Source organism: Gymnoscopelus braueri, assembly GCF_963280865.1.
Source record: "Gymnoscopelus braueri genome assembly, chromosome: 14".
NCBI lineage: Eukaryota > Metazoa > Chordata > Actinopteri > Myctophiformes > Myctophidae > Gymnoscopelus > Gymnoscopelus braueri.
This window is the reverse complement of record NC_137619.1, coordinates 41,976,023-42,048,111: the sequence shown is the minus strand read 5'-3', so window position 1 is coordinate 42,048,111 and position 72,089 is coordinate 41,976,023.

The following is a 72,089-nucleotide window of genomic DNA, read 5'->3' as shown; positions in this document are numbered from 1 at the left end:
CGTGCTCATGTACAGCAAGGGGTGTGGTGCAGCTGGTGTCAATGAGGCCAGACATTGCCTCTTCACCACTGGAAGTAGATCACTGGAAAACCTCCCACCTACCCAAGCTGCACTGTTCCAGCATGTCAAGCGAGCGCTACTGCAGGCAAGTTTCTACTGGAATCAGGCAACCTCGGTCCAGCAGGAAATTCCTGACTTCAGTGAGTGGGGCTGGCACAAAGATGGCACTGGCACATGGCAACCACTGTGGACCACTCTTAGTGATGCATCAGCAGCATGTGACCTTCTTGTGCGCTCTGGCTGCCTCAAGGGATGCATGGGAAGGTGCAAATGCCACCGTATCGGTGTCCGATGCACAATCCTCTGCAAATGCGAAGGTGGGTGCCTTAATAATGAAGATGACAGCCAGTAACTCCACACCTTGCAAGGGATGGAGACACAAAGAATGTGAAAGACAACATTGTGATCTAACTTTTTGATTTTAGCAAGTTTTACGGAGTAACTATTTTGATTACATTGTCCCCTACTGTTGTTTGCTGTTGTTGAAGTTGGACTTGTATTAGTTTGTTGTTTATAATAAACAATCTACTGTTTTGAGTTGTGAAACATTGATACATATACAACTACAACTTATAATGGAAAAAAATAACTTTTTGGGGGTAGCATCTGGCATGGCGCACCAGAAATACTGGATTTTACCCCAATATTACCTTTATATACTAACTTTGATGAGTAAACTTGACCTTGAGGGGTAATCTTGACCTCAAATCATTAAAATAACACCAGAATCAGATTCTACGACCCAGAAACCCCCTAAAAAGTGGTATCATTTATGATTCTATGACTTTCCGTTTTTTTTCGGGTGGCAGCCATATTGGATTGCGCAATATGGCAGTACCATGGGGCGCCAATCTTGGCACCCATCTTAAAATGATTAAGTACGGTATGGACAACATCTGTGCCAAATTTGGCGAATTTGCGAGAATCTGAACCAAACGGTCCTTTTTTTTCCCCGGGGCCCCCAACTATACACAGTATTTGTGTCTTGTCTCTTAACCATTAACCCATTAAGACCAGGAACGCATCTGTGTCATTTTAAGATTTCTTTGGCTATTAAAAAATAGCAGATATACAAGCTCATAGCGCGGCACCGAGTGCCGCGCTACGAGCTTGTAGATCTGCAATCTTTTTTTTATGTGTGCAAATCTTTGAATATATACATTTTTAACTAAAATCTTTGCTTCTAGGCGTCCCTGGAACAACATATTTTGAGATGGGGGTCCGCGGCCAAATACATACATCATTTTCGGAGGTCCTTGACATGAAAAAGTTTGAGAACCAATGATATTATAGCAACTTACTGTAAGTTTTTTCCAAAAAAAAACTGTTAGGATTTAGAAGACATTTTTAGAATCCCCAAGAAGCAAAGAGTTGACTTAATGTTCGCTTTAAAAAAAATATATATATTTGCACACATTTTCAAGATTTTTCAAAAAGAGCAGATCTACAAGCTCATAGCGATAGCGTGGCACTCGTGCAGCGTTATGAGCTTGTAGATCTGCTATTTTTGAATAGCCAAAGAAATCTAAAAACGACACACAGATGCATTCTCGGTCTTAATGGTTTAAACCCTATTTAATTCATTGACCAGGGTCCACCCAACGGTCTGTACTTGACCCCTTACTGTTTGCCCTCTCAACCAAGAAATCGACACATAGGCTATTTTCGCTGAATGTTCACTTATATATAAAACATGCCCAGAAAATGGATGCTATAGGGTTCATGTGGTTAATAGATTATTGAATGAATGGATCTGTCTGTCTGCCATCCGTCTGTCTCAGGCAGAACATGTGAATCTGTGTTCATGTCTGCCAGGCAACCTGCCATCACAGCCAATGACTGGTTATCAGTAACTAATTATATTTACTCAAATACTGTACTTAAGTACAATTTTGAGATACTTTTACTTCACTGGAGTATTTCCAATTTTCTATACTTCTACTTCTACTCCACTACATCTAAGAGACAAATATTGTACTTTTACTCCACTACAATTATTTGGAAACTTTAGTTACTTTGTAGATTTTGATTATTATTACAAAACATACATTAACCACTTCAGCCCTATACACATTTCAGCCATTTTAAAATAGCCGATCTACAAGCTCACAATGCGTTGCGATGCGACGCATTGTGAGCTTGTAGATTTTTCAATTTTTTTTTAAATAAATGTTATACATTGAAAACTTTTGAATTGGCATAATGAGTATTTTCAACTTTTTGATACCAATACTGTACCTTTACTCAAGTTAATTTTGTATTCCGGACTTTTACTTGTAACAGAGTATTTCTACATTGCAGTACTGATACTTTTACTTAAGTAAAACATTTGAGTACTTTTCCCACCACTGGTTATCAGTTGCCGTGCCTTAGTAGCGAGACATATAAAAATCCTGTTGGCCGTGTGGAAGCAATGCAGTGTGAAATTCAGCTTTATTAACTACCTATAGATACAATAAAAATGGAACAAACTGTAATCTATTGTCGCTGTAGTTAGTGGCACCAAGGGTGAGTAAACACCAATCAAATTGCAGAAGGCTGAAACAGTGATGAGGAGGAGGCTGTGTAGCAATGTTCAGACCACCTCATCACAGGACTGTTTTTCACATTTTATCATTGTTGGACTAATTAACACCAAGGGTGCAAAGCCAATCAGCTATTTAATATGGGGCTGTTGCCTTCAGCTGTTTTGTCCCAGCTTTTTTCAGTAGTCTCTAGCATCATTATTATAAGCTGCTCATGTCTGCTTAGAATAGATGGTGTGGTGCATTAAAGAGGAGCAAACTACAGCAACAACGATACAGGGTGTGATGAAGGCACTGATTCCATGTGGCTGGAACTTCAGACTTCTTGTGGCCAGTCTGTGACGTCAGTCATCTAGGACAGGACCCCCATAATGATATGTATTTGGCACGCGGACCCCCATCTCAAATATTTTGTTCCAGGGACTCCCAGGAGCAAAGATTTGAGTTAAAAATGTAATGTAATTGAGTAAAAAATATATATTATTCAAAGGTTTGCACAAATTGTCACGATTTTTCAAAAATAACAGATCTACAAGCTATTGACTTCCATTATAAAATATAAATGTTAAATATTTCACCAAAATATTAAACATTTGCTGCTGATTGCATGGTCAAACGGTTTGCGAGTTTAGCCCTGGACACACACACACACACACACACACACACACACACACACACACACACACACACACACACACACACACACACACACACACACACACACACACGTACAGTTTGTGGTGTGTGCTCTTATCACATATTACTACTGCTCTATCTGTCTTTACCCATTCTATTTCTTACATTTGTTTGTATACGGTAGTTAATCTGTATCCTTTCAACAAAAATGGTCTTTCATCACTTTATTTTCCGTTCTTGTGTCTTTAGGATTGCCTAAGCAGCTACCTGTCTATATTTGGCAGAATGCACGAAAACACATTTGCTAGCTGTCAGGAATGAAAACTATGTTACTGTTTCTTTGTGCTGTATCTTTAACACGTGTCAACATTTTGGGGCTGTTGAAATTGAAGGGAACACAAATAACACTTTAATGCACTGTCATTTTGGCCAAAAGAGACAAAATATTTATTCTCACGTGGCATTTCAAGTGATTGAAAATGTCAAGTCCAACAGGTTGTTGAATGCACGTTGCCATATAGGTCACCAATATGGGTCAGTTTCAGACAGAATATCCCTTCGGAAAAATAATACTGAGGAGGAATAAGAGTCTGTTTTTTTGAGAGGCTGGTTATATTTTTTGATGGAGTCAAGAGCTCATCGGGGGTCCTTCCCCATCGGTCTCTCAGGCCTGTCTCAGAACCAGCAGCCAGCAGGATAAAGGCACAATGTACTGTCATTGCTTGTTTAGCCCATTAAGACCGGCGGGAACGCATCTTGTGTGTCATTTTAAGATTTCTTTGGGCTATTCAAAAATAGCAGATCGACAAGCTCGTAGCGCGGCACTCTCGGTGCCTCGCTACCAGCTTGTAGATCTGCTATTTTTGAAAAATCGTGAAAACAGTTTTTTGAAAAAAAAAAACATATGTTGCTATGTCAGTGGTTCTCAAAGTTTTCCGTGTCAAGGACCCCCAAAATGACATGTATTTGGCCGTGGACCCCCATCTCAAAATATGTTGTTCCAGGGACCCCCAGAAGCAAAGATTTGAGTTACAAAATGTTCCCTTGATTTTTTTTTTTATATATTCAAAGATTTGGACACATTTTCACGATAAAAAAAATAAATAGCAGATCTACAAGCTCATAGCGCGGCACTCGGTGCCGCGCTATGAGCTTGTAGATCATAGCAAAAGACATCTTAAATGACACACAGATGCGTTCCCCGTCTTAATGGGTTAGAAACACAGCATGCAGAGATTCTCCATGAAAGTCATAGAGACTATTGTGAAAAAACTCAGTGAAAAACAAAACCCAGCAAATAACACTCTATAAAAAATAAACTGCAAACCTCTGTAATGGCTGTTATTTGTCTCAAAATTTAAGCTCTGTAATGCTGTAGTGCTTTTACAAAAACGGATAAGGGTGAAAGGTATTGATATTTTCTTTTTTTCACCATTTCGAATGCCGTTGCAACAGTGTGAACAGTCACTGATTTTCCCACCTTCTTACATAATGCGTGAAGGTAACTACAGCTACAAGTTAAGAGTTAATCTATAACACTCCTGATGAAGTTCCGGACTTGGTCGAAACATTGATCCAGTAGGCCTACTTAAAATAAACAGTGGGAGCTCATTACTAGAAGTGTGCAGATTTGATTGTTTTCTTTATGCAGATCTATAACACACTGACACTGAAAAGTGCACAGACTTAGCTCAGTAGTGAAGCATCCTTAGGCCATTCTCAGTGAGGGGGGGGGGGCAAACTACTTCACAAATGTAGCTACTGTAGCTAAGCTACTAGTTACACTCATAGAGTTATAATGCATCTAGGGGGCGGACTGCCCCGCCCCCAGCTATTCATTTCTATGAGAGTTGCTCAGTGGCGTTTTTGAAGCACCCGGAAGTCTGCCGGAAGTATAACATTGGGTCCATTGAGTCTATGCTTATGAGCCTGCCGGAAGTACAAATATTGGGTCGTGAGCAGGCACACAAACGGTAGATGCACGCACAGTATAGCATTTGAAATGCGGAAGTAGTGCATTCTCAGATTTGACCACCGGGCGCGGCAGCTTCACTGTTCTACCGCGGCTCTGGGGGCTTGGTTACACTAGTAACTATAGGCAAAATAAACTGAGCTACACTAAAAGCTGTCTTTAAGAATAAGTAGCTAGCCCACTACAGCAAAAGTAGCTAGCTACATTGAAGCTATACTGTGGTTAGTCATGCGCGTGGCTGAGGTTACCTATGTTACCTCAGCCCTATGTTCACTCAATCCTAATCCCAACCCTAACCCCAACCCTAACACTATAACCATAACCCCAACCTCAATGACATTGAGTTATCACACAAAACATACACATCTCCATGTGTAAACACTACACATGGAGATAGTAGGCCAATTCTCTCATTAATGTGATGGACTCAAAATTCATCTGCTGTTCTGTTTTATGTTGATGGCCCCTGGACATGTAGTGATGTACAAAACAAGACATGACACGTCATGTATACCAGCTAGCTGCACGCTTTGTTTTGCCCCGATCCAATCTTTTTTCTCTCTGTGACTGAGTGTGTGTGTGTGTGTGTGTGTGTGTGTGTTCCATGTATGCACGGCTTGTTTTCATAGACCTGGTTGCTTATTTCTCTCGCAGAATCTCGCAGAAAAAACACTGTTATGATACCATAGCATGGGAGGACGAGACCGCTGTTCAGATTAGCCTATGGGATGTCTCCCCGTTGACTTAAAGGACAGCCAATGATCAAAAACATGTCGAGAATATGTTGACTAGTGCTCTGTCTCTTCAGAGACCAGCCGCTCTTCGAGCTATAGCTGATAAAAAGATCAACTACTTGAAAGCTACTACATCATTCTGAAAGTAGTGAAGCTTTCTGCACTCGCAAGCTACTGGGAAATGTAGTATAAGCAAGTAGCTTAGCTACTTATAGCTAATCTACTGCCCAACACAGGTCGTTCTAATGATTAGCTTCTTAGAAAGGAAAATAATGCAGCTGAACAGAGAGAGGCTAGAGAGACTTGTCAGTACACAGCATTCTTGGATCAAGGACGTTTCCCAAAGGGTGTGAGCTTGTCATCAACACAGTGAGGGGAGCTGTTATGGGGGCTGTGTGTGTGTGTGTGTGTGTGTGTGTGTGTGTGTGTTTGTGTGTGTGTGTGAGAGAGAGAGACAGAGAGAGAGAATCTGGAAAATTGTCCAGTCAGCTGCAGCTGTTGTCCTTTTATGTGCTTCTAGTAAAATATGCTATTGGCTGCAGACCTACTCATAGAGTAGAATGCAGAAGAGTGTGAAGAAATAAACTGGAGGACTGTAGGTTTTATGGACATAAGTTTATTTATTCATCATCATACAGTGTTATGGTGAAAGCCCTGCAGTCTGATGGCAGCCAAATTCATCGGTTTACAGCACTGTCCAACATTCTGATTCCACAGACAGGATCAGCCTCTACTCTGCCGAAAATAGCAGATCTACAAGCTCACAACGCCTCAAGCTGCGAGGCGTTGTGAGCAAAAACTGTCCAGTGCTAGTCACAGTCACAGTCACAAAACTGTCTAGTGCTAGGAAGTAAGCTAGGGTGTAAGCGCCGATATCTTCGTTGGACATTACTAAAGCTGATCTGCCATCACCAGAGATGACAGGAAGAAAGAAAGGCCAAGCTTTCTCAAGAAGTGTGACCTCTCTGAGGTGGGAACGTTCACAGGTTTCTCAATTAGTCTGAACAACGTCTGTGTCTATGACAGGGCTCCAGAGGTGACTTCACCTATAGGACACAATGTTTGTTTTTGATTATACAGTGTATGCGTGCGTTTGTGAGGGTGGGGGTGATTGTGGCCCTAAGCAACCGCAACCACATTTTCATTTAGTTTTAGTCATAATCTTTTGAATAAAATTCTGTTTAGTTTTAGTCATGTTTTAGTTATCTGAGATGTTTTACTGTTAGTCTAGTTTTAGTCGACTAAATATCATAAGATTATAGTTGACTAAATCTACAGTTCATTTGGTTGACTAAAAATGCTTTTGGCCGATCTTGTAGCCGATCTACAAGCTCACAACGCGTCGCGCTGCGACACGTTGTGAGCTTGTCATAATCATAATAATCTTTTGAATAAAATTCTGTTTAGTTTTAGTCATGTTTTAGTTATCTGAGATGTTTTACTGTTAGTCTAGTTTTAGTCGACTAAATATCATAAGATTATAGTTGACTAAATCTACAGTTCATTTGGTTGACTAAAAATGCTTTTGGCCGATCTTGTAGCCGATCTACAAGCTCACAACGCGTTGCGCTGCGACACGTTGTGAGCTTGTAGATCTGCTATTTTCAATGCGCGACACCTGAACGCAACCAAACATAAAATGAGTTGTCTTTTAGTTCCACTGGATCTCTTCTCCACTAGTCCCTCACTAACATTTTAATCTAGTTTTTATTTGTTGACGAAATTGTCAGTATTTGCCAATGCTCTGTAGTGGTAGGTAGGTAGGTAGCGGTGGTTACGGGGCTGCCCAGCTGTGGGATGGCCCCGTGAGCTATGGGGCGAACTGCCTCCCGGGTTGCCAGATCATGTGCGCATATCCCCCCACAGATGCGTCGACCGGGTTGGACTAGTTCCGGTAACAAATCAATTCGCTGCATATTCAGCTCATATTCTCCCAGTATACCAGAGTACTCAGTTACAGTAGTTGATATTTTATCAATGGAGCTTTCCACAGCTAGAATAAATGGCACTATAGTGGAAAAAAACGTTGATGCCTGGAGAACTTGCTTCAGTGAAAACGTCAAATAAGCTAAAGACCATTTTATGTGTTAACCCATTAAAACCGGGAACGCATCTGTGTAACCACTTAAACCATTATTTTATACTTTGGCTATTCAAAAATAGCAGATATACAAGCTCATAGCCCGAGTGCCAAATGTGTACAAATGTGTATAAATGTTCGCTTTAAAACATATAATTATGCAGTATATTCAAAGATTTGCAAACATTTTCACGTTAAAAAAAATTTAGCAAGCTCGTATTAAAATATAGCAGATCTACAAGCTCGTAGCGCGGCATAGAATGCCGCGCTACGAGCTTGTAGATCTGCTATATTTTAATAGCCAAAGAAATCTAAAAATGACACAGATTCTTTCCCGGTCTTAATGGGTTAAAAGGAAAAAAAGATGAAGGAAAAGGTTGAAGGGAAAGACATTTATTTGATTATTTATTATAGATTTTTCTTTTCTTCTGTATGGCAGCCCGTATAAGTAGATAACGATGATGAAACGATGCGTTCAAGCACACAACACGTTCCCTGTGAGTAGACCCCATTGCGTTTATTCTCTCTCAAGTTAACCTTTGGGCCGGTATAGAGCCACAAAGATCATCACCCCCATTCTCTCTTTCTTCATCAAAGGACAATTCCAGCAAGGTCAGGATTTTCCCTCATTGATTACTCTGCAGATCAGCACCGCTGACCAATAAAACGCGGCGCCAAGGACTTGCTTCGTCCAATCATTGGACGCCAACAGGTCTATTTCATTTCCTTGCACTGATGTGTGTTGAACTTTATGGCGTGGAACTAATTCACTTCTGGGCTGTGTTGTTGTAAAAGACCCAAGCAGATCGACATATTTAGCCTTAAGCCCTTGAAACTGTTTTTTGATTACTGAATCAAAAAAACATAACACAGGATATTATTGCAATGTACAGTTTTGTTATGGCAATACGAGGCACAATGTAATGCCGTAGATTCTTCAATAATTCCTTAGTGTGTAGGTGGAAAACAAATTGTCCATTATAGTATGAGAATGATTCGTTCCCTGACTCCTCCTGGCCAGTGGTGTAAGGTAACTAAGTACTTTTACTCAAGTACTGTACTAAGTACAATTTTTTTTACTTTACTAGAGTTTTTACTACTTTTAGTAGTAGTAGTAGTAGACTTTTACTTCTATTCCACTACATCTCAGAGGCAAATATTGTACTTTTACTCCACTACAATTATTTGAAAACTTTAGTCACTAGTTACTTTGCAGATATAAATTATTACATTATAAAACATTTACCACTTCAGCCATATTTTATACCTAAGCTATTTGAAAATAGCCGATCTACAAGCTCACAACGCGTCGCATCGCGACGCGTTGTGAGCTTGTAGATCTGCTATTTTCAAAACATTTAGTACTTTTGGTACTTTAAGTACATTTTGATACCAATACTTTTGTACTTTTACTCAAGTACATTTTTTTATCCGGACTTTTACTTGTAACAGAGTATTTATACATTGCAGTATTGATACTTTTACTTAAGTAAAAATGTAGTACTTTTCCCACCACTCACTGTAGAAAACAAATTGTCGATTATAGTATGTACTGTAAGAATGATTCGATCCCCGACTGCTCCTGGCTTCATGTCAAGTGTCCTTGAGCAAGACAATGAACCTCTAACTGCTCCCGATGAGCACATTGTGCCTTGCATGGTTGCCTTTGGACGTCTGTGTGTGTGTGTGTGTGTGTGAATGTACTGTAGGCCTATCTGTGAATGAGTGGAATTAAGACCGGGAACGCATCTGTGTCATTTTTAAGATTTCTTTGGCTATTTAAAAAAAAATGCAGATCTACAAGCTCATAGCGCGTTACCGAGTGCCGCACTATGAGCTTGTAGATCTGATATTTTAGAAAAATCTTGTACAATTGCGCAAATCTTTGACACATATATTTTTGGAAACAACATTTTTAACTCAAATCTTTGCTTCTGGAGGTCGATGGAACAAAAAAAATGTTTTTGTCATTAAAAAATATATATTGAAAGATTTGCAAAAACTAAACATTTTTCAAAAATAGCAGATCTGCAAGCTCATAGCTATGAGCTTGTAGATCTGCTATTTTTGAATAGCCAGAGTATAAAATAATGGTTAAAGTGGTTAAAATGTAAAATGAACGGATGCTTTCCGGGTCATAATGGGTTAATGCACATTGTAAAAGGCTTTGGATAAACTAAGGCACTAAAGAAAATCAGACCATTTACCAAATGACCGTTAATGAAAAACGATAAGTCAATGACATACTGTAGACTGTTACATTTACGGTATATAGCACAGCCCTATAATGAAAATATAAATATGGGGGATGAGTGAAAGGTCAGGGATTTCATACAGAGGTTAACTTTGTTACCATACGAAATAATGCATGCAACTCTTCTAATTAACCCATTCACTGCCACGGACGTAAAAAACATAATTTTTTCCAATTACCAATTCTGCCACGGACGTAATAAATGTAATTTTTTTTATTCGATTTTATTAAAGATCGCACTGTTTTCGCCGTGTTCCGCGAGGCGCAGCTGTTTTGAAAGTGGTGCTACAGGAGAAGGAAATGTCGCGGATGGAATATTTTCTTCTCTGGGCGACACACACAGGTACTGTACCCTGTGTGTTTACAAACAGTCGGACACGTGATCATAAGGGATGTACATTTTCTTTGCCGAGCTGAAAAAGTAAGAGAACCGTGCTTCTTTGGCAAGAAATGGTGGACGTGTTCACACGGGGCTGCATGAGAAGGGGCCGAGCCGAATGGAATATTTGTTGTCTGGGCGACACACACGCGTACCCTGTGTTTTTACAAACGATCGGACTTGCGATCATAACGAATATAATTTTTTTGTGACCTGTTGAAAGTTAAAAAATAATACGAAAATTGCTGGGCAGTGGGCAAACACAGCCAGAAATAAATCTGGCAGTGAATGAGTTAATACCACTCAAAACAAATTAGGTGAGCTGAGACAGAAGACACTCGAGGTCTCCTAATAAAGTCTTGTATAGGAAGGAGGAGGAGGAAGGAAGAAGGAAGAAAAGAAAAGTTCAACTGAAGTTGAAAAGTTAATATCATTGAGTTCAGTAAATTGGTCCCCAGCCAGCATACAGTACTGTAGGCTTTGGGTTGCCTGGATACCAGCTGCAGCATTGAGAGCTGGAGGAGAGAGACACAGCCTTTGTAAACTGCTTCGCAATCTTTGGAGACGACAGGCAGCTCCTTTCTTTTTGTTCATCAGCCTCCATAGTGCTCTTATTCCTCATCTGGTATCAACACACTGAATCTAAAGCTATGGCATGTGTTTACTAATGCTGTACAGTCTACAGTGGTGAAAAAAGTACTACATTTTTTTTAAGTATCAATACTGCAATATAGAAATACTCTGTTACACGTACTGTAAATGTCCGGAATTCTAAATTTACTTGAGTAAAAGTACAAAAGTATCGGTATCAAAATGCACTTATATTACCAAAAGTAGAAAGTACCTACGTACAAGTTTTCAAATGTATAAAAACATATTTTGAAAATATCAGATCTACAAGCTCACAATGCGTCGCAGTACAATATTTGCCTCTGAGATGTAGTGGAATAGAAGTAAAAGTACAGAAAATTGGAAATACTAAAGTAAAAAATACCTAGCAGTGTTAACTTAAGTACAGTACTTGAGTAAATGTACTTAGTTACTTTACACCACTGATACTGTAGGCTATACCTTTATATGAGGAATATTGTGGTTGTAGAATTTTGGTTTTAATAAATATATTCATACATTTAAGTTGTCCCTGGCCATCATCCATAGAAACCCGCCTCAGGGTTTCTATGGAAATATGGATATTTTGTGGTATGCAATACAGTAGCTCAAGAAGTTTTTTTTTATTTGATTAATATGGTCATTATCCAAGCAACCTGATTGGTCAAAATAGGCTCACCAGACAGACATGCTCATATGAGCATGACAGCACAACCAGCCGTGTAAATATTACTCTGAATGCCACTGATTAGAAATATATAGCGAACTATTCAGCCTTGACGTTACACAGTACAATCCTCAGAGGATTTTACTGTGTAGGCTACTACTGCAGCTAAATCTGTCAATGAAAGAAAGAGTTAAATTAGACTGATATCTGAATTACAATGTGATTGAGCTCACTAGCTCATGTTGGCTGGCACGGAGCCGGAGCATACCTATGTTCCCTCTGTTCCCTCAAAACTAACACTAACAAGTAAAAGGTCCGGAATTCAAAATGTACTTGAGTAAAAGTATACAAGTATTGGCATCAAAATGTACTTAACCCTCTAAGACCCAGTGATCCCTTTTGGAAACAATTATATTTTATAAAGAAAGATGTTTAAATATATTTTTTTTCTGTTATTTTCTCACCTCTAAATCCTCATTGGGTCCTATTGTTTAGTCTTACAACGCCATTGGCCAGGATATTTGCATATAAATACCCCCCACAGAGCGGGGAATCATCACAACTTGAAAAATCTCTGTTGGAACAGCATCTCTTTTTTCTCTGGAAGATATTCCTCACAAAAACGTAAGTAATATGCCTGTAATATTTGTTTTGGTGAACATTACAATGTCTAGAACATGTACATATGTTATTATTGTGAAATATATGTCCCAAATTTAAATTAGAGCATGATTCATACTCGTTTCTTTTTGGAATCGTTGGGCCCTCTTGGTTGCAAAAAATACAAGGGCAGGCCTAATGTTCACCTGCTACTGTTCAGCCTTATATATAGTTTTCACAATAGATTTAAACAGTTATATGTGTATTTCCCCCACTTTGCATTACTATATATATATATATATATATATATATATATATATATATATATATATATATATATATATATATATATGAGAGAGAGAAACAGTGAGAGAGAGTAGGCTATATGTGCATTTTTACTTTAATTTCTAATTTCCAATGATATTTGTAACCATTGTTTTAACAGTCAGAACCATACAAGCTGGTTCCTTTGTTCACAAAAACTGAATTGTTTGCTTTGAGCAGTAAGCCTCAGAAAATGTCCACCCAAACTTTCTCTCTCCCCCTAAACAATACATATTCAACCATAGTTTAACCAATATATTCCCTTGTTATTTCTCAGTATGTTTAATTTGCTTTCAATACTACAAGGACAGTGGGACCACTGTGGTACTTGTTGGGGGTTGTGGGGGTTGTTCATTATTATTCATTATTCATTCAAGGTGTGGTGGGTACTTAGGGGCAATGGAATGATGACACAATAGGTTTGCCAGACAGTATTGTATGACTTGTGAAATGTTGTTTCATCATCACTGCAGTAAGCAGTGATGTGTAAGCACTACTAAATGTACTAATGGTATGTCTTTATTTCATTTCAGAATGCCACAACAACAGAAAGGGCCTCGCTTCTCAGCAAGGGATGTTCTGGATATCGTGATGAACGGAGAGAGTGATCTCTCACAACGAACACAAACATTTTTATCAATGCAAATCAGTGAGTTGGCCAGACAGTATTGTGTGACCACTGACAATGGTTAGGTTATTAGGTTTCTTTACTACATATATTGTACAGATTTTTATTTTGTAGTTCTTTTAATAAAATTGATTTAAAAATATGGCTTATTGGTGTTATTATTCATAATGTATACTGTTCTGAGGCCAAATATTATTCATAATTGATCTGAGGCCAAATAATAAACCATATAAATGAATCCTTAAGTTGTTTTAGTGAAGTAATTACACATTTGCCATGTTATCCTTAAAAATGGCCTATAGGAAATTTTGCTACCTGATGGACCCAACGTTTCCATATGGAAACATTTGCATAAAAACTTACCAAAACATAAAAAATTAAAAAACATTATATTTTCCTCTCCTAAGTACTCCTACAAGACCATCTGAAAGGTTAAAACATTTTTTTTGTAAGTAGAAATATATCCGGGTCTTACAGGGTTAAAGCACCAAAAGTAAAAGTTCTCACTATGCAGAGTGTCCCATTACAAGTTTTCAAATGTATAAACATCTTTTGAAAATAGCGACGCATTGTGAGCTTGTAGATCGACTATTTTCAAATGGCCGAAATGTATATAGGGCTGAAGTGGGTAATGTATGTCTTGTAAAAAAAAAAAGTAACTAGTAACTGAAGTTGTCAAATAATTGCAGTGGAGTAAAAGTACAATATTTGCTTCTGAGATGTAGTGGAGTAGAAGTAAAAGTATTGGAAATTGGAAATGCTCAAGTAAAGTACAAATTCCTCAAAATTGTAGAAGTACAGTACTTGAGTACATGTACTTAGTTACTTTCACCACTAACCACTAGCCTAATCCCAAGCCAAACCCTAAACTGAGGGAACATAGGGCTGAGGGAACGCATGCATGATCTCCACAGAGCCACCTCAGTAGCTCTGGCTGGCTGAGTAAACAGGGACTAGTCTCAGACCCAATGTATTTCCAGGGGAAATGACATAACACTCGCAAAAAGGTTTTTAATTTTGAGAGAAAATTGCCCCACAATATAAATGCATTTTGATTAGGTTTTATTTAGTTGTAACTGTTGAATAATCACAATATTATACCAGACGGCGATGTGCTTTAATTACCATCATCAGTCATGCTGACCACATCACTGTTGTGCCAATAGTGACAGTAAAGCACATCCCTCCGTGTAATATTGATTAACTATTACGTTGTTGTTGTTGTTTTTGACAAAGGAATCATGTTGTCTATATCATAGGCATGATTGGCACATTGATGGTTAGCATTTCAATGAATTGAGTACAAAGGACCCCAATGGAAACAAGCCATAGTGCTTTCTTGGGTTTAAAACTGCTAATAAAGTATTCAATCAATCAATCAAGTATTGTATTGAGGCGCCATTCATGAGTCACTAATCAAAGTTTTATTGCCACTTAGTGTTCATTGTCCATAATGGACAGTATAATCAACCAATTACTTTCATAATGGACTGTGCTGATTTCTAATTTGTCCAGTTGTAAATTGTCCAACAGGTTTTGTAGATTTCAAAAGGAAAAGTTTCTGAACTTTCCAACTCTAACGATAATTATTACCTCTGGAAAAAAACACAAGGAAAGAGCCCACTGAAAGCTAAAGGACCCTGCTGTGAAATAGGTTTGCTCTAATTAAATGTGTTAAAAGCGGTGGTGTAAAGTAACTTACTTAAGTACTTTACTTCACTACAATTTTGAGGTATTTGTACTTTACTTGAGTATTTCCAATTTCAAATCCTTTTACTTCTACTCCACTACATCTCAGAGGCAAATATTGTACTTTTACTCTACTACAATTATTTGAAAACTTTAGTTACTTTGTAATTTTGGTTATTATTACAAAACACACAGTAACCACTTCAGCCCTATATATATTTCGGCCATTTGAAAATAGCCGATCTACAAGCTCACAATGCGTTGCATCGCGACGCATTGTGAGCTTGTAGATCGGCTATTTTCAAATGAGCTTGTAGATCTGCTATTTTCAAAAGATTTGTATACATTTATACATTTGAGAACTTGTGAAATGGGACATTCTGCATAATGAGTACTTTCTACTTTTCTACTTTAAGTACATTTTGATTCCAATACTTTTGTACTTTCACTCAAGTATATTTTGAATGTAGAGTATTTCTACATCGCAGTATTGACACTTTTACTTAAGTAAAACATTTGAGTACTTTTTCCACCACTCTTTAAAAGTTATTGATGAGTGCTACTCTTTTATTCTGAATAATTGGGCATCTCGTTTACACAGGTGTTGAAGTGCAGTAGCTCACTCTACACTCTGAGAGCTTTAGAGCAACGCCACAATCATGCACGTTGTCAAAGGATTCATTTCATAAGCGTCCCGTTTTATCTCACAGTCATCATATTACAGTATGTAAGTTTCCTTATCTGACAAAGGTTTAAACAGCGATCCACCCCATGGGAGATAAACAAGAGTAGCTCCACAAGCACTTTTTTTTATCGCATAAGCGAGAATGTTCTTGCCCTTGGCAGTAGTCCACAGATAACGTGATTATTTTACTTCCCCATGTTGTTGTGCAAATAATATTCATGTATCATACACTGTCTGCAAACTAGGCATGAATAGGGCATGGAGATGAGGGAGGGATTTAAGGAAAAAAAATTAAACGTTATTTGCGCAGGGAATGTTTGGCGGAACATGTATGCTGTTTTATAATAATATTATAAAACAGCATCCATGATGAGATATTATCTCCCCGTTCCACACATTCATACACTGGTGATGGTACACTGGTGCGTGGTCAAAGCCAAGCGCATCATCAAGGACAAGCACCACCCAAGTCACAGACTGTTCAACCCCCTACAACGACCGCGACCGGGCAAGGGGCTCTACCGCAGTATCAAGAGTTCCACCACCAGGTTTTGGTGTAGTTTCAATCCAGCTGCTGTCAGAATGCTGAATGGGGCATAAGCCTGGATGAGTTCAGCAGCCTGACAGCAGGCGGCGCAGACTTTTCTGGCTCTTCCTGAACACACCTGTGGATTATACCAGGGACAATGACTTGGACTTTAGCCCCCCCTCGGACACACCTGTGGACTACACCAGGTACAAATGACTTTTTGTTGCACTCCCTCATGGAGCTACTTGCGGATTATACTAGGGTCAGTCCACCCTAGGTGGACACGCACTGACCTTTTGCACCTTAATCCCTTGTATAACGCACTGACTTTTTTTGGTCTTTTTTTATTGTGCTCCTTTTCCTCTAAGCACCTTAACGTCCATTGTCTATCATGCACAGTATAAGTATAACATGCACAGTATACAATACATTGCTGCTATGCTCAGGCACCTTAGTTTAGTTTTTTTAGTTTTTTTATTATCTCAGGTAATTTGTAAATATGTAGATAACTTGTCTGGCCTTCTGTTGCTCTCTTGTTTTGATCTCCTTCCCACCTGCCCCCCACCCCTCTTCTTCTCCCCCCCCCCTCTTCTTTCTATGGAAACTAACGTTGCGATGGGAACGATGTACAAAAAAGAATTTCACCCACTTTTTTACCTTGTAAACCTGTGATGTGACAATAAAACTGATTCTGATTCTGATTCTGATTAGAGGTTTTCCCACTAGCAACCGAGCAACTGCACCGGACCGGTCGGAGGTTGAGTGCCTTGCTCAATGACACCTCAAATAATAATAGTAATAAGTAAGCCTTTGGCCGAGCCATGTGGCTTTGGGTTGTATGTTATGGGTCGCTTTGGGCTGTGTGTTAATGTTATGCCCTAGGCATATCTGAAGTGACGGGACTTACTTTAGAAAGGGAAGACGTTACGGTTACAGGGTTGTGTAGATCGATGTGATTGGTTATCAGCTTCCACTATTCAGTTCAATACAGAGGCTGAACCTGACCAGCGTGTCTGTCATTCTTCTTGATATTATGCATTCTATATTCAAACGTCCTATCTCCTGTTTCTGTTTGATGTACACGGACATAACGCCAGTGTGTCGCAGGGACTTACCCCCCCAATCCAACCCTTGATGCTGAGTGCCAAGCATGCCAAGCAAACGGGTCATTTTTATAGTCTTTGGTATGACACGGCCAGGGAATCGAACCCCAGCCTCCCAGGCTCAGGGCGGACACACTAACCACAACGCCACTGAGCTGATAATGACCTCATTATTAGTTATTAATTAAATAAGGTATAGAAGAGCATTTGTCTTTTGAGATGTGAAGGAAAGTCATTGCTTCACGAGTCATCGTTCCTATGTTAATTCAATGGTATTAGTATGACTACCCTCATGTTAGTAATACCCAACGTCTCACCTCATCGCACTCATGCCGTTGCCTGGGCTGTGAATCGCAGTTTACTTGTGAGTGTCATGTGTTTACTAGACCCTGCCCTGCAGACATTTAATTTGCAGCAGGATGGCCAAATTGTACGTTTGGGAAAAATGCATGCAAAGCAGAGTCAGATTTCACACACGAACAGGATTACCTAAATGCCACCCAATAGCCTGTTAGATTTCATCCTTTGCTTATGTCTGTTCGCAAAAAAAACAACACAGTATGCACACTTGCACAGGCTTGCAAACAATTAGCACAAGCCACAAATATACAAATATAATATTCCAAATTGGCACAGAGAAGTCAGCAGTAATTACAGAGCCAAGCTTGTGCCTGGGTGACAGTAGACTGTGTGATAGTGTAGGTGTAAGAGATATAATTTTTTTTAATCTCCACCAGGGCTGATATATTACACATATTTCATATGAAAGAGAGAAGAGGGGATGTCATCACTGAAAAGGCCTACAGGATGAAACTGATATACGTGAAACAGGCTTTTATCATCTCCCCTCCAGATGGATCTGTAATAATCTCTAAGCCTCGATGTGCTCGGTGGTAAGGCCCTTGGCTCCATTAGGAGGCTGCAAAAAAATACAGTTGGCTCATATTGTGGGTTCCTCGGAACATAAGCTAGTTCTTATGTGTGTGAATGATTCATAATCCAGAAACATGTCCGCCTGTACCGAATGCTTTAACCCTTTAAGACCGGGAAACGCATCTGTGTAACCCACTTTAACCATTGTTTTATACTATGGCTCGTGAAAAATTATGAAAATAATGTGCAAATCTTTGAATATATATATTTTTTAAAGCAAACATTTGTAAATCAAATCTTTGCTTCTGGGGGATTCTACAAATGTCTTCTAAATCCTATAGTTGTTTTTTAAAAACATATGTTTCTATATCAGTGGTTCTCAAACTTTTTCATGTCAAGGACTTGAATTATATGTATTTGGCCGCGGATCCCCATCTCAAAATATGTTGTTCCAGGGACCCCCCAGAAGCAAAGATTTTAGTAAAAAAATTTCGCTTTAAAAAATATGTATATTCAAAGATTTGCACAAATGTTCACGATTTTTCAAAAATAGCAGATCTACAAGCTCATAGCGCGGCACTCGGTGCCGCGCTATGAGCTTGTAGATCTGCTATTTTTTAATAGCCAAAGTATAAAATAATGGTTAAAGTGGTTACACAGATGCGTTCCCGGTCTTAACACATTCCCTGCCAGAGGTGTTTTTTAGAAAAGGTTCCCCCAGTGCCAGGATTTTGACCATTCTGACTAATATTTGAGGACTCACAGATTGGTTTGTGCTATGACTATGAACACATGGAATATCTCAAAACAAAGCTTAGAATCTCTTCTTTCATTTAAAAAAAAAAGTGAGTTTATAGCATGTTCCGTTTTTTAGCTAGAGGTAGTTGAATACAGCTTGGTTTGACCAAAAACTGACCTTTTTTTCATACATTCAGAGTTATAAGCAATTTAGTAAAATAAACACGTTTAGAGACATAAAAATAATTTCAAAAGTCTTTGACGTTTATTTTGCGCCTTCATTGACATCCGTCATGTAAACAATACTTTAGGAAAAAAAAAAGAAAAAAAAAATGCTTTTGGACACATTTTATCACACCTTTATCACACCGTTTCAATGTCAATGGCATTTCAACTCAACTCAAGTCTTTCTTTTCAAAGTAATAAAGTGTGTGTGTGTGTGTGTGTGTGTGTGTGTGTGTGTGTGTGTGTGTGTTTGGAAATAAGCCCAGACAGAAACAGCAGCCCCAGGAAACGCTTCAGCTCTGCAACGGTCAATGCTATCCAAACTTTTCCTCTGGCATGTGGCTTCTCTGAAAGTTTCTGCTGCTTATATGTGTTTTTAGCATATGTGTTTGTATAGTTGCATATCTCCTGGAGCAGAACATCAGGCAGGAGTAGCTCTAGATAGTCAGCAGGGCAGTCGGAGTCGAGCTCAGCAGCAGCACCCTGAGGGCCCGGATTCACGGCAGTAAAGGGGATGAGTTTAGGCTGCCAGTCTGTGTCAGACCACACATCCACAGGAGCTGCAGCTGTAAATATACATAAATAAAATATCACTTTAGACTTTTAGCAAACACTCTTATCCAGACAGAGCGACTAAAAATAGCAGATGTTGGTGGTGCTACAGTGTTGTGTGTGAATTTGTTGACATGAACTGGACAGGACAGGATCAAAATGTTGTTTACTTCAAGGTTGTTTACATGACCTGACCTCAAATTCCCTTTGAAGCATTTCATTATGACAGAACAGACATGGTCAGAGGGGGGGGGGCTGTGTGCACCTGCATCCCCCTCCAAAATAAGAATAAAAAGAGCAGATCTACAAACTCACTTTATAAAAGGCATCACACACATGCATAGTAAATATATAGGCTATATTTACCCTTGCGAGATGACGTGCGAGATGACTTGCTAGATGACTTGCGAGATGATCCAGCCAGGGGTACAGCCACCTCCTCCTCAACCATGTCTGCGCCTGCAATAAAGTGAAATAAGAATGTAGCAAACACTCTTCCAGACAGAGCGACTTACAATAAAGCCCACCCACCTACCCCCCGCCCCCCCAAAAAAAGAATAAAAATAGCAGATCTACAAACTCACAACAAGCTTGTAGATCTGTTATTTTTTATGGCATCACACAATATAACATAGTAAATATATAGGCTACATTATCATCATTCATAATCAGACAGAGTGTGTCCCCATGCTACAGTGTTGTGTGTGAATCTACTGTCAGTCCAATTCAGATCAAAGAGGATTTTGAAAAGATTTGTTGACATGAACTGGACATTTTTTTATGGCACCACGCACATGCATGGTAAATATATAGGCTACATGTACCATTGTTCTGTGGTGTTTTAGCAATTTTGTATTCCTGTGTACAAGTGTCATACAGAAAAAGTTCTTACCTCTGCTAGATGGTCCGGCCAGGGCTACGTCCTCTACATCCTCAACCATGTCACAGTCTGAAATGAAATATCAAATACTTGGTAAATATTATGAACATCAAATCAATTTAGGTATTTAGCAAACACTCTTATCCAGACGAGAGTGACTTACAATAAAGCACACCTGCCTACTCCCCCCCCCAAAAAAAGAATAAAAATAGCAGATCTACAAACTCACAACGAGCTTGTAGATCTGCTATTTTTATAAGGCATCACATAATATAACATAGTAAATATATAGGCTACATTATCATCATTCATAATCAGACAGAGAGTGTCGGTGGTGCTACAGTGTTGTGTGAATCTACTGTCAGACCAATTCAGATCAAAGAGGATTTTTGACATGTCAACAAAAAGTTTGTTGACATGAACTGGACAAGACAGGATCAAAATGTTGTTTACTTCAAGGTTGTTTACATGACCTGACCTCAAATTCACTTTGAAGCATTCAGAGGGGGGGGGGGGGGGCTGTGTGCACCTGCATCCCCCTCCAAAAAAAGAATAAAAATAGCAGATCTACAAGCTCACACCACACTTGTAGATCTGCTATTTTTACAAGGCATCACATAATATAACATAGTAAATATAGAGGCTACATTATCATCATTCATAATCAGAGTGTCGGTGGTGCTACAGTGTTGTGTGAGAATCTACTGTCAGACCAATTCAGATCAAAGAGGATTTTTGACATGTCAACAAGAAGTTTGTTGACATGAACTGGACAAGACAGGATCAAAATGTCGTTTACTTCAAGGTTGTTTACATGACCTGACCTCAAATTCACTTTGAAGCATTCAGAGGGGGGGGGGGCTGTGTGCACCTGCATCCCCCTCCCAAAAAAGAATAAAAATAGCAGATCTACAAGCTCACACCACACTTGTAGATCTGCTATTTTTATAAGCACAGTAAATATATAGGCATCATAATCAGAGGGTGTCCCTACGCTACTCTGTGTGTGTGTGTGTGTGTGTGTGTGTGTGTGTGTGTGTGTGTGTGTGTGTGTGTGTGTGTGTGTGTCTTATAACTTATAAGCAGACCTGGCAACAACTTATCGTGTCTAGTCCACCAAACACACAATAAAACACAATAAAAAAATATTCTTACCACTGCTGAAGTGAGCAGTAGAAAGCTTTCTCTTCCGTGGATCCCAGCGATCACCAGAGCCCTCATCACTGCTACTGGAGGAAGAGCTGTCGCTGTCGCTGTCGTTGTCTGTGACAACTGGGCTGCGAACGGGCTCCGGACGGGTCCTGCCGCTCCGACGAACACCGTCGGTCGGTACCGCGGCAGTAGATGGGCCCGCTACGGCCGTAGTGGAGATCGCCCCCACTAACTGCTGCTTGTCGGGCTCCGGACGGGTCCTGCCGCTCCGACGAACACCGTCGGTCGGTACCGCGGCAGTAGATGGGCCCGCTACGGCCCCCACTAACTGCTGCTTGTCCTCGCCGTCCACCGCAGTAGATGGGCCCGCTACGGCCGTAGTGGAGCTCGCCCCGACTAACTGCTGCTTGTCCTCGCCGTCCACCGCAGAAGAAGGGCCCGCTGCGGCCGTAGTAGAGATCGCCCCCACTAACTGCTGCTTGTCCTCGCCGTCCACCACAGTAGATGATGGGCCCAATCCCAGTAACTGGCGTAACAGTTTCTTGTCGTCCACAGGAGGTGGACAAAGCGGCTCTGGTTGCACTGGCACTGCTGGTTGTGTCCGAGTAGCCCGAGTCAATGACTCCAACAGTGTCTGCTGGCGTAGCGAACCGGACGCTTGTTTAGCGCCCCTGTTTGAGCGTTTTTTGCCCCTCATCTTATACTACACTATATCTGATCTCTTTTTTTTTCTTTCTCCTCTCCTCTCCTCTCCTCGATCACTATAACTGACCACTTCTCCTCTCCTGTCTGCTCCGCTCTCCGACCACACCAAATGATCTCTCCTCTTCACACTCCTCTTCTCTACAAGCTTATCTCCTCTCTCTCCGACTACACTACACCAAAAGATCTCTCTCCTCTCCTCTCCTCTCCTCTCCTCTCCTCTCCTCTCCTCTCCGCTCCTCACTCGACTGAAATAAACTAAACTGAACTAAACTAAAGACACTCAACCGCTCACAATTTCTAACACAGTCTCATGCAGTCTCACACACACACACACACACACACACACACACTCAATCACTAACTGACTCACAAACTGTCTCACACACTGACTGACCTGTCTCAAAAAATTGCTGTTACCAACCCTCACTCTTTTCACTCCGATCTCCGTCTCTCTCTCTCTGTCTCTCTGAAATGTTTGGGCGCACAATGGCGAACAGGCCGAGGCGGCACCACCGTCTCCTTTTTAAAACATTTGGGCAAACAGCTGTTTGTGATCAGCTGACTGATCACGTGTTTTTTCGGTTAACCCCTTCATCTACAGGTCCAATATTAACGTACAAGCTGCGCAACAGTGTAATATACAGTAATCAATGAAAAAACCCATCAACGGTTTAAACCGTTGATGGGCCCGTGGCAGTTAAAGGGGTACATTTTGATTCACGAGTATAACCGTGGATGGCAGGTAATGTGTTAATGGGTTAAAATGCATGTTGTTGCACCACTGATCTGTAAAACGTGTCATCTAAAGCGTACAATAGGGTTTGTGCTATCAGACCGACGCACAGATTGATAGTACATCTTCTTACCATCAAGCTTTAATTTGCCTTACAGTATGTATAAGACTTTTTGTCATTATGGAAGCTGTCAACATTCACTCAACCCCATATTGGTGGTGCTATTATACCAGAACTAGCAGTGGAAGCACTCGTTTCCTCTTCAGAGTAATAACCTAATCTGTGCACGCTAAATTGCAGCTCATGCTGTGTATGACGGTGATTATTATCACTGATGGGGCTCGATAGGACCTGTGACCTGGTTTTACTTCTCCTTCTGGTCCGGTTTTGCTGGGCAGTGGTGGAAAAAGTACACAAATGTTTTACTTAAGTAAAAGTATCAATACTGCAATGTAGAAGTACTCTGTTACAAGTAAAAAGTCAGGAATTCAAAATTTACTTGAGTAAAAGTACATAAGTATTGGTATCAAATAAAGTACAGGTACTAAAGTGTTTGAAAATAGCCTAGGTATAAAATAGGGCTAAAGTGGTTAATGTGTGTTTTATAATGTAATAATTTATATCTGCAAAGTAACTAGTAACTAAAGTTTTTAAATAATTGTGGTGGAGTAAAAGTACAATATTTGCCTCTGAGATGTAGTGGAGTAGAAGTGAAAGTATAGACAATTGGAAATACTCCAGTAAAGTCAAAGTACCTCAAAATTGTACTTAAGTACAGTACTTGAGTGAACATACTTACAGTACTATACACCACTGGTGCACTGGGGTCGGTGTGGATTAATTGGTCTCAGAAGAATTTTACTACAGTGTGAAAAAGAAGAGGGTCAAATGAGCTAAATAAGGTATTTTTTTGTGCCGGTTACAACTAATATTTTGGAAAAGACCAAAAAAATAAACAGCATACTTCTTACGGAAACAAAGTTCAGCGAGGTCATAAGAACAAAATGGTATAATTGCAGAGAAAATAAACGAACGCATTCCACTGCCGGAGTTCTTTTCAGCTCCTCTTGCACCTCCAAGACAGTTTTAAAAGGAAGGTTGGCTGAGGAGGTTAGGAGTATATATAATCTACAAACACAACCAGATGGCAATTAATTCCTGGAGAGAGAGAGAGAGAAAGCACAGACTTTGTCCACGGAAGATAGTGTGTGTGTGTGTGTGTGTGTGTGTGTGTGTGTGTGTGTTGCAAGAAATGGCAAAGTCTCAGAGACAAAATGATGTGTCAAAACGTGTTGGAGGGTGATGAAAACAAAGAGTGGAGATCCAGGAGTTAAAATCACAGTTTCAGCACTGTATGCAGTGGGTGGGGTCTAACGTTCAGCACTCAAAGCTTAGCCGCATCAAGTATTAAAAAAGAATTCCGTCCACAGAGAACGTCCTCTTCCGGCAAGCCAATTTCTTTTTCACTTCTTTGAAGTATCTGCTGCCTGCATCACACCCAACCAGACCAAAGTGGTTGAAAGCCATTCAAATAGAGTGAGTACAAGAAAAGTGCTTTTTGTTCCTCTTCCCAATGCAGTATGCAAACGTTCCAGCTCTCTGTTTACCTAACTATGTGTCAGAGCGCTATCCGTGGTCCTGATCCATGGTCAGGGCGCTATCCATGGTCCTGGTCCATGGTCAGGGTGCTATCCATGGTCCTGGTCCATGGTCAGGGTGCTATCCATGGTCCTGATCCATGGTCAGAGCGCTATCCATGGTCCTGATCCATGGTCAGAGCGCTATCCATGGTCCTGATCCATGGTCAGAGCGCTATCCATGGTCCTGATCCATGGTCAGGGTGCTATCCATGGTCCTGATCCATGGTCAGAGCGCTATCCATGGTCCTGGTCCATGGTCAGGGTGCTATCCATGGTCCTGATCCATGGTCAGAGCGCTATCCATGGTCCTGATCCATGGTCAGAGCGCTATCCATGGTCCTGATCCATGGTCAGGGCGCTATCCATGGTCCTGATAGTTTTCTCTTTGACTAACAGACTAAATAACTCCTGCACCTTTACTTGTAGAGTGTGTGTGTGTGTGTGTGTGTGTGTGTGTGTGTGTGTGTGTGTGTGTGTGTGTGTGTGTGTGTGTGTGTGTGTGTGTGTGTGTGTGTGCGTGCGTGCGTGCGTGCGTGCGCGCGCGCGCGTTTCATTACCATCAGTGGTGGAAAAAGTACTCAAACATTTTACTTGGGTAAAAGTATCAATACTGCAATGTAGAAGTACTCTGTTACAAGTAAAAGTCCGGAATTCAAAATGTACTTGAGTAAAAGTACAAAAGGTATCAAAATGTACTTAAACTACCAAAAGTAAAACTACTAAAATGTTTGAAAATAGCCGATCAACGCATCACTATGTGAGCTTGTAGATCGGCTATTTTCCAAATAGCCTACGTATAAAACAGGGCTAAAGTGATTAATGTATGTTTTATAATGTTATACTATATATATGCAAAGTAACTCGTAACTAAAGTTTTCAAATAATTGTAGTGGAGTAAAAGGGCAATATTTGCCTCTGAGATGTAGTCGAGTAGAAGTAAAAGTATAGACAATTTTAAATACTCCAGTAAAGTAAAAGTACCTTAAAATTGTACTTGAGTAAATGTACTTAGTTACTTTACACCACTGATTTCAAGTAACTACAGTGGGGTGCACTAAGGCCCGTCATAATAGTGTGCACATGGGGCCCAATGTAACTACCATACACCACTGGCTACATTAGGAAAAAAATAGCAGCTCTACAAGATCACACAGGTGATGCGTTGTAAGCTCTCAGATCAGTTATTTCCAGTGAAGACATTTGATGGAGGGGGCCCAAGGACAGACACTGGGGGGGGGGGGGACCCGGTCAAACGGAGTGTATACATGTTAGGGTTTAAGTGGGTTATTAAACATTACCTGTGGAAGCATGATATTTCCCCTTTGTTGGCAATACATGTGTTGGCAGTAAATGGTTCCTTGGACCATTAAGGAGGAGGAGGTTTCATTCACATAGACCCCCTGGGGGTTTGCACAGGACACAGATACAGCTTAATGATACCCAGCCTCTCCTCCATGCTGTGAGGAGAGCAAAACATTTCCAGCAAGAAAATGAGGGTTGTGGTTATTAATCCATTCAAAACGGGAACGCATCTGTGTCATTTTTTTAGATTTATTTGGGCTCTTCAAAAATGGTAGATCTACAAGCTTGTAGATCTGCTATTTATTTGTTTTAAATCGTGAACGTTTTTGCCAATCTTTGAATATATATGTTTTTAAAGCAAACATTTGTAACTCAAATCTTTTCTGGGGGGATTCTACAAATGTCTTCTAAATCTTAACAGTTATTTTTTTTTTTAAACCTATGTTGCTATAATATCAGTGGTTCTCAAACTTTTTCATGTCAAGGACCCCTAAAATTATATGTATTTGGCCGCGGACCCCCATCTGAAAATGTTTTGTTCCAGGGACCCCCAGAAGCAAAGATTTGAGTTAAAAATGTTACTTTAAAAATGTAGCCTATATTCAAAGATTTGCACGAATTTTCAAAAATAGCTGATATACAGTACAAGCTCATAGTGCCGCGCTATGACTGTAGATCTGCTATTTTTGAATAGCCAAAGACATCTTAAAATGACACAGAATGCGTTCCCGGTCTCAAAGGGTTAATCACATCCTTTCAAGCCCGTGTCATCTTGATCTCAGCAGAAAATGGAGAACGCCTCTGAAATGGCCCCGGCTTTTAAAAGGAGCTCGCCTTTTGACAGACCAGGGGCGGGTGAGAGCCGACCTCTGGGGGTGTGTGTGTGTGTGTGTGTGTGTGTTGCGGGGGGGGTTAATCTTCTGATTGTGGATTGTTTTACTGATCTGACTGTCCCCTGCACGACCCCCTGAAGGCTGACATAATTATATATATAATTTATAACATAGTTAGTTCTCATAGGAACGAGAACAGAAGAGAAGGAAACCCCCTACTGCGCCGAGTCAAGGCGTCGCTAATCTCTCCCAAGAGATGACTCGTTAAATAGGGATTGTGCTTATAAGTGTCAAAACTCTTTGCAAAAACGCAGAGAAAAATGGCAATATGTCTACAGACATTCCCCAGCAGTTTGTAACTTTGGAGCTATACGCAAATGGAAACTTTTAAAGATAAATGTGGAAAATGTCATCAGTCATCACCATGTTTACATGAAAGTGAAAGAACTGTTACACTGAGCTGTGAGGCCACACAAAGTTTTAAACATGAGACCCCTCAGACCAGAGCGTGAAGATAGCTGTTGGTGGCCATTATCTTTAGCATATCACACCATGTAACACCAGTGGTGGAAAGTAACTAAGTACATTTACTTAAGTACTGTTCTTAAGTAAAATTTTGAGGTATTTGTACTTTACTTGAGTATTTCCAATTTCCAAAACTTTTGTATGTCACAATCGGAAGTGACACGCATCAAAGGTCATCGGGATCGGGACTCGAACCCGCGGCACACTGTCAGGCTGAAATGCAGCCTAGGTGCCCGGACTGCTACGCCAGCGGCCCGGGCCCAGCCCAAGATATTTTGTTTGCACAAAGTGTTGGACAGATTAACACACTATTTCACATTAACAATAGCCGGTGGACCGTTGCCACTGCCCACTGCAAGATGTAAATAATGGGAGCCAAAAGGTTATGTTTGTACACTCTCAGAGTACACAAAGGATTTTATTGTGTACTGAAGGTAAACACAAAGTTTGTTATGAATGATGCAGTGGCAAAGATGAAGCATATTGTTATCAAAGAGTCCTAACACATTACTCCGCCTTTGGCTGTTGAATGTTTTATCAAATTGTGTTAACAATAACACGGAAGAGTTCATTGGCCTGTTGCTGGATTATTATTGCATAACCAAAAGTATTTGTGGTTCTCATTTTTCAAAAACAAACACGATGCTGATTCAAATCTAAGTGTACTTGCAGAAAGACGATGCAAATAATATGGCACAACACAGAACTAACTAAAATATGCCTTTTGATAAACAGACTATTGAGAATAAGTGTGTGTGTGTGTGTGTGTGTGTGTGTGTGTGTGTGTGTGTGTGTGTGTGTGCGTGTGCGTGTGCGCGCGCGCGTGTGTGCGTGTGTGCATGCCCATGTGTTGCTGATAGAGGACACTCGAATGACTCAACTGTCAATATTTCATCAAGTATTAGGATAATTAGATACATGAAGCATGGATGGATGAATGGATGATTTTATTTTGTCATTGAACACAAGTGATACAGAAATTCTGTTTCATATCGGGAAACAGTCTCTCTGTACATAACATAATCCTTTACAGTAAATGACAGCAGTTGAGGCACATTTATACTCAGTGTTGGAAAGTAACTAAGTACATTTACTCAAGTACAATTTTGAGGTGTTTCTTTACTTTACTGGAGTATTTCCAATTTTCAGTACTTTCTACTCCACTATCTCAGAGGCAAATATTGTACTTTTACTCCACTACAATTATTTGACAACTTTAGTTACTAGTTACTTTGAAGATTTGAATTATTATTACAAAACATGCATTAACCACTTCAGCCCTATGCATACGTAGGCTATTTGAAAATAGCCGATCTACAAGCTCACAACGCGTTGTGAGCTTGTAGATCTGCTATTTTCAAAGCATTTTTACACATTTGGAAACTTGTGAAAGGGGACAAAATGAGAACTTACTTTCAGTACCTATACTTTAATATGAATGCTTTTGTACTTTTACTCAAGTACATTTTGAATTCCAGACTTCTACTTGTAACAGAGTATTTCTACATTGCAGTATTGATACTTTTACTTAAGTAAAACATTTGAGTACTTTTTCCACCACTTTTTATACGTCGTGGACTGTGAGACTTCCTCACATTCCTCACCTATCAACCCGTTCTCCTAATTTGCCTCGGCTCCAATCAGATCAGCCGAGCTAATTGACTTCAGTCCTTTAATTGGACTCCTTCTCTCTGTCTAACGTGTATTCAGGTCACCCCCCCCCCCCCCCCCCCACGCCGCCAAGCAGCAGACGCCACCGGCGTTGGCCCCGTCTACAAGGGGAAGGCCCCTGCTTTCCATCAGGCAGGATCTGCTCCGATGCTCATCCTCCTCCGATGGGGCCCGCGCCAACGTTTTTAATTATGTACCATGTCTATAAATATGGTTTGCATTCATCGTGTGTTTGCGAAGTCTCTGTTAACTCTTAAGGTCCTTACACCCCGGGAGATTTTTTTCATGCGAATAATACGTTTTTTTTAAAAACCTTATAAAGTCAATGCAAGCTTACATGGAGCGAAAAAGCGTCTTTTGATTATTCGGAACGAGTCCGAATTTTGCGTATATTCGCATATTCGCCGGTGTGTAACCGCCTTTAGTCTTTAAGACCGGGGAAGCATCATTTGCGTCATTTTAAGATTTTTTTTGGCTATTAAAAATTAGCAGATATACAAGCTCATAGCGCTATTTTTTTTTATCGTGAAAATGTGTGCACATCTTGGAATATATATATTTTTAAAGTGAACATTTGTAAATTATTTAGTTCCAGGAGACCCCCAGAAGCAAAGATTTGAGTTACACATTTCCGCTCGAAAAAAAGAAAAATTCAAATATTTGCACAAATGTTCATGATTTTTCAAAAATAGCAGATCTACAAGCTCATAGCGCGGCACTCGGTGCGGCGCTATGAGCTTGCATATCTGCTATTTTTGAATATCCCAAAGAAATCTAAAATGACAGAGATGCGTTCCCGGATTGAATGGGTTAAATTGAACATATTTTCAGGTAACACACAGTCATAAAGAAAACGTAGAAACCCACATCGCCCATAAGGGACGAACCAACAAAAATGACACTTAACGACAAGCTAAATGACACAACAGTGGTCGGACAAATGGGACTTTATATGGTTTATGAGGAGGTTAATCTGCAAATTGAACAATGCCATTTAGAATTTGTGGGGAAAAGAACAGTTGGCTCTCACAAGCAGCAGCAAGTTGGAGCATCATTGTCCTGTTACGGTTGTTTATTTCATGATTGTATTTTGATTTAAAAAGGTAAATTCATTGTTTTCTATGACGGGTTGTATCCACGATGTGGGGTTTCAGTTTTGTCATGTGACACGCACATCATGTGACTTCATTCAGAAAGTGCACTAGATTCAAGCACTTTCATGTCACAGGCAGAGCTCCTGTGTTTTTGTAATCTGCAAACATTTGCTCAAATATTCTCCTAGTCGTTGGTAAGTCATCTTTTCACCTCTGGTCTTCACTGTTGTTCATTATTTTTGTATTAAGATGTGTTTTGAGAAGTTTGATGCAAGAAGGCCTGTCAAGTGATTCTTTGTCAACATTTTTTTCAAATGTTTTTTATTGTGAAGCACAGGATAGGATTATAAATTTCTGTTCATATACATGGATTGCTTCCTTTTTTTCTTTTCTTTCAAAAACAAGACATATAAATTTTACTCAACTGTGTCTATTTACCTGTATAGACACAGGTGAGTAAGAGAGGTCTAGACTTCAGAGAGATCTAGACTGTTTGTAAAAATATATTATTCACTGTGCTATGTAACAGCAACAGTGTTTGCCATTGGGGCACAGTACTATTTTGTAGTAGTTTAATTGTGACAATTGAGTGAAGTGATTCCAATTGTTCATTTATTATTTTTCATTTATTGTGCAATGCATATGTAACATGTGAGAGTTACAGAAGTAATTTAGTTTACATTTCACATGTTTACTGTAAGCATAGTTTTTGATTATGCTTTTGTCTACTTTCAGTTTTACCCTTCTTTTTATTAATACATCTGTGGACAAAGAGAGAACGTCTCCAGAGTCTTGATGAAGGTAAGGCGTTTATACTTTACTGCCAAGTTATACACTCTACATAACAAGGGCGGCACAATCAGGCTCAGTGGTGGACGTGCTGTGAGTGCTGCAGCATTAAGAAGTTAACGTCATCTCAACTCACTAGGACAGGTGTTGTGGCTAGCTTAAAAGGACCTTAGGCCTGTATAGCTTTCAGGGCACGTGCGTTGATAACTTTAATATCGTCAGTCAATATGCTGTTGAGTTCAGGTGATATTTTTTTTTACTGTTAAGGTCCTTACACACCGGGGCGAATTCTTCATGCGAATAAATACGTTTTTTTTTTAAACCTTATAAAGTCAATGCAAGCGTCCACATCAGTTTCGCGAAGCGAAAAGGCGTCTTTTAATTATTCGGAACGAGTCCGAATTTTGCGTATATTCGCATATTCGCCGGTGTGTAAGGACCTTAAGCCAGCATTTCTCTTTGGATGTCATTTCACATTCAGGTGCAACCTCTTCCTCTTTAACTCGGGTATAGTAAAACTTTACAGCCAGCCAGTCAGGCAGGCAACGCACTCTGAACACTCTGAGGCAGTGGTAGGAATTGATGAACTCGCCTGACCTCAAGGCACTTGAACTTGACCTTGTTGCAGTTGAATGTCACATACGCGACTGCACGAGAAGATGATATATATACCTGTGTGTGTGTGTGTGGGGGGGGGTGTATGTTTGTACTTTCTGAGCGGCCTGGTATCAAATCTCCTGTGGAACTGTATCCTAGGTCAGTAGTTGAGGACTGAACTAGGGTATGAATTCAAAATTGGTTGTTTATCCTGGGCCATAGTTTCTATGGATACAGTAGTACAGTATAAACAACATATCAGAGATTGGATCACCTTGCCGGCTACTTCTAGTAATTTTGGTGGAGAGCAAATATTTCCTGTAATTACACTTTAAACAAATCTAATATAATAGATAATAATATAATCTAATATGTGTCAATTTGGGGGTCATGACACGAAAAAGGTTGAAAACCACTGGTCTAGAGTATTGTCTCCACTCTGGAGTCACAAGTGATGGAAATATGTACACATATCGACACAAACGCTCACTCTCTGTGGCGCTCCCAACCTCCCTCCCTATCTCTCCAAACACATAGGCGCGCTCTCTCTGTCTCTCTCTCTCTGTCCCCTGAGCTCCCCTCCCTCTTACACACACACACACACACACACACACACACACACACACGCGCGTGCACACACACACACACACACACACACACACACACACACACACACACACACACACACACACACACACACACACACACACACACACACACACACTCTGAAATGATGTTACCGTCATAAAGTTCCATTTTCTAACACAGGTCCAATAAGGAAATGTTGCCATCATAACACACATGTTAGGAGCGTGCTTGTGAGTGAGATTTATCACATAACAAAGCAGGTTGTGGATCAAATAAATGTCATTTATCTTCCCCATGTTCTTATTAGTGAATGAAGGCAGGCAGCTTTCACAGGTCCATCATGGTCAAACCTTTCTGGAGTGTAAAGACATACGCATTATAGCAAGACCCTAGCATTTGTTTGGGGCTGAGGAGCATGCAGCAACTTTATACATGTTATTATCTAATATCAGTGGTGTAAAGTAATAAATACATGTTGAAAATAGCAGATCTACAAGCATTGTGAGCTTGTATATCTGCTATTTTCAAACAGCCAAAAATTAAATAAGGCTAAAGTGGTTAATGTATGTTTTATTATATAATCATTTATATCTGCAAAGTAACTACTGTAGTAACTAGAGTTTTCAAATAATTGTAGTTGAGTAAAAGTACAATATTTGCCTCTGAGGTGTTGTGGAGTAGAAGTAAAAGTATAGACAATTGGAAATACTCCAGTAAAGTAAAAGTACCTCAAAATTGTACTTAAGTACAGTACTCGAGTAAATGTACTTAGTTACTTTACACCACTGGTCTTCTTCAATGTGATATAGTCTTTAGTCATAGTCATTGATATTCAAAAGTATTCAAAAATTGATGTTCAGCTATATTCATCACTAGACGGAAAGAGAAAACCACAACCAATGCATAATAATGACCCACAAGAACCCCCCCCCCCTTCCCAAATGTAACCCCCATCCCATCTTCACTCCACCACCTGCTGCAGTGGGAGAGCCCCCCCCCTCCCTGCGCTACCATTGCAGGCAGCGTTGCCAATTCTGCTTATTATAAGCCACTTTGGGCATGATTTTCCTATTAAATATTGGCAGATCTACAAGCATTGTGAGCTTGTAGATCTGCTATTTTCAAACAGCCAAGGTATAGAATAGGGCTAAAGTGGTTAATGTATGTTTCATAATATAATAATTTATATCGGCAAAGTAACTAGTAACTAAAGTGGCTGCAGTGGGAGAGGTCCCTCCGGCCCCCCCCTCCCTTCGCTACCATTGCAGGCAGTGTTGCCAATTCCGCTTATTATTTATAAGCCACTTTAGTTTGGGCATGTTTTTCCTATAAAATATTGGTAGTTGCGGGTTGCGTTTTTTTTTGGGGGCTTGTTTCTAAAATGTAGTTGCTTATCCAGGCTTCCTTCCTGATGATGTTTAAAGCAGTGGTTCTCAAAGGACCTGTCAAAATGAATATGCACTTGTCCACACGGACCCCCATCTGAAAATATGCTGTGCCAGGAACCCCCATACATGATTTGTGTCAAAAATATTCAAAAAGAAATCACATCTTTTTCAAGATTTATTTTAAAATAGCAGATCTACAAGCTCACAACGTGCCAATATTTTCAAATAGCCGATATAGGGTTCAAGTGGTAAAACTGTGTGTGTGTGTGCGAGCGTGCGTGATGATGAGGCCTATAGTCGCTTCTTGCAGTCAGTGGCAGCCATTCCCCTGGATGGCTCTCTTTTTGTCATAATAACAAAAACAGAGCTATTTTACAGACCATTCAACGGATTTATCAGTTAATTAATGTTCTTCTTTCTTACAACAACAAATAACAACCTTCAAGAAAACAAACACATGAAACAACAAAAAAAATAACGAGCGATAGAAAAAGAGAGTAGGAGGGAGAGAGAGAAATCGAAGGATATTACTAGATTAAGGATATTAACACATTGTGTGCCAGAGGTTTATTAAAATAGGGTACATCTAGTGCCAGCATATCTTCCATCCACTGTTTCGTGCTGTAGAAGCCCCGACAAGGACACGCATGTAAACAAAGCCTGCGTGCGAGACGGCGGAGGGTCCCGACTAACGCCTGGAACAATAATATTCCTAACGCGATCCTCCATTGCAGACTGATCGCCGATCGAAAACGGCTCATTTCCACCACGTTAAAAATAAATAGGAGATATTAAGCTTTTAGTGAAGGAGTTAAAGGGATACTTCACTTTCGGCGGGGGGAAACATTTCAAAAATATATTAAAAATAAATGAAAAAAGTAATGGAAAATTCATGGCCCCCTCACGCATTAGAGTGTCCTACTAATGTGTGAGGGGGCCTTTATTTTGCCATAACTTCTTTAATTTTTTTTTAATATATATTTTTAATGTTTATTTTATGTGAAAGTGAAGTATCCCTTTAACATTGGAGCGGCCGACCGGAAGCATTTTTGACATGGATCCACATCCGGCCTCTCCTTCTTAGAGACTCCTTGGATGATCCCAAAGTTTCGTTAGAGCGCCCCACGTGGGGAAAATATATTTAAAAAAAAAAGGGCCATAAACGGTCCGGACCGCATAGCTTCTCAAAAACGGTCCGGACCGTTTTTGCCACCCAATTTGTTAACTGGCACATACACATATGTATGTAGCCTACTGTATGTAGGCTACACACACACACACACACACACACACACACACTCACACTCACACTCACACTCACACACACACACACACACACACACACACCTTATATGATACATACACATAGCACCTTTCCCCACCACCATATAATCCTGCCATGTTATTATCTCCTCTGTACAGTGCTAGATTATAATTGTCTCTAGACAGATACAGTAGACATGATTTTTACTATATATATATATATTGTTTTCTCTCATCTTTGTTGCTCAAGTATCTTATGACAACGGGCTAACTGTACACATTGACAGTGAGTGCTGGTTAAGAGCAGAACCCATGTCTATTTTCTGTAAACCATGCACCATATGTACATAACTATCATTTTAATGAATGATAATGATAATACATTTATAATCTCCGCCAGGCCAGGTATTATGTTTTCGAAATTCCTTTGATGTGACAATAAAGTTGAGTAGAGTTCATTTTCAAGGACAGAACCCACACACCAACCTATGGTTTAGACTTTAAACATGGTGGATCTTTGTCAAATCAATTTAAAAAGCACCTGTTCAGGCCTTCCATATATAGACTTGTCACCTGCTACTGTTCATGATGTGACTGCAGGTGCAACTAGAAAACCTATATAGAAAACATCATTATACATAAACTGAACATGTACTGTATAAGAAAGAATACATCAGAAATTATCAGAAATGACATTATTTGATTCTGATGATTGTTTTACGGGGGAAAAGGGCATACTGACTACATGATTCAATTAAACCAACTCAATCTAATAATCTGATGTAGGCCTACACTCCCAGAAGAAAAAATTAGGTACACTTCTGTGCTATAGACTTACCATTCACAAGAAGTGTCTCATTTCATTGTGTGTATGTAATAACCTTCTCTCTGGACTAATACAGTCGATTGTCAATGCTGCCTCCCCCTCTTAGTGTCTTGACATTCTTTATACCTCTATATGTACACTACAGTACCTCAAGAACAGACTGTGTGTTGCCTTAAGGCTGCAATACTTTTGAGTACATTTTGAATTCTGGACTTTTACTTGTAACAGAGTATTTCTGCATTGCAGTATTCATACTTTTACTTACTGTAAGTACAAAAAAATTGAGTACTTTTTCCTCCACTGTAATGCTCTCCCCAAGCACATTTAATAAGCCCCCATTCTTCCAAACCGCCATCAAAACCCACCTCGTCACAATTGCTATCCATAGCTAACCCCTCACCCCCTTGTAATTACTGTTATATTGCTTTACTCATTTTATAGGGTTTCTTTCCTAGTAAAGTTAATTATTTGTTGTTGTGTTCTCCCTCCCCATGTAAAGTGCATTTGAGTACTTAGAAAAGCGCTGTATAAATCTGATATATTATTATTATTATATTATTTCCAGCCTCCTCGGCAGTGAAGGCTGTGTCCTCAAATGTCAGGGTGACTTTCACAGGGCTGATAAAATCCCAGAACTCAATTTAACCCATTCAATCCGGGGAGGCATCTCTGTCATTTTAGATTTCTTTGGCTATTCAAAAATAGCAGATCTACCAGCTCATAGCGCGGCACCGAGTGCGGCGCCATGAGCTTGTAGATCTGCTATTTTTGAAAAATCGTGTTTTTTTTTTGCAAATCTTTGAATATATATTTTTAAATGGAACATTTGTACTCAAAGCTTTGCTTCTGGGGGATCCCTGGAACAAAATATTTTTCAAATTTTCGTTTTAAAAAATAATTACTTAAAGATTTGCACAAACGATTTTTCAAAAATAGCAGATCTGCAAGCTCATAGCGCGGCACTCGGTGCCGCGCTATGAGCTTGCAGATCTGCTATTTTTGAATGGCCAAAGAAATCCAAAATGACAGAGATGTGTTCCCGAATTGAACGGGTTAAGATTGTGTAGACAGGACACAGGACTGGACCTCGTTGAATACAGCCCTCTGCTCGCCAACGTCTTACACTCAAGTCAGGATAAATGCAATCTGGGAACCCATCGCCAACTGAAAATGAAAAACAGCGCCCTCTGCTGTTTGTTCTATGTCTGTTGGCTCTGGGCGGACGATAACGTAACACCAGAGCACAAGGAAACCGGTGTTTGTGATGCGCCTTCAGCGCATCACTTCCGGTTGGTGCGACTATGTTTTCATTCCCACTAACAATATTTCTACACGGAACACTAACACCACTTCTCCCAGAGAACATGGATCGTTTTGGTTATAAGCCCACTTGTTTCTATGATGACAGAGTAAGTTAAAATGTGAATATATTTCCGTGGTTTTGTCTGCTCCGCGGACGCTATTGTTAAATTAGTTTCGGTTTGTTTCGAGGGGGAAAGATCGACGGACATGTGAATCCCGCCCACTACATGTGATTGGGTAAAGCGCGGCCTACTTCCTGATCTGAATGCGCACTCGTTATGACGAACCTCCCCGACAGATTCCAACGCAGTGCAGAAGCTGTTCTTGAGAGATTAGGATAAATGTTATCTTCTTCACCTGTGTGCAGTCTTACAATCACAGCAAGGAGAGAGTTGTTGCGTTCTGAACCTCTGGCACACCTCTGATTGACAATAGGCATGGGACCAATCTTTTTCCTCGCCAAACAGGAATAGCCTGTAGAAAAAGGTTTTTGTCACGAAAGCTGTCGGATCGTCAGCTTCGACACCAAATAGGTGTACACCGGTAACTCTCATATTAAACTATAGCTGCTATGATTTTTTTTTAGTTGGCTGACGTTCTCTCTCAGGAACTTGTTATTTCCCCCGTAATTTGGCGACCAAGCTCTCTCATTCACTGACTTGCAGGGTGTAGTTTAAGATCAATGGCCACAGTGATTTCTTTGTTTTAACAAAATTATTGTAAACATGTTGAAAAAATGTACAATGCAGGTGCACTGACTTAAAATAGCACGTTTGAGAAAGGGTAACTTCGGTGTCAGCATTGGACGCCAAAGGCAACTGAACAGAAGTTGGGCGTGCAAATGCATTCTCACGCATCATCTACGCTATATTTGCATCGATCAGACCTGCTAGTTTTTGCACGGTTAGGTTGGTAGAGCGAGAGAATTCAGCTTTTTCCAGAGACAGCTTTTTGTTTTTTTTACCAAACAACAGAAAGTTGCAACTTCAATCGTGCAACTTTTGTACCAAACAACACACAATATATCAAAATCTAATGTGGAGATTGCTGTGATGAAACTGCTCAGTGAGCATGAACTCTAATTATTTTGGTGACCATAATGGACTTTTCTTTAGTAACACCCTTAGGCCTAACTTTCTATTTTCACACAAAATATCTCAAATTCTAATGGACGGATTTCCATGAAACTTGCTGCATGCATCCATGCTCCCTAGAGGAAGAACTCTAAATATCTGTGTGATCCTGTGACCTTTCTTCAAAGTCAAAATGTCAACTTTTCAGCTTTCATAAAATAATTGAAATGAACCCTACTGAGTTTGGCAACACCATGGCCTTCCCTCCAGCGCCACCCTTTGGCCAACAGGGTGGCAGCATCTTCTGTAGGAGACGCTAACATGGCTTTTAGACTATGCACAACCAATAGCCAACCAAATATTTGAGCTAGCTAATATTCATAAAATGTTCTTTTAGAGTTCTGTCTGTCTGTCTGTGTGTGTGTGTGTGTGTGTGTGTGTGTGTGTGTGTACTACATGTAGGTACAATCTATTCCATTCTTACATGAGCTTCTGGACATGTGCAGTTTTATTATGCAGGCTATTCCTCTGTTTTAAAGCCATATTTAAACGTAATAGTCTACAGTATGTCTGAGTCATTACACAGCAGCACAATGGAGTACTTCTCAGAAGAAAATGAAAAGCCAATAGCTAATGTCTGGCATTTTTCATAGAGTACTTTTTTTTTTAAAGGGTCCAGGGGATTGTTTTCAGACACAAGCCCATATGACAGTGATGAACAAGTATGAAATTACAGCAGAATATCTCAGTGGAATAGATTCTGGGTATTATGTCATGCAGACTGCTGTAGTGTGTGATTTGAATGTCCTGAAAGCTGTAACGTTGTAAGCTTTTGCCATCACCAATGTTCCCGGAACAGTATATTTTGGCTGAAAAATCTGACTCGATGCATATTTTACCCTCAGTACAGTACATGTTCAAAACTACAGCATAGTTGTTGGGAAAATTGGGTCATTGCCTTGATCATGAAAGCTTGTACCTGCAGTAATGGACCATGATAAATGAAGCTAACTTTAACAGCTTTTCTAGTCATGCCTCTGCATTCCGGTGACTTCCTGTCAGAGCAGCCTCTGCTGTATCTATGTTTTCATTATAATAATCTACAGCCCGGTCTTCTGGACCGGGCACAGAAAAAAGGTTCATTAAATCACATTTTCAGTTATTAGATCACATTTCTTTCTTAACTGGCTGCGTAGGGAAGAGGATGTACGTGATCTGACTGACAAGCGCAGTATTTACAACTCACACGAAAAAAAGAAACGCAGAGAAAGGGGGAGATAAATTGGAAGATGTAATTTCAGTGGCTTCCCGGAAGATTATCGCACCTGAACATTAGATAATCTTTTTTCTTTTGTATCCGATATATCCATTTTTTAACCACATGTTCCAGCCACCTTGAATAGGCATTCATCTTTACCCCCTAGGCTTATAGAGGGGGTGGTAAAAATAGACGGGCATTTATATTTTTGCCCCATTAAATATCTCACTGCATTGTAACATAGTAAGCCAGATGTTATAGATGTTATACCCTACAGTAGGTGTTGTATGTAGACGCCACAGAAAAAAAGCATAATTCACAATCCCTGCAACAACCAATGCTATTTTAGCAATATGATTTATTTACAATATTTGAAATACCTGCTGGTCATTCCTCAAACAGATGAAATGAAAAACGTCGTCATAGCCCACAGATGGGACTTGCATTTTAAATAAATTGGTGGTACCAATAGTCCACGGACTCTTACTTTAGGCATTTAGAAGTCACATTGAAGAATTAGCCACTTAAGCCCTATACTTTGTGGTACAACAAAAAGCAAACATCGCTGATCTACAGTACAAGCTTACAAGCTCACTACTGAATAATAATAATAATAATGATTAAAGTGATAATTAAACAAAAAATCGGATAGTGATTATTGCTATAGAGTATAGAGCAAACACTGTTTGTTCAGTAACAGGGGTTTCCCTGAAACTATCTACGTTTGAACAAGCCTTAACTATATTTTCTGTTTGCTAATGATCTGGCTCTTTACCAAACAGAAAATACATTTTCAGGTGGGTCACCAATTTCATCCACTCAGGAGAGAGAACAATTTCATAGTGTTCCAATTTCAATTTTGTCTGCTCATTTCTTTTGTTTATCCTGTATGCATATTCTCACCTGATTGATGGAAAAAAGCAGATCTCAACACATCGCACCGTGGCATGTTGTGAGCTTGTAGATCTACTATTTTTGCAATGAATACTGCCTTGAGATTTTGACTTGCCCTTTGGTGTGGCTTGGGCACAAACGTTTGAAAACCATTGACTTACAGAATGGGCTAATATCCTCAAGTCTTAAGATACAGACAAAACATGGACAAACATGCAATTAATGCAATTCTTTTAAATATAGCTTCATACTCAAACGTATATCCTTCTCTCATCCCTTGTCACCTGCATTAATCATGAAAGCATGTACAATAGTAGTGTTGTGGATTAATTCAGCATGAGAGAGTTTTTCAGATGCAGGTAGAATGCCTGCAGGTTTGTTTAAGAAGCTGTGACCTAAACGTAACCGCGGTAATGATAAGATCTAAATGTAGAGATAGTACTCTTCACCTCAGTAGTACTACAGTATGTTATTGACAGATTTCTTTCTGGATCATCTCAAGCCAAGACAATAATTTCATCTTTTTTTTCTGGCATTGTTCACCCGGAATCCAGGATAGAATTTTAATTCTATTACATATAGATTATGATTTAATTAAATCAAAAACCATGCACGGCTAAATATGGTTTAGAGAGGATTTATACTTGAGTGACTCTCAATTCTCACGGCGAGAAAGCTTCATGATTATTCAATATTGTTAAACAAAGTGGTACCATATTAAACCAATATTAGCCTTAGAGAATAAATTAAAGTAGATGGGGAAAAAAAAGGCAGATCTAGTTTTTCTGTTACACCTCGCAAACAGTGATTCTCCTGAAGCTATATTAGTCTAAGCATCAAACTGACATCTTTTTACAGGCCAATTATCAGCCCTAAACAGGCTATACTTCATTATACAACTGTGTCATGCAAAAATAGCCTATCTAGTATCTACAAGCTCATTAGGGGTGCGTTCGGATATTGCACACCGGAGCGCACTCGCCTATTAGTTTGTATTGGCCAGTGCGCTCAGTGCTGTATTTCCGAACGCACCCAATATGTCACCTTGTGCGTGACACGTTGTGAGCTTGTAGATCGGCTATTTTTAGCCATTTCTGAAAGACTGCTATATGGATTATACAGTATATGCTTCAGTCATGTCTGTACCAGTGGTGTAAAGTAACTAAGTACATTTACTCAAGTACTGTACTTAAGTACGGTTTTGAGGTATTTTTTACTTTACTGGAGTATTTACAATTTTCAGTACTTTTACTTTTACTCCACTACTACTACACTTTGTAGATTTGAATTATTATTACAAAGCACACATCAACCTCTTCTATTTAAACTTTGGCTATTTGAAAATAGCAGATCTACAAGCTCACAATGTGTCGCATTGCAACGCATTGTGAGCTTGTAGATCTGCTATTTTCAAAAGAATTTTATACATTTGAAAACTTGAAACTTGAAAATGGATATTCTGCATAATGAGTACTTTCTACTTTTGGTACTTTAAGTATATTTTTATTCCAATACTTTTGTACTTTTATAAAAGTAAATTTTGTATTCCGGACTTTCACTTGTAACAGAGTATTTCTACCTTGCAGTATTGATACTTTTACTTAAGTAAAACATTTGAGTACTTTTTCCACCACTGGTCATCATGTCTGTACTACATAAAATGATCTATTCACAGCTTGGGTCATATATCATATACGTGAAGACAACTTTGCCGTTAATGGTTTTATTTTTAGATTTTTGCCATTGTCATTGAAACATTCCCAAACTTTAAGCTGAATAATTTAGCCAATGTTGGCTAAACATCATTTCACATTTAATAATTCATGGACATTTGAATTGCACTACTAAATCAATCCTTTTTTTCCAAGGGCTGTGAAATTTAGTGTGTTGGATTACCTGTTTCAAGCAAAATTTTTCAAGTTGATTTTCTTACTGCACAGCCTAGCATTCCTATTCTGGGAGATACATTTGCAGAAAATAGCATAATGTACAGTACAAGCTCACCATGTGCGACCAGGGGCGTGCTGGGTCCAAAATTCAGCTCTGGGATTTTCTAAATTTTTTTCAATGTTTTTTTTTTTTCAATAATACTTTTTTTGGGTGGCCCACCGGCCGTTTGGCGGCCCGTAAATGGCGCGGCCGTTCTGGAATTTTCCCGAATTTCCCAGTGGCCAGCACGTCCCTGTGTGCGACATGTCGTGAGCTTATAGATTGGCTCTATCAGATGTGGATTGTGGATCTCCTCGGTAGAACACAGGATTTAAAGGTTTGCAGTGGTATATACTATATGTATATTGATAATAAGTGTATTGTATTTGTTTAACCCATTCAATCAGGGAACACATCTGTCATTTTAGATTTCTTTGGCTTTTCAAAAATAGCAGATATACAAGCTCACAGAGTGCCGCGCTATGAGCTTGTCTGCAATTTTTTTTTAAATGTTGAACATTTGTGCAAGTCTTAAAGCGAACATTTGTAACGCAAATCTTTGCTACTGGGGGGTCCCTGGAACAACATATTTTGAAATGGGGGTCCGCGACCAAATACATGTCATTTTGGGGGTCCTTGACATGAAAGAAGTTTGAGAACCACTGATATTATAGCAACATACGATTAATTTTTTTAAACTGTTAGTATTTAGAAGATATTTGTAGAATCCCCCAGAAGCAAAGATTTGAGTAAAAATGTTCTCTTTAAAAATATATACATATTCAAAGATTTGCACACATTTTCACTATTTTTCAAAAATAGCAGATCTACAAGCTCATAGCGCTGCACCGAGTGCCGCGCTATGAGCTTGTAGATCTGCTATTTTTGAATAGCCAAAGAAATCCAAAATGACGCGTTCCCGGATTGAATTGATTAAAGTTTGACTTCTTCCACTCCTGATCACGTTTCTTTGATGTTTTGGGGGTCGAGGCAGGTTTAACACAATTTCCAAAATGTCACATATTTCTTGTTTATGACAATGCCAAATTATTATAACATATACATTTCAGCGTGAATTTCCAGCATTTCCATTTCATCTGTTGCCCTGCCTATATGCAGTACTTACTAATTAACACGTTTGTCTGCTTCTTACTTACATTATTGACAGGGGAAGAGAATTAAATGCCACAGGAATAGTGAATGTTATGACATCTGTCAAAACATTTCTATAATTTGAATGTTGCAGCCTGGCAGGTTCGTAGTAATAGTAGAAATTTCCCGGTACTCGCCCCGAAGGTTTCATTCAGTCACTCTCTACCAGTGGTGGAAAGTAACTAAGTACATGTACTCAAGTACTGTACTTAAGTACAATTTTGAGGTATTTTTTAAAACTTTACTGGAGTATTAGTCTACTCCACCACATCTCAGAGGCAAATATTGTACTTTTACTCCACTACAATTATTATTTGAAAACTTTAGTTACTAGTTACTTTGCAAATATAAATGATTACATTATGAAACATACATTAACCACTTTAGCCCTATTTTATACCTAGGCTATTTGAAAATAGCAGATCTACAAGCTCACAACGCGTTGTGAGCTTGTAGATCTGCTATTTTCAAACATCTTAGTACTTTTACTTTTGGTACTTTAAGTATATTTCGATGCCAATACTTTTGTACTTTTACTCAAGCAACATTTTGAACAGCAGGCCTTTTACTTGTAACAGAGTATTTTTACATTATGGTATTGCTACTTTTACTTAACCCATTAAGACCTGGAACGCATATGTGTCACTTTAGATTTCTTTGGCTATTCAAAAATAGCAGATATACAAGCTCTTAGCGCGGCACCGAGTGCCGCGCTATGAGCTTGTAGATCTGCTATTTTTGAAAAATCTTGAAAAACTGTTAGGATTTAGATTTTTTTTAAGAATCGCCTCAGGGAACTTTAATGGGTTAAGTAAAAAATATCCGAGTACTTGTTCCACCACCGTGTTCAATCCCCCCCCTGATGTACTGTATGTCTCATCATATCAGTGAACCATAAGCCATAATGTTGATGTGTTGAATGTCACAAGACTTCTCATAAATCACTCATTGCCAGAGGGGTCCTAAACTCCACCATGTCTGCTGCTGCTGTGGGGGTTAGTTACAAACTCATCCATAATGTCCCAGGAGGCAACGTGTCAGTGGTATGACTAAGTACATTTACTCAATTACTGTACTTTAAGGTATACAGTAGGCTACTTTTACTTTACTCGACTATTTCCATTTTTCAATCCTTTACACGTCTACTCTGCACTACATCTTTGAGGCAAATATTGTACTTTTTTACTCCACTACAATTATTTTACATCTTTAATTAGTAGTTACTGTTCAGATTAAGATTATGAATACACAAAACATACAGAACCACATAAACCCTATTTTATAATATGGCTATTCGAAAATAGCCGATCTACTGTATGTGCGAGCTCACGGTTGCGACGCAAGTTTTCGAACTACTTTTACTTGAATTATTTATATATATATACATATATATATATATATATATATATATATATATATATATATATATATATATATATATATATATATATATATATATATACATGTGTATATATATATGTGTGTATATATATATATATATATATATATATATATATATGTATATATCATTTTTATTTATTATTATTTTTATTGGCCTTTTTCTGCCTTTATTGATAAGAACAGCAGACTGACAGGAATTTGGGAGAGAGATGAGGTGGGATGACTAGCAGCAAATGTCGTCGGGATCGGGAGTCAAACCCGCGACACGTTGTCAGGCCCGAATTACCAGCCTATAGGTGCCCAAACCGTTACGTCAACCGTCCGGGCCCTTTAATTACATTTTGAAGCCAATACTTTTGCACTTTTACTCAAGTAAACTTTTGAACACAGGCCTTTTACTTGTATAACAGAGTATTTCTATATCGTGGTATTGCTACTTTTACTTAAAGTAAAAATATGCGAGTATTTCTTCCACCACTGCAGGGTGTGGGTGGGGTACGAGGGGCGGGCGAGGGAGCATTGCTCCCTGTTCAAGTGCCCCCCCCACGCTACAGGGGGCACATGTTTACTGACAGTCCCATAGTGGCTGCAAACAATCACCTGCTAACACAAGTACCTTGAGGGGCCATGCTGTTACATTAATGCATGGGCCCTGGTCTCATTATTCATAGCCGCTTTACTCTAGGGGCAAACTACTGGGATGGGAGCCACTACAGTGGTAAATGGATACTGGATCATCCTTAGCATTCCAGGTGCTATTAAGACAAACGGGATAACGGCACATGGATATAGAGCACCGTAGATTTGTTTCAATCTCTTATTATGTAGTTCAAATGTGTACAGTATTTGGGGAAATATATGGGGGACTTGTTTTTCTTTATTTCTATGCCCATATGATTGTGTTTAAAAGCTGGAAAACTATTCCTTTAGGCAATTAATTAAAACGCCAAAATTGATTATGTGAAAAGCTATGATTCAATAATTAGATGGGGCCTTCGAGGACCCTCACTGGGCTTATTCTAAACAACACGGAGCATCCATCAATAACCTTGGAATACAATATTATTGATACGTGCGTAGGAGCATGCCATACAGTAGCCTATACATATACATCAATATTGATGGGGGGGAAAGCATCGTAAAATGTACTGTAGCCGCAGATGTCTCTATTACTTGTCCGACCGGCCTCCTGGAACAACATAATGTAGTGTAGCATCCAGCGACATAAATCTCTCCTCTACCATGTTTGAGTACTTCTTAGGTGGATGGGCTGTAAAATACAGTAATGTGCTTGAAGGTCTTTTTACCCGTGGCGTCAGGAAAAGCGTACAGGCCATAAATGTAATGTGCAAAGAAGATGTCTGTCTGGGTTCCCTGAGTCGTTTTTATCATCATAGAGGAAAAAGCAGTGCGAAATATGTTTGCCGAAATTGAACACAATGAAGAAGAATCATGCCTGATGTATATTTCATCATACAATAGCTCGCCGAAAATGTGGACATTCACAACGTGTCGCTTACAGCGTTTATTTTGACAACAAATTTTGATTCAGTTTTAGACATAGTCTTTTGAATCAAATTCCATTTAGTTTTAGTCATATTTTAGTCATCTGAAATGTTTTAGTTTTTGTCTAGTTTTAGTCGACTAAATATCATAAGATTATAGTCGACTAAATGTACAGTTGATTTAGTCGGCTAAAATGTATTTTGGCGGTGCCTTGATGGCGTCGTAATGGCTGATTTTACACTTGGTTCTACTAGCTCACAACGCGTTGCAGCGCGACACGTTGTGAGCTTGTAGATCGGCTATTTTCAGAGCACAACACCCGAGCGCAACCAAACATAAAACGACTTGTCTTTTAGTTCTACTGGATCTCTTCTCCACTATAGTCCCTCCCTAACATTTTAGTCTAGTTTTTATTTGTTGACGAAATTTATATAGACTTAGTTTTAGTCATCATATTGTAGCTTAGTTTTTATTTAGTTTTCGTCAGTGAAAAAAGGTAGTCGACCAACATTTTCCGTTATAGTTTTAGTCGACAAAATCGACACTGGTCGCTTGTAGATGTTTGTGGAACGTGACTGAGTGTAAATGAAGCATCAAGCTCCTGCATCTGACTTTGAGACATTATAGGCTTTGTTCATTTGATAGCCAACTATACTGTAAACATTATTTATTTAATATCGATGTCTTTAGTTTGAGGGCAGTAAACTGTTTCGTCTGAGTTCCGTGCAGGCGCTAAACAAATCTCCTGTCAATGCCAAGATACACAAGTTGTGGTTGAAGAAGTGCTCTTTTTTTTCTATGGATTAGTCACCCCATGGAGACTTGAATTCATGGATATTTGTTTGTTTTTGTCTCATTCCTAAATCAATAATTTGATGACCAGCGGACCGGTAGGCAGCGGTTCCGGTAGGAGACACAAAGGAGACTCTTTGTATCTCCTACCGGAACCGCTGCCGGTCATCAATTTATTGGCTTAGGAATGAGACAAAAACTACAAAAATATCCATGAATTGAAGTCTCCTATAATAGATGGAAAAAAAGTAATTTTGGGGGTGAACTATCCCTTTAAGTAAAAGTAGCACAATACCACAATAAAGATATAAAGATACTTTACTTAGTAAAAGTAAAGTAAAAGTATTGGCATCAAAACATACTTACAGAACCAAAGTAAAAGTTAGGTAATGTTTTCATTACATTAAACCTTTCGACGCGTTGTGAGCTTATATATCAGCTATATTCAAATAGCCAATGTATGTATGAAATAGGCTAAGTGGTTAATGTATGTTTTATAATAATAATAATCTAAAAAAGGCTGTCAAATAATTGTAGTGGAGTAAATAGTACAATATTTGCCTCTGAGATGTAGCAGAGTAGAAGTAGCTATAAATGGTAAATGGTGCATTTATATAGCGCTTTTATCCAAAGCGTTTTACATAGATTTAGCATTACATTCACCCATTCATTCACACACACATTCACACACCGATGGCGGAGGAAACCATGCAAGGCACCAACCTGCTCATTGGGAGCAATTAGGGGTTCAGTGTCTTGCTCAAGGACACTTCGACACTAACTCTGGGGGAGCCTGGGATCGAACTGGGAACCTTGCCACCATCTTTCTATAAAGTATGAAACATGGAAACACTCAAGTAAAATGAAAGTACTTAAAATTGACAGTAACTGACTAAATGTACTTATAGTTACTCTCCACCATTGTACACAAGCAGTAGATGAACCTGCCTGGCTGCCACCGTGGAAGTGGCAGTCAGTCCCGATGTGGGTTCACACTCACAGGAATATTCCTCCTAACAATGTGCAAGTTTTGACTAATGACAGCCATATTTAACCACCTACTGGGCCCAGACACTGTGTGCCAGGGTGTTTAGTAGATCCTCTAATGCAGCTGGCTTCAACCACCCTCTGCACGGGGAGTCATGATACTCCAATCCCTCCACTCCACACCCCCTCACCTAGAGAGAGCATATTGGACTTTTCATTTTTCACTTCTCACTTTAATCCCCCTTGTCACTCTGAAATCCCTTTATCTCGGACAAGCACATGTGGTGTCAGTGGAGCCTAATGAATCACCAGATAGATTCAGTGCCGTGTTACCATCAGCATTTCCCTCCTAGCCCGACCAAAAATGAACCTTTTAGTGAGGTGTGCTAGGTACTGTATGTGTGCAAATACAGAGGGTGTGTGGACTTCCACTCCATTGTGGCCAACATTTAAATATTAATTCATTCAGTCCACGTACAGCACTTGTTAACATTGATTGGTGGAGACATGTAATACAGTGGTGGATGAAGTACTCGGATATTTTACTTAAATAAAAGTAGCAATAATCTGTTACAAATACAAGGCCTGTGTTCAAACTGTTACTTGAGTAAAAGTACACAAGTATTGGCATAGAAATATACTTGGAGTACCAAAAGTAAAAGTACTAACATTTTTGAAAATAGCCGATTGGCTATTTTCAAATAGTCTAGGTATAAAACAGGGCTAAAGTGGTTAATGTATGTTTCATAATGTAAGGATTTATATCTGCAAAGTAACTAGTAACTTAAGTTTTCAAATAATTGTAGTGGAGTAAAAGTACAATATTTGCCACTGAGATGTAGTGGAGTAGAAGTAAAAGTATTGAAAGTAAAGTAAAAGTGCCTCAAAAGTTAAAGTTACTTTACACCACTGAAATCCTATAGTACTTGCGAATGTATCTGGCAATAAAGGTCCTTACACACCAAGTACATTCACGCAGAACGTGAATATTACCTAATAACATAAATAATATTTTTGAGATTTTTCCGCGCAAATAAAAAATATTTTCATGTGAAATATTCGCTGGTGAGTATTCTGCATTTTCGTGTAGTTTATTCGTCACGCCTCGGTGTGTAAAGGCCTTAAAAAGTGTTTCTGATTCTTACTGACAGTGTACTGAGGAAGCAAGTCCACATGCAGAAGTGGCATTTACAAATCCCTGAGGCAGATTCTATACTGTATGTGTGGCATTGACAACTTAAGCATACTACTCTACTATGCTGTTGTTTGATAATGCAGTGCAATAACATCAAGTGGTTTTGCTCTTTTTCTGAACCTGGTCAACATCTTACATCTTCCCATGGTTTTATTTCTAGAGGAATCGACGTGATGCGCTAAACACAACTAGTGCCACAAAGCATTTCTCTTGTTTTATGTAGTATCGTACAAGACGTCCACATTTGTTCTTTTCATGTCTTTGTCGGTTTCTCCTTCACACCATAGACTTCAAAAAGACTCGCTGAAAGTACTAGAACAACGTGTGCACACTCCTTACAAATACTGTTTATTTACTCAGGGAAAAAAAAGAAACACCCAAGGACACAATACACCTACAGTAGTAGAGAAGCCATGAGGAATTACCTAAACAGTTTAAAGGGAAAAGTTTCTGACAGGTTTATTAGAGCAACTTGAATCCATGGCCCATGGGTTTAGAAAAATGTGCTTAATACAAGATTGTAGATAGAACTCGAATGAACTCTTTCAAACCTATAACGTCTGTAGCCAAGAGAAGCCAATAGCGCTCAATCAAAAGAGATGAACTGTGTTACATCGTGGAATAAGTTTGTACATCATATCCAGATGATTCCCTTTATATGTCTTGGCATTTTTACCTGTGAACCGATGTGAACAGGAGATGTGGACAGACCCTAGTCTTTCTGTCTTCAAACTATAGGCTGTAAAAAAATGTGGACAGCATCATTTTGCAACGATTTCAAATCGCCATCTTTCTATATCCGGTCCGAAATGCTAGTGGAAATGAATGCTATTGGCTCCTTTACCACAAAAGGGACAAGGACTGACAGATACAGAGATGTCCATATATGGGCATGAAAGGGACCAGGACTGACAGATACAGAGATGTCCGTATATGGGCCTATCAGTCGCGGTGCGACGTAGGTGAACCTCTATGTATATATTATATATAAGAATAATCTTATAGACTAGATTCGAATTACTTAACTAAGTTCAAACACTTCTTTTGCAGTTCATACACAGGTTGGTCCTCCTATAAGAATATAGAAGGAGCCTTTCATTAAAATGTGCCTTTAGCACACTTGTCTAGGCATCTAGTATGCAAAGAAACACAACCAGAACGCTGCTTTCATGAACAAAGGCCATACAAGCTAACATTCTCTCAGACATAGTAATTGTTTTATTACGTTTAAACATTCTTTATGTGCTTTAGAAAGCTGAACGTCATGGACATCTGTGTGTGCAGAGACACAGGTTAACCAGGAAGCGTGTTATTTCAGAAGTCAAACATTAAACAGAGAACAATGAGAGCGAGACAGATGCCAATCTTTTGATGAAATAAGTCCTAATTCTTTGCTCTAAGGTTTGTCATTAGATTTCAAGGCCAGAACCCAAAATGATGCACTTTGAGGTTTGTTGTGACAAAACTTCATGCATATGTCTATTGGTTTTACTAATTAATATAAAATGGGAATAAACGTCTCCCCTTGAGTATCATTGAAACAGGATCTTATCACAAAAGTGATGAAATCATACAGTATGTTATTATTATATTATATAATGTGGTGACGTTTGTTTTTTAATTTTAAATCGCCCAAGCAAGTATTTGTAAGCATACTGCATGGAATCATATTAGCTTACCAAGAGAAATATTTTAGACCCTTGGGTAATCTAAGGAAGTTTTGTTCCCTCATAAGCCAAGGGTAAGTTCTAAATGTGATTTAATAAATATTTCAACACTCTTGGTGTGCTTTTTTTGTGTAAGGGAAAATGACGTTTCAAATATTAGCACACACTCCATTTCAGAGAGAGATGCATGCCAGTTCAGAGCGGCTTAAAAAGAACAAAAATATACTCTCACTTTGAAAGGATCCCGTTTTGAAAGCCCTGTCAGCAGATACACAGAAAGTGACTTAGGGTGTCATTACCTCACTGCTGCTGCCTGCACACTGTACAAAATGTCTTAATCTCTACGTTATGTCTGATGAAAAATACATGTTCTATCTGTAACATTTATAATTCATAATATTTGAGTGAGCCTGGCTCCCAAGAGTTTTCATTTCAGTGGAGAGGGAGTGGGGTGTTTATCCTCGAGTTGTTCAAGGTAACTTATGCAAGTTTGACACATTTGTAAATGTACTGTATACAGTAGGTGGCCAGTGACTTTGGCCATTTGCCTTCCACCAATGGTTTTGATAATGTGGATTGTGGAAGTTAAATGGTGGATTTGTGCATAGGACTCTATGAATAAACAAACTTGTTATATCAACAAAACGCATCGCATTCTGTTTGTCTGACATGCATGATGCTTGTTTTGCAAGTGAAACTGGCCAAAGTCACTGGCCACCTACTCTGTGTGTGTGCGCGTGTGTGTGTGTGCGTACTTACACATGCATGCACGCAATTATTATTATTACAGATCTTTTTTGCATTTATGCTTTAACAATCAATTTGTGTGTGCGTGCGTGTGTGCGCGCTCACGTGCACATGCGTGTGTTTGGTTCATCAACGTGTGTGTGTCTGTGACACACACACACACACACACACACACACACACACACACACACACACACACACACACACACACACACACACACACACACACACATGACTAAATGTATTTGGGTCAACGTAAAAAAAAGAACAAAAATCTATTTTTTGCCGATGGGTTTCCAGATTGGGGTCAACGTTATTGTCACATCACAAATTTACAGGTGTAAAAAGGGTGGGTGAAATAATCTTCCGTACAAGCTTCCATAAATTGCAGTTGCAACAAGTTAACAATAAGAAAAGGAAATTGTTCAAATAACAAAAAAAGCAATATCAAATATACATTAAGGTGTACACAAAAATAAATGTAAAATAGTATCTTGTGCAAATGAGAGATATCACTTAGCAGCCCGATATCAAATATGTATTCAATGCGTGGGCGATGGAGTATATTTTCACAGTCAAATATATTCATATATTCACAATCTGCGTGTTTGCACAGTAAAATCCTCAGTATTAATTCAGCCATTCGTATCTCTGAGTGTGTGCAAATATTAACCGAATGGACCAGTAAGGGTCCTTTTTTTGCACGCCCTCAGAGTCAAATTAACACTCTGTGTTTTAATGTGTGGTTTCGTCTCCTGAATGTCTGGCGCAGAGCCACTACCTCAGGAGAGGCGTGTAAAAGAGCAGAGAGCCAGTTTAGAATGGTACATTTGGGACAGAATTATACTGCAAGGCGTTGTAGCAATTAGATAGATGAATGACCATGGGTTTTAATTAGAACACTGGGTACACATTCCACTTCATTATTCAACGGAACCCATGCAACTAATTCTGCCGGCCAACAGCAGTACGAGGGCCTGCTGGCTGCTCCATCAGCACTCTGCCTCTGATAAGAGCACCGGGGGTCTGTGAAAGGTGGTGACATAAAGAGAGGAGTAATGTATACGTACAATGGTGTCCAGCGCCGAAAGTATTGAGCAGATCTACAAGCCCCACAGCACGCTGCATCGTGATGGGGGTTGTGAGCTTGTAGGTGGGCTATTTTTCGGTCATACGACGAAGTATACATATCAGACTTTAAGAGTGTCATCAGGGGAGGCATAATTCTTGAAGAAAACAATAAAGTGTTATAGAGATATATACGGTATTATGCTGCGGTTTCTGCAGGTGTAGGTGTTTCTGTAAGCTGTAAAAACAAATTTTCCCCTTCTCGCAGCAAATAGTTTATATGTCTGGAGATTAGCTGTTAATTGTGTATCACAACATATAGCTACTGTCATGCAATCAGTTTGTATCATGTACGTTTACATGCTTACATATACACGAATCCACGGAGCGCTGCACTGTAGGTGGCGCGATCATTGCTGCGGTGTCAGTCAGCTGCTGCTGCGGTTCTGTCCGTCTGTTGACGTTAGCACCTACCTGACGTAGGTGGTTCGTCCCGATTTTCTGTACATTTTTGTAAAGTTCGTGTTAGTAAAAGTTAGTAAAGAGCAGGTAAAAGAGTAACGTGAGCAGTCAGTGACTGCAGCTGACTGACACCGCAGCAGCAGCTGACTGAGTCTGACACCGCAGCAATGGTTCCGCGCAGGGCAGCACTCCGTGGATGTGTATACAGGACAGCGTTTACATGGACACTTTTCTTCGATCTGATTGAAATCAATCTGGGAACCCAGAGCCAAATAAGAATGAAAAACAGCGCCCTCTGCTGTTTGTACTATCTTACTTGGCTCTGGGACAATGACGACGTAGCACAAGGAAACCGGGGTTTTGGTCTGCCTTCAGCCTTTCACTTCCGGTGGTGCCACTATGTTTTCATTCCCACTAACAATATTTCTACACGGAACACTAACACCACTTCTCCCAGAGAACATGGATCGTTTTGGTTATAAGCCCACTTGTTTCTATGATGAAAGAGTAAGTTAAAATGTGAATATCTTTCCGTGGTTTTGTCTGCTCCGCGGACGCTATTGTTAAATTAGTTTGGGTTTGTTTCGAGGGGGAAGCATCGACGGACACGTGAATCCCGCCCACTACATTTGATTGGGTAAAGCGCGGCCTGCTTCCTGATCTGAAGGCACGCCCACTTGTAGCCCAGTGCGTACATGTTATGACGAACCTTCACGACAGATTCCAACGCAGAGCAGAATCTGTTCTTGAGAAATTAGATTGAAATAAACCCGATTGAAGGTTTTGTATCAAGTGTTTTCATGGGATGTGATCTAATCCGATCTGGTGTATACATGCACCTGTTTTCAATCGGATTAGCTGTGACGCAAATGATGAAATGCATTGCATTTCCCTGTATCCATTAGTAACAATATATAATAATAATAATAATAATAATAATAAAAAATATATATATACTGTATAATGCAAATTCATATAGCCAGCCCTAGCCTATAAACAATACATATTTTCGCCCGGCGGCCCATAAGAACATAATAGCCTATACGTGTCATATGGTCCACGGACAAGTGCATTCACGATAATAACAAAAAGGCTGTACTAGTTAACAAATATTTAGGCTACTTCTAAAATGGCCTATTTTCTTATATTCCCTTACCCCAGTCCCATTATTATTTATCTGATAAAGGATATAGGATATTGTGTTGGTGGTTTCTTAGGCTATTAATGATGGAATTCGCCCTGGGTTGTTGATTAGATCACAACAAAGAAAACAACGTGGCGTTTTCAAAAAGTTACTGGCCAGCTCAATAACAGACATGATGGGTCTACCCAGGGAGTGTGTGTGTGTGGTACTGTGGTTGGTTGGTCAAAGACGCACAGGAAAGCAGTGGTGTAAAGTAACTAAGTACATTTACTGACAATGTACAATGTACTGTACTTAAGTACAAATCTGAGGAAATTTTACTTTACGGGAGTATTTCCATTTTTCTATTACTTTGTAGATTTTGATTATTATTACAAAAGCTACATTTACCACTTCAGCCCTATTTAAACTTTGATTATTTGAAAATAGCCGATCTACAAGCTCACAATGCATCGTGATGCAACGTGTTGTGAGTTTGTTGATCTGCTATTTTCAAAATACTTTTACACATTTTAGACGGGACATTATGCATAACTAGTACTTTTACCTTTGGTACTTTAAGTCTATTTAGATGCCAATACTTTTGTACTTTTACTCAAGTAAATTTTGATTACCGGACTTTTGCTTATAACAGAGTATTTCTGCATTGCTTGCACTATTGATACTTTTACTTAAGTAAACAATTTGAGTACTTTTTCCACCATTGCAGGAAAGTAAAGACAGGACACGGTAACGTCAAGTCCAGTTGCGGAAACGGTAGAATCGTAGTGCGCCTGCACACCTCTCTCTCTCTCTCTCTGATCTCTGATTAATAATGAGAGGTGCGCATGGCGATCGCACGCTTCGGGTTTATTTAGATGTATACATGGAGATTTTAAATCTGGTTGATTTTAAATCTTGTTTTAACCCGAATAGAAAGGTCCATGTAAACGCAGCTAGTAGATGGTGCCTTGGTATAGACCGAATCATGGCAGCATCGCATTGGGGCAGTATTATTTTAACCGTATTTTTGGGGAGAACAGAACATGTTCTAAATATACACAGGTTCACAAACTAGACGTAGGTACTGTACTGGACACTTCATTTTGTGTAATTATCCATAGACATTTTACCCCTGAAATACCACCCTACCCGTTCGTTTGAACATTCAGATTTTGTTAATATCGCTTTTCTCCAGACTGCTTTGCTAGGGTGCCTTACATTCATCCACTCACACACCAAAGGCGGAGGAAACCTTGCAAAAGCAACAACCTTCTTATCTGGAGCAGTTCAGTGACTTGCCTTGCTCAAGAACACTTTGACAAGCAGCCAGGAGGAGCCAGGGATCAAACAGGGAACAATACGATACCTAAACGGTCACCCTCGCGAGACCACTGCCACCCTACGCACCCTAAGTCAGTAGATTAACATACTGTCAATGAGGAACTGCCCCAGCAAACAAAATGTTAGGATTTCCCGACAGTGTGGGGATAGATTTGGCTCAGAACGAGGAAGGTGTGTTGCTGGCAAACCTTAACCTTTTGTTGGTATTTTGCAGTCTGTAAACCGTAAGGTTGCTGTTTTAGTGTTTTAGTTCCTTTGCATCTGTGTGTCCTCACTTGAGAATTCTATCAGTATCAAACCATCAGCAGTCTGGCATCTGAGTTCCATCCATGTTTGAACGGGCATTGTGCTGACAGTTCAGCACCCTGTGGGCGGCGGCACTGCACTGATTGGTCAGCTGCCATTTAACCCTATTAGGGGAGATCAGAGCCGTATAAGAGAGAGTCGCGTCACGCTTTGATCTCGTCGCAAACCGGGCTGCTAATAGGCTGTAGTTCCAAACATTGGAACTTCCTAATTGAGATAGACGGAGCATTTCCGCACGCCATTCTTAACAATGGGAGTCAACGCTATTGTGTCGTCACTCTCCTAGTTATACCACGCTGGGGGAGAGATATGGTAGCTGACCATTCAGCACATGGGCAATTAAAGGCTGAGTATGTGATAAAATGATAAACATCCGCCAAGATAATGGCTCATGCCTTAATTACTCTGTAAAAGAAATAAGGGAACACAGGTTGTATCCATCACAGAATCACAGTCTACAGTCGACGAGTAGGCGGCAGAGAGTGAGGTCAGTCTTCATTTAGATACGGGCATAGGTGATGATGCCCCTCTTACAGACTGCTTGGATGACCTTTTAGCTTAAACTGTATCTGATGTGCCCTGATAAACGCTATAGGCCTGATTATCACAGTTTTTGTGCCTTATCGTCTCGCAGACTGCTGTTGATCATGGTCGTGTACGCCCCCCCCCCCCGGCTGTGGGCTCTCTCTCTCGCTCTCTCTCTGGTGGAGGCAACCCAGGTTCCACCCAGAGCCTGGTTCTGCACGTGGTTATTTCCGTTGAAGGTGAGTTTTTTTCCGTGCCACTGACACCAAGCGCATGCTGTTGTTGCGCATACAGTACATGTCTCTGTAGAATATGATCACTATCAACATGTTATCCAACTTGTTATGATTTGCCACTATAGAAACAATCTGGGAACCCATCTGTTCTTGAGAGATTTACTATAGGAATAACCCTAGCTGAACCGAGGAAAGTTCTGAGAACGAAAGTGTTTTGTACTTGGTTCAGAACTCGGCTCTGAGGCAGGCTGTTTATTTTCTGACTAGTGGAAGACATACAAGGCATTGAGCTATATACTGTAAGAACTGGACAGTGTACATAAAATCCCCGCCCACTCATTTTAATGAAAGTTGCTCACCCAGCGCATACTCCTGTGGAAGTATAGGCTACACCCTCCTTCGGGGTTTGGTCATCAACTTGTGACAACTTGTCAACAATGACATTAGAGCATTACATACTACTGTACCTCCAAAGAGTAAGCTCGTGGGCCCAAGCTTGTTGACTTTTGCTTAAGAAAAATCCTCCCAGTGCTTGGCACAGGGAGCAATGAGGGACGGGACAATATGGACAATGTCGGCACGTCTGCTGTACGGACGCTCAATATCGTCATAATCGTTTCCATGTTGAAAAATGTTAAAACATTTTCAAATATAAAAAAATTACAGAATAGCTGATCTACAAGCTTACAACACATCACTTTGTGACGCGTTGTAAGCTTGTAGATCAGTTATTTCTGCTATTTTTACATGTGTAAAATGATTAAATATGTCAATAATTATAAAAGTTATTTGTCATATCTGCCCTGTGCAATTTTTGATTACAAAGCCTAAAAGGCAAACATAATACATTTTTGTTTTCGTATGTTCCAATGTTCAATGGCAAAAAATCATGAACCTCAATTATTTGTGTGACAATTAATCGTCAACTTAAATTTGTAATCGTGACAGTCCTACGAGTGTCTGACCAACCGCGCACAATGAAAATCTACTACCGAACAAAGTTGTGAAAGTCACTCTTCTCATGTTAATTTTGTTCTTATTGACCTACCCTAGCCATACAGAGAGCGTGTTCTGTTGGAGTACGCTGCAGCTTTTTACTGTGTGCACTGTGGGTGAGCATGGTAATTTTCTCCCGCTCATTGTTTGGAGATTAATTTGTGTTACAGTAGCTGTAGCTGGTGTAGTGCAATGAAGTAAAGCATATGGTTCTAGTTTAAACATTAATATACCGTACACTGAGAATTGCCTTTTGCACTGTTCACCTCATTTTATAGACAACTACTTTATTTAATATCAACAACAGTGGATGGCACCGGCAGTAATTAGCTAGGAGCCGGTTGATGGCTTTTTAATTGCCCGGGCAATGCACCCACTATGATGAGGATCAATACAGGGACAGCCACCCTGTCCTCGTTGTTGCAAACACAGCACTCCGTTATGTTCAGTTCATGCTCCATCGTACCACGGTGTGCAGCACGCCACAAATAGCAGATTTGCAAGCTCACAACGCGTCGCGATGCGACGCGTTGTGAGCTTGCAGATCGGCTATTTTCGGCTATCTCCGTCTTACGACGAAGTATAAAGCGTGCTTAAATGTGACAGGGCAGTTACCCCCCCATGATAAGATGTACAGCTACTTTCGCTTCCCTTATAGTTTCCTCCGCTGGTTTCTGTCAAACAGACAGTTGTCGGTGTTGTTTCGACATAACCCGCCTCTCCTGTGTTTCTGCACACAAAATGGAAAACACAACAAGAAGAACGCTGAGGCTGCACCTCGGCTCTCGCTGTGATTTTGTCTTCACTTTTCTCTTCTCTCTCGTCTCCCGGTTGCCGTTTCTCTAAATTGCACACTGACCCCTACACCCCTCCCCCGCATCCCCTACACACACAAACACGCACGCAAAGACACACATAAAACGCGCGCTCCTGCATATATGCGCATGTGCGTGAGTGCGAGGACACACACACTCACACTCACATTCTCTCTCTCTCAAACACACACCCGCACACACGCGCGCACACGCGCACACGCACAATCTCTCTCTCACACACACTTACACACACACACACACACACACACACACACACGCACACACACGCACACGCACATGCACGCACACACACACACACACACACACACACACACACATACTGTATGCCGCTCTCTCTCTTGTCCCCAAACAGCATGGAAGGCCCATGGGATGAACACATGGTTAGCCCTGCACATGGGAAGCAATTTATTGCTGGTCGTCCACAGTTATCCATCTCTGCAGGTCAAGATCAGAGGCACCCGGTTGATCCAAAAAACACCAAAGGGGGGAAGCAGTGAGCGCTACTGTTAAAATAAAATGATGGTATCGGAAGCACACCGTAAAATCCTCAGTGTTCATTTAACTTGGTGACAGTGTAAAAAACAGACCTTTATTTGTGTCAGTTTTTACACATTCAGAGTTAAATTAACACGAAGGGTTTTCCTGTGGGGGTAGAGTAGAGGTCTCCTCATCCCTGTGCCATGGGAACAGAGAAAACATGTTGGAGGAAAATTGGATAAAACATGACTAAAGAGTCTAAATGACATGCTAGTGGTCCCCGGAGGCTGTTTTTACACTCCATGTGGCCAAAGAGGCGTAAACCCACACACACACACACACACACGTACTGACTGATCAACATCTGTCATCTGTCAACCTCTGAGCCCCCCCCCCCCTCCCCCACTTTCGCTAGCGGGGCTGAAACCCCTCGTGATATTATCCTTTTTCCCTGCACTGTGAAATCCTCTGGGTTTCACTCTGAGAGTGTACAACTCACACACTTTCAGAGTTACAAATGGTTAAGTTACTGTAACAACCCAGTGAACCCACACTCGTTTGCGTTGTAATAATCGAAACACAGGTACAGTCCCACGTTGTTACAATACTGTAACAACGTGGTGAAATGCTGTGAAACATTGCCTCTTATAGCCTCTGACAAACTATTACCATTGCCGTTTGGAATTCTGCAAATATCAGTTTGTTGCATGTAATTTACAAATTTCAAGTCTTACAAATCTACAAGCTCACATGTTGCTTGGTTATTTATATTGGACACCATAGTGTAGCATGGCATTCTTTTTAGGTTATTGGACAAAATAGAGTAAGCATGGGATTTTTTTAATGTTTTTTACATTTTACATTTGACGACATAGTGTAGCATGGTATTTTATTTGTATTATTTTGACATTTGACGACATAGTGTAGCATGGTATTTTATTTGTATTATTTTGACATTTGACGACATAGTGTAGCATGGTATTTTATTTGTATTATTTTGACATTTGACGACATAGTGTAGCATGGTATTTTATTTGTATGATTTTGACATTTGACGACATAGTGTAGCATGGCATGTTTTATAATGGTTTTTACATTGGACGACATGGTGTAGAATGGCATTTTTTTTAATGGTTTAACATGGGACGACCTTTACAGCACCACTTTTTTTGGGTCACTTTCTGCATAATATATGACACATTAACTGGTAAAACATATACTCACATTCTATTGTAGTGTACAGTAATTCATTTAGTTTGGGAAGCAAGGCGGTGGCAATGATGGGGGATGGGGATGGATGGTAGGAGGAGGAGGTTCTATTAACCCATTAAGACCTGAGGCCGATTCTACAAAATGTCTGTTTTTAGAATGTCTTCTAAAAACGTGTTACTATATCAGTGGTTCTCAAACTTTTTCATGTCAAGGACCCCAAAATGTATGTATTTGGCCAAGGACCCCCATCTCAAAATATGTTGTTCCAGGGACCCCCAGAAGCAAAGATTTGAGTTAAAAATGTTCACTTGAAAAAAACTATATTCAAAGATTTGCACACATTTGTACGATTTCTCAAAAATAGCAGATCTACAATAAAAAAATTACATAGATGCTTCTCCCGGTCTTAATGGGTTAAAACGATAGCTTAAAAAAAGTAAAAAGAAAGAAATGAACATGAACTACTGTAGCTCTTGTGACGTGTGAACGTGCACAACATTGTGTCAGCACCAATTTAGCGATAAACTCTGAGAGGGTACACATGATGTAACCAAATGGACCCTTATTGGTCCATTTGGTTACATTTGTACCCTCTCAGAGCTGAACACTGTATATTTGCCTGTGTGGTCTCTCTCTGCAGGAGCTGCAGGTTGATGTTGGCATTGACTAAAGAGGTTGTCATACAGTCCCTTATGGCCTGGGGACTGTGCAGGTGCTGTGACAGTCATCCCAAGGGTTCTCCATGTCACCTACAGTTTGATAAACACCATTAAAAGCAGTGGTTCCATCCTCACACGTTTTCAGCTTAAAGCCCCCCTGGACCCAAACTTACAAAAACACATTATAACTTAATCGCTATTTCAAAACATTGAGAAACTAGCAGTTCACAACACGTCACATCGCAACGCTTTGTGAACTTGTAGATCTGCTACTACAGTATGTTGACTTTCTTTTTTAAAAGTCTTTTGAAAATGTTAGGATTTTTTCTGTTATTTGGAGAGACAGTGCTGGAAAGGTAAACATTTTATTGATTGAATCCAGTCTTGGTCAGGGTGCTGCTGACTTATTGCCGTATTTAATTTATATTATGGCTTTTGTTTGATTGTCTGATCATCGTACGGAAATATGTAACATATCTGTTACATGCCAAGAACATGTATCTGTTTGCTTCTGTAATATCTTGTGTTATTGTTACATGTTAGGGACTATGGATGAACATTTGCATTCTTGCTAACTTTGACATATTTACATCCCATCCTCAACACTACTGTATGTAGTTTTGTTTGCCGTGTCCATGAATATGTTCTGTCCCTCCCAAACAAACAAATAAAGAAAGACATGGGAGAGCTACATGGAAATGAGATCTGAACCGTATTTCTAAAACAGGAGCTGTCCAACCTTTTTTCAAAGTGGGCCATATTTGAAAATATGTAAATACCTTTGGGCCAAATGCAAATGCTCCTGACATATATGTGCAGTACGTTTGGACCATAACTAAGCCACATACAACTGCATCACATTACAATAATCTTATTTAACTACAGTGCCATATCTATAGTATTTTGTTGGCAATATACTTGTTGGCAGTAAGCCACACTGTAGGCGCTGTGAGCAAAACAAAAACAAATCAGCCTTTTTTTCTCCACATGCACATGAGATTATATTTACAGTCCAATAAATCGTCTTCAGTTCAAATGGCGGTGTAGCCAAACGTAACCGGGTATGAAAAGGTCTCTACGAAACATTTAAATAGCATTTCTTTCACATCTTGAGAAAGAAACAACACAAGGAACTGCTTACAAATTCTACAGACAAATAGCCTATCTACCCAGGTTAACTCCAAAACACTCCCAAACTTCTTTGACTCTACCGGTGAGCCATACATAATACATCTTAGGAAGGAAGCCGAGGGCCATATAAAGTCTGCCCACCAGTGCCACCATTGGCCCCCGGGCCAGACTTTAGACATGTCTGTTCTAAAACAATGAAAGGTACTCTGGGGATGTTTTGAGGAGTGAGCTTTTAGCACAAAACCATGAACTCAAACACAGCAAAATCCTCAGTGTTCATTTAACTCAGAGAGTGTACAAATGTAATCAAATGGAACCACTATAGGGCCGTTCATACCAAAGCATTTTAAGTACAACTATAACTATAAAGATGTCATTCTAATGGTTCTAACTCGAGTTGATGGCAGAGTCCTCGCCATAACTATAACAAAAAGACAATGCATGGAGAACAATGAGGTTAGAGTTATCGTTGCGGTTATAGTGCTTGGGTGTGAACGGCCCTCAAGGGTCCATTTGGTTACAATGTGAATAAGTGGGCTGGTCATGCAACCAAGTATAGGCACCTGATCAGTGGTGGAAAAAGTACTCACATCTTTTACTTAAGTAAAAGTATCAATACTGTAGTGTAAAAAATACTCTGTTTACTCTGTAAAAGTCTGGTAATCAAAATTTACTTGAGGAAAAGTACAAAAGTATTGGCATTAAAATATACTTAAAGTACCAAAAGTACTCATTGTGCATAATGTCCCATTTCACAAGTTCATAATGTATACAAACGTTTTGAAAATAGAAGATCTACAAGCTCACAATGCGTCGCAGCTTGTAGATCTGCTATTTTCAAATGGCCGAAATGTATATAGGGCTGAAGTGGTTAATGTATGTTTTGCGATAATCTAAATCTGCTAAGTAACTAAAGCTGTCAAATAATTGTAGTGAAGTAAAAGTACAATATTTGCCTCTGAGAATTAGTGGAGTAGAAGTGAAAGTTTGAAAATGGGAAATACTCCAGTAAAATAAGAATTCATCAAAATTGGACTAAAGTACAATGCTTACTTGAGTACATCTATTTAGTTACTTTCCACCACTGCACCTGATAGGAAATGGACTTGCCTTTCTATCCGTTATTGTTGTTGTTGTTTTATCTAGTGGTGAAAAATCATTTAGGAAAATGACCAGTATGTATCCCAAGAAAAAATAATACATTGTTGACCTTGTCCTGGAAAATAAACTGTTACCTCTCTGACCCCACACTGCAGGAAGCCACTGACCTGAAAACAGCTAAATAAAGACAGTCGCCAAAGTCCAACCTGCAGGAGACAGCCTGAGGCCTGGAGGACACACAGCTGCCTGCCTGGGAGACATGACATCGATGACATTGATGACATTGAAGAACATTGCAGGGGAAATACTTGGGAAAAGTCTTCATTTTTACTCAAATATGGTCAGTGGTGGAAGAAGTACTCAGATTTTCTTTTTTCTTAACCCATTAATTATGGCCTGAGGTTCCGATTCTGCAAAATGTCTTCTAAATCCTAACAGTTTTCTGAAACACTTATGTTGCTATAATATCAGTGGTGCTCAAACTTTCTCCTGTCAAGGACCCCCAAAATTATATATGTATTTGGCCACGGACCCCCATCTAAAAATATTTTGTTCCAGGGACCCCCAGAAGCAAAGATTCTAGTACAAAATGTTAGCTTTAAAAAATATACATATATTCAAAGATTTGCACAAATTTTCAAGATTTTTTGAAAGTAGCAGATCTACAGTGCTGCGCTATGAGCTTGTATATCTACTATTTTTGAATAGCCAAAGTATAAAATAATGGTTTAAGTGGTTTACACAGATGCGTTCCTGGTTTTAATTTGTTAAGTGAAAGTAGCAATACCACAATGTAGAAGTACTGCAGTCAGAACTGTACTTGGGTATAAGTGCCAAAAATATTGGCATCAAAATATACTTACAGTAGCAAACGTAAAATGAGTCATCGTGCAGAATGGCCCATTTCACAATCATATTATTGGATTGTAATTAGTAATGCATTAATATGTTCATCACTTTACTATGTTCATTACTTTAATTTTGCAGCTGGTAAAGGTGGGACAGATTTGTATCCCTGCTGCTGGGTAGCATAACATACTGTATAAATGTATATGTATGTCTTTTAGTAATAATAACCTAAATCTGCAAAGGATCCCTAAATCTGCAAAGGATCATTTTGCCTCTGTAGTGAATTAGAAGTATATAGCATTAAAAAAAAAAAAAAAGTACTTAAGTACAGTACTGAATTGCATTCTATCACTGTATATCCCATGATCCTTTCAAAATAACTGTAATTACCTTTTTCTTTCCCCCATGATATTTTCTATATGGTGCAAAATCACACAAGCTGACAGAACTAATACAATCAAATATAAAGTCACATGACATTGATCGTGGGATATTAAATATTGATCTTGGAATTATGACAAATACTGGAGGCAGAAAATTAATTATGTTTGAAAAGGGCATATTTTAATTTGGTGAACAAAGATACTACCCACTGGCACTAATCAATCAGTTGTTCATCATCATCATCACCGTTGTCATCATCGTCATCATCACCACCATCACTACCGCTACAGATAATCACCAGCTCTATCTAGCAGGCAAAGAAAATGTGACTTGCGTGCAAATGAGATTCGGAGCTGCAGCTGACAGCATAAATCAAGGGAATATGTTCTTCTGAAAAGAAAATAATACGTTTCTGTGCTCTATTTGCATCGTGACCTGGTTTGCACTGGGTACTTAACTCTAGAATTGTTTGCAACACGACACAAGGGACGTTTATTCTGCCTTGATGACATCCGTTGCATGCATCGCACGTTTAAATTAAAAGCATCCACAAACAGGGTCTCACCTTACAGTATGTCCACGGAATTGACAACTATTTCCAGCTGTCCTGATAATGGAAGCTTTTGTGCTTTTAGGTATGTAGATACATGATCAATTAAATGACTTTAATAATAATGAAAATTATTATTATTATCATTTAGAGCGACATAGTCAAGAAGTCTTAGGTGTACCTGGCCAGTTTTGCCATAGACTTGTCTTTGAACAATGTATGTATGACTACTCTACGCCTATTGTACGCTGGCCTACTATTCTTATATGCACGATTAGCCATCAGTTCTTTTAAGGCTTATTTGTAACAGCGGAGTGGATTCAAAGCAGTTTTTTTTTTTCCTGGGCTGATTTTTTTTTATAGCAAGAGCTCATATGAAAAGGGGCAGAAGAAACTGTCACCTTGATGTTACCATTGCAGTCTTTCAGAGCCAGCGGTCTTTTTTTCCGGGATGCTTACCCACTTTTCTCCCCAATTTAGTCGTTATGCCAATTGATTCCTCCGGCCCCACACACGCATTTCTGTGTTGTCACTGCTGTTGACAACACAGAACACTGTTCTCCTCCCGCCCAACAAATACCACCCTCCCCGCACGGCTTCCCTCCCCCGAACACGGGCCGATTGTGTTAGTGTAGACGCTCGACAAAGCCGGATGCACCACGGTGGATTTGAACCAACTGGATGCTTTCTCAACATGATCTCTGTCTATCGTCTTTAATCAGCTTCTGGCAACTATACTCATTTCAATAGCCTGAGGCTCTAACATCAATGATTTATTCTGCCATTTTTTTTTTTTTGAACTCATCCGTGTCATTTTTTTGATTTGAGCTAAAAAGCATTGTTTTACACTTTGGCTATTCAAAAATAGCAGATCTACAAGCTCATAGCGCGAGTGCCGCGCTATGAGCTTGTAGATCTGCTATTTTTTGAAAGATCGAGAATGTGTGTAAATTTATATATTTATATAAAGCGAACATTTTAACTCAAATCTTTGCTTCTGGTAGTCCCTGGAACAAAATATGTTGAGATGGGGGTCGGCGGCCAAATACACATAACTTTGGGGGTCCTTGACATGAATGTAGAAACACACGTTTTTCTGAAAACTGTTAGGATTTAGAAGACATTAGTAAGAATCGGCCTCAGGTCTTAATGGGTTAAAACAAAAAAGAAGTTGATTTTATATTAGCAGAATACATTTTGTTGTGTGGTGCACAATTTATGACCGTTGATCAGTTATTTATAGGGTTGTGTTTTATTAAACGGCACAGTGGTTCTCAAACATCTTCACGTCAATTGGATCCCCAAATTGATTACGTATTTGGCTCACATCTGAAAATACTTTGTACCAGATTTGTGTCTAAAACTTTCAAAGATTCTTAAATTATTTATTTTTTTAAGTTTTACAAAAAAAATATTTTATGGCACTAAATATTTTCAGATGGCGGCCAAATACATAATCAATATGGGTGTCCTTGACATGAGGAAGATCTTTGAGAACCCCTGTGTGGTTTAACAGAGGCAGCCCATGGTTCAATGGGTAGAGAGAATGCCTGGGATCCAAGAGTTCATAGGTACTATTCCAGGCCCTGGCAATCACTCAAGTGGATAAAACTGAACACTGCATTTCCCCTGTGGGATGAAACCAGTTCACTAATTGTACTTGGTGAACTGGATAAGAGCTTGTGAATATCATGATGAAATCATCATGTTTAACCTTGTCCAACATGGGATTGGCTTGGCTGTAGTTTTAAACTCCCAAGAAGATATTCTATCAATCAATACATTTTTCAATAGCTGACATATACAATAAAACAAGGCTAACATCCAGTGCAACACTTCTAGCATTAATAACACTTTGTTGAAACACAGAGCACAGTGGCTTTTCTTAAAACATGTCTACATGGTTCAAAGGTCCATGGTTCAAATCCCACCATGAATGTCCTACTCTCTACATCCAGAAGAACACTAATGGAACCTGTGATGGAACAGCAGGCTGAATAATAGCACATCTTTGAAAGTTTTAGACACAAATCTGGTACAAAATATTCTCAGATAGGAGCCAAATACGTAATCAATTTGGGGGTCCAATTGACATGAATATGTTTAAGAACCACTGTGCTGTTTAATTTAATTTTCATCTAAATTAAATTAAATTATCTCTTTGAGATTTTCTAACTGCCCTTTGCCCTCAGCTTTATTTGCATAAAGCTGAGGTTAAAGGGCAGTTAGAAACACATGAAAATTAAACAGACTATAACAGACTTCCTGCTATAGCTCATTACCACAGAGAAGTTGTTAATACCAGTAGATCCACTAGACTGTAACAGATTTAGTGGATGTAAAGGAACATTCTGTTATTGTGGGGAGAGACTCCACCACACCCAGGCAAGCTGTCTGTTGAGAGTGCTTTAGCACTTACAACCTGGTGTCTATTTCTATGTCATTATAAGTGGTGTTGTTTTTCTGCCAAAACGCTACAAGCTCACAACACGTTGCATCGCCAGCTTGTAGATGAGCTATACACCAAAGAAAACAAAAACAACATTTGAACAGTGGTGGAAAAAGTACTCAAATGTTTTACCTAAGTAAAAGTATCAATACTGCAATGTAAAAGTACTCTGTTACAAGTAAAAGTCTGACAAAATGTACTTGAGTAAAAGTACAAAAGTATTGGTATCAAAATGTATTTAAAGTACCAAAAGTAAAAGTACAAAAATGTTTGAAAATAGCAGATCTACAAGCTCACAACTTGTGAGCTTGTAGATTGGCTATTTTCAAAATGTACGAAACAGGGCTAAAGTGGTTAATGTATGTTTTATAATGTAATAATTTACATTATAACTAGTAACTAGTAACTAAAGTTTTCAAATAATTGTGGTGGAGTAGAAGTACAATATTTGCCTCTGAGATGTAGTGGAGTATAAGTAAAAGTATTGAAAATTGGAAATACACCAGTAAAGTCAAAGTACTTCAAAATTGTACTTAAGTACAGTACTTGAGTAAATGTACTTAGTTACTTTACACCACTGCATTTGAATAGGGCTCAAGTGGTTATAAGAGTGGATGTTATTAAGTGTGTGGGTTACCTGAATACATTGAATTGCAGCCTAAATAAAATCCACATTGCTCAGTCAGCCGCCCCCCACGTTATGTCCTTTAATTTACAGATTAAAATAAGGAGCAATAGCCTAGTAATTTCACATCCATGTCCTTAGGAGTCACATTTAGCAGGAGCTCATATGAAGCGGGGCATAAGAAACTGTCACCTTGATGTTACCACTGCAGTCTTTCAGAGCCTGCGGTCTCAGAGGACAAGTGCTAAGCAAAACATCATTATCCCTTTAAGACCGGGAAAGCATCTGTGTCACTTTAGATTTATTTGGCTCTTCAAAAATAGCAGATCTACAAGCTCGTAGTGCCGCACTATGAGCTTGTAGATCTGCTATTTTTGGGGAAAAAATCGTGAAAATGTGTGCAAATCTTTGAATATATATTTTATCAAAGCAAACATTTGTAACTCAAAGCTTTGCTTCTGGGGGGGTCCCTGGAACAACATATTTTACAAATGTTCCCTTATATATATATAAATATATATTTTTCCCCCCCAAAAATGGCAGATCTACAAGTTGAATTCCCGGGATGTGCTGAAGTTCCTAGCAGCATCCACCCACCTGGGAGGAACCAACATGGACTTCCAGATGGAGCAGTTCGTCTACAAGAGAAAAAGCGATGGTGTGTACATCATCAACCTGAAGCTTTGTATGTGAGCTTGTATATCTGCTATTATTTGAATAGCCAAAGAAATCTAAAAATGACACGAGACGCGTTCCCCGTATTGAATGGGTTATGTGAGCAGAAATGTACCAGTAATAAACCCAAACGGCACTAGAAAGGTGAAGTTGTCAACCATGATAAATGGCACCTATGCATCCTGAATGCGCTCGGTGCCCTTGCCATGTTGACTCCCTCTCCTGAGGGTGGCTCTCTACTGCTGGGTTTGGCCTGGAGCGCAGACCTTCAGCCCCTCCACTCTGGGCCCATGCAGCAGAGACATGGATATAGAGGCAGCCTGCTGCCTGGAAGCACCGTGTCCTTTCTCATTCATTTAAAACATGCAAACGTTAAAGGGAAGCTTCGCCCATTTTGAACTTAACTACCATTGTTGTCTCCGCCGGGCCGAAAGGGATGGCTTATGTCTTGCACCCTGTTCGTCCGTCCGTCCGTCCGTGTGTGTGTGTGTCCGTCCGTCCGTCCGTCCGTCCGTCCGTCCGTCCGTCCGTCCGTCTGTGAACAGCTAATCTCCAGCACTGTTGGCTTGTTAGCAAAAATCTGCCTCCTGGTGGCGCTATAACAGGCCGATCTGAACATTTTGGGACAGAGGTTCTGCTCTGGCACTCAGGGAGTGTGTGAGCACAGTTTCGCTTCGATCGTGCCAACAGTGCCGGAGATTAGCTGTTCACGGACGGACGGACGGACGGTCGGACACCCAGATACACGGACGGACGGACGGACACATGGACACACGGACGGATGGACAGGGGGCAAAACATAATCTCGGCCACGCCTTCGGCCTGGTGGAGACAATAAAAGGCAAAAAAAGAAATGGTTGCAACATGGATGACAGAGACTGTCCGCATTAAGGCGGAGATTGGATAGTCACACAGTTACCAGACCTCATCTTGTTTCCCACTTTTCATGTCAAAACAATGGGATTTATGTTCAGAATTGGCAAAGTTTGCTTTTAATTTCCAGGGGAAATGATCTGTTCAAATCCACCAAAAAACATTACCTCTCAAAGAGCAAATAGAGCCACATTGGCATAAACCAGTGGTTCTTTTTAGCTCGACACCAAAAGAGAAATTTGACGTCTCCCCAGGACCCAAACTAGTGAAAATAGCCGATCTACAAGGTCACAACGAGTCGCGGTGCGACGTGCTGTGAGCTTGTATATCGGCTATTTTCATTTGTCTTCTAATTTAAGGAATTTATCTTTTCTTTTTTTTTATGAAAAATCATTGCATTTGTTTTTAATTCCTGAAAATGTTTGCATTTTGGGGGGAATTATGTTTTGAAATAATAATTCTAAACAAAAGGAAACCAAAAAATATAGGGGTATTTACTTACGACCCATAGAAACAGAGGCATAAACCATGCATTGCTGACAAAACAAAAAGAGGGAAAAGGGAATGTTTCACTGCATTAATGCTTTGAAAAACGGAAACGAAGCACCACAGTTGTGATGAGGCTGTGTGTTGCTACAGTATACTGTTAATTGGTCTATCACACCACTACAAAAGGACTTTATGTAATAACTCATAACAAAAAAGGGACTTCATTCAATTAAATGAAGTCTAATGGAGTCTTTGTGCAGTGATGTGGAGCAGCATCTCTGTGTGCCCCCAGTGGGGTTGCGGATAGGGCATGAAAAAGGGAAAATGGCTGGTTTAGACTTAGAGAAGAGGTTTCATATTCGCGTGTCGAATTAAAAAGACGTCTGGCTGGCATATTCAGCTCAGATAGAAGCACAGCCTGAGTGAGAAAGGGGAAATGACATTGCATGAATGAAAACCACAAGGATGCAAACAATGTCCCTGAAAGTGTGAGATGGAAAAGAAAGAGGATGAAAGAACAGGATAAACATGATGCTGGTCAAAATACTCCCCCACTCTTTTGGCATGAAGCCTGATTTATAGTTGGTGTAGCTAAGTACATTTACTCAAGTACTGTACTTAAGCACAATTTTTTGGTATTTTTTACTTTATTAGAGTATTTCCAATTTTCATTACTTTTACTTCTACTCCACTACATCTCAGAGGCAAATATTGTACTTTTACTCGACTACAATTATTTGAAAACTTTAGTTACTTATAAACTATGATATAATGAAACATACATTAACCACTTTAGCCCTATTTTATACATAGGCTATTTGAAAATAGCCGATCTACAAGCTTACAATTCGTTGCATCGCGGCGCGTTGTGAGCTTGTAGATCTGCTATTTTCAAATATTTAGTTTCAAATACTTTTGGTTTTAAGTACATTTTGATGCCAATACTTTTGTACTTTTACTCAAGTATTTGTTTTATTCTAGACTTTTACTTGTAACAGAGTATTTTTATATAGCAGTATTGGTACTTTTACTTAAGTAAAGAATTTGAGTACTTTTTCCACCACTGGATTCAATCAAAGGGAGGTTGCAAATAAGCGCTGCTACCAGCTAAGCTACCAAGGCAGCTGGTTAAATCCTTGATTCGAATAGTATTTGAAGCTCCAATGCATGCATTTTCATTTTTGTAGTCACTATTGTAGTTCTATAGAGACGCAGTGAAAATGACAGAGTGGCAATAACTGACACCTTGTGTGTGTGTGTGTGTGTGTGTGTGTGTGTGTGTGTGTGTGTGTGTGTGTGTGTGTGTGTGTGTGTGTGTGTGTGTGTGTGTGTGTGTGTGTGTGTGTGTGTGTGTGTGTGTGTGTGTGTGTGTGTGTGTGTGTGTGTGTGTGTGTGTGTGTGTGTGTGTGTGTGTGTGCGTGCGTGCGTGCGTGCGTGCGTGCGTGCGTGCCAGCTCCTGGTCAACAGTATGTCATTGGGTCCCAGCAGAGAGTGTTGGTTGACTACCTTTTTTCACTGCCGAAAACGAAATAAAAACTAAGCTACGATGACTAAAACTGAGACTAAATATATTGACAATTTCGTCAACAAATAAAAACTAGACTAAAATGTTAGGGAGGGACTAGTGGTGAAGAGATCCAGTAGAAATGAGGCGCAGCTTGCGGAGCTAGTTCGGGCCAGGCAACTCAAGGGATCGTGCCAACCGATCAGGTGACTAGTCACATGCACTCTTCTCCTGGTCGGTGGGTTATAAGTACTGCTCTGCCTACCTGTTCATTCTGGCTGCTCTGTCCTGCTGCGCTGACGTGCCGACGCTGCTGCTCTGCTGCCGAGATCTCCTGCTGTATCTACTGCCTTCGCTTGCCTGCGTATGCTGCTGACCATGAATAGTCTTAAATTGTTCATGTAGGTGGTCATACGGCGTTGTTGTTCCTTGGTTGCTGGTTATTTGCGTTGCTGCTATTATC